The sequence below is a fragment of the Mytilus californianus genome, unplaced genomic scaffold, assembly GCF_021869535.1.
Source record: "Mytilus californianus isolate M0D057914Y unplaced genomic scaffold, xbMytCali1.0.p SCAF_1, whole genome shotgun sequence".
NCBI lineage: Eukaryota > Metazoa > Mollusca > Bivalvia > Mytilida > Mytilidae > Mytilus > Mytilus californianus.
Genome location: NW_026262581.1, coordinates 127,992,341 through 128,057,890, shown reverse-complemented (window position 1 = coordinate 128,057,890; position 65,550 = coordinate 127,992,341). Strand labels below are relative to the sequence as shown.

Here is a 65,550-nt window from a genome sequence, read left to right as displayed (position 1 = left end):
GTTTTGATGAAATGACGTTGACAATAACATGAAATTACTTTTGACATTGTTAGTTTCCGAAGGAAACCCTTCATTTTAAAGTTTCGACAGGTAACTTTGAGGAAATGACATTTGACACTCTCAGTTTTCACAAATAGGCAAACCTTTCATTTGGAAGTTCAAATCGAAATATTTGAGGAAGTTACGTTTGAAAATGAATCTATCAGTTTCCTAACGAAATTCTTCAAGAGATTTCCAAGGGAACTATTGATGCAATAACGTACCCGCGATTCAAATTTGAGCCCTCTTTTCCACAATTGCGACATCAACGAATGAGTCTTATCGCCCAATCTGTATGTCCAATAAGTGAACAACACGACGATTTCAACATGGGGAGCAGAAAATCTACTAACCCTTCCGGTGGGATTCAAGTTGCTCTGTCTTAAGTTGTCGTTTTATCGTTACTCGTTGGTTTTCTTGGTCATGGTATTGGCGGGTTTTTCGTCAACTTATGATTTTCTTTGTCCCTTTGGTAACTTCTGTCTATTGTTTGTATCTTCTTTGCCTAAAATAATTATAATGTATACAACATAAAAACAGCAGAGATCGTGAAGAATTAAAAATATCCTGACGAAGTTTGGTTTAAAAAATCAAACGGTAGTAAATATACAACACATTTTGAATTGATCAAACCTAATGTTCTCCTGCCCTCAAAATCATTCTCCCTTTGTGTGAATCGAGGGAGCATACGAAATTAGTACAATCCATTATGTTCCCTGAAGAGCGTTTTTGGTGAAGTCAAATTGAAGGAGCACATCATTATTTACCTAGGAAACAATACACGGTGGAGGTTCTCTGGAAAATTGAAAATAACAATTATTTCACCTAAAAGCTGTTTCTGAAATTAATAAACAAAAATAATTAAAATAAACCCAAAGATTTCATGTGATGGGATTGCTAATGAGACAACTATCCACCAGAGTTCAAATTACGAAGATAAAAGCGATTATGAGAGTCCGGGTTGGGAACATTCATTTTTATCTTAGGAAACAATAAACGATGGAGGTTCTTAGGAAAATTGAAATAACATTTCTTTTATGTAACAGCTGTTTCTAGTACTAAGTACATCTGTTATTGATACTAGCTTTTTTAATATATTATACCATATGCGACAAAACTGCTAGTTTCATGTAGAAATCCTTCAAAAAATATTTTCCTTGGATATAAATTGACGACAGCTTCAGTCAGTTGCAATTTTTAAAGGCTATGACCAATTTGTATTCATAGAATAGAGAATGGAAACGGGGAATGTGTCAAAAGAGAGGCCAAAGATATCAAAGGGACATTCAAACTCATAAATCGAAAATAAACTGACAACGCCAAGGCAAAAAAGGAAAAGACCAAAAGACAAACAGCAGTACACAAAACACAGAAAACTACAGACTGAGCAACACAAACCTCACCAAAACACCGGAGGGATCACAGGTGCTTCAGAAGGGTAAGCAGATTCTGCTCCACATGTGGCACCCGTCGTGTTGCTCGGGTAAGTACAAACCTGATGATAAGTCTAATTTGGTAGGTCACATTCGGGGAAAAGAGGATGGGATTGTGCATTGGCACAAATCCGTCGTCATCTGTGAAACAGATATTCCATAACAGTCTACCAACTCTATACACTTAAGTTTTCAACCGACCCTCATTGTCAATTTCTCATTGTTGTAGGAATTACGGCGACCTGTCATCGTCACATCTTGTCCCTTTGTTTTCACAGAAAGCTGTTTCATTGTCAACCATATCACATCTTCAATTTGTAATGAAGACAAAAATGCATGATAGCTGTTTACCATCTAAGTTAAACACAATTACACTTTCAATGCGTTACCTATTGTCTCCCACGAGATATTCTCTGATGAAACGCTAACACTGATAGCAGTAGACTTTATAATGCCTCCAATTTTACCAAAGGCCGATCTCTAAATATATGATGATGAACATATAATTGAACATAAATCTCACCCATCTATCTTGTACATGTATAGCCATCTATTAGAATGAATCGCATAAAAGTAACTGATCAAAGGTATCAAAATTTTATTATGATCCATCAAGAACATGTTGGTTCTGAAAAACACACCGTTATTTCACAAGCAAACAATACACGACAGAGTTTGAAGGGGGAACATTTACACAAATATGTTTATAATTCATAAGTATAACAATACAATTCTCATGATAGATACCAGGCTTGTAAGATAGTACGCCAGTTGAGCGAGTCGTCTCAATAAGACTCATCAATGGCGCTCGAATCAAAACAGTAAGAAAGCCAAAATCAAATACAAAATTGAAGAGCATTAAAAAACCGAAACTCTTGACAAGTTGTGCCAAATGTTACTAACAAGTAAAATAACTAAAATACCGAACTCCAAGAAAATTCATAACGGAAAGTCCATTATCAAATGGCAAAATCAAAAGAATGGAAAATAACTGGTATATTCCTGACTTGGAACAGGCATTTCCTTATGTAGAAATGGTGGATTAAACCTGGTTTTATAGCTAGCTAAACCTCTCATTTGTATGACAGTCGATTAGAATTCCCTTATATTGACAACAATGTGTGAGCAAAACAAAAAGACATAATACTAGTAGGTACTAGTAGGTAAAAATGTCAAAAAATGGGGTACAGCAGTCAGCATTGTGTTATAATCTTAAACACTATAAAAACAAACAACTATGTCAACAAAGAAAAACACAATTGCAAATACACATTTTATAGACAAAGCACATATGCAAAAATGAAAGACAAGAAAACAAAAATGATCATAGCACAATAACACAATGGCGGGATGAATAAATACCGAGCCATGCCAAAAGGATATTACCAAAACTACACTATACAGTAAAGGTAAAAAAACACAAAGACAAATAAAAAGAACACTATAACATGTAAATAAGACGATAAACAACGTCAGTACCTAGATTCTATACTAATGCATTCTATACCCGGAGGTGAAAACCCTTAATCTTCAAATAATCATTTTTTTTAAACAGTAAATCCACAGAAAATGAACATATCAATGATATTAAATTTCAACACAAAAGTGCTGACTACTAGGCTGAGTGAAAAATAAAACATTCACTTATGCCATGATACAGCTACTATTGTATCAAACTCATCGATCATGAATGCTTGCTTTATTAAACAAATAAGAAACAGTCAAATTAAAAAAAAAATGAATTCTGCCAGTTTCCCTTAATCCCTTAAGTTATAATTTTCCTTAGGAAAATTTGAGGAAATGACGTTCACAAGAGTGAACATTCAACACGCACTACTGTATATTGACAGTTTCTTCATGAAATTCTTCATTTAAAAAAACACGTTTGACGAAATAACATTTGAAACAGTAAAAATTCTAAAAAGCTCTAATGTATTCTGCAAGTTTCCCCAGGAAACAATTCATTTAGAAAAACGTTTTGGGAAATGACATTTGAAACAGTAAACGTTTTAACTGTTTCCTCAGCAAACATTTCATTTACAAGTTTCCACGGGAAATTTTGAGGAAATAACGTTTGATAATAACAAGAAATTACGTTTGATAATGTCAGTTAACGTAGGAAGGTTTCCAAGGGAGCTATTGAGGCATTTACGTAGCCGTAAAATAACACTCTTTTCCCCAATTGCGGCATCAACGAATGAGACTTATCGCCCAATGTGTGTGTGCGATCGATGAAGAACACGACGATTTTAACATGTGGAGCGGGAAATCTGTTAACCCTTCCGATGGGATTCATGTTGCCCAGTCTTACGGTGTCTCTGTATTGTTCTGTAGACTGTTATTTTCCTTTTTGTCAGTACTCGTTTCTATTTGTGATGGCATGATCGGATTTTCTTCAACTTATGCTTTTTAATTGTCCATTTGGTATATTCTGCCTATTCTTTGTATCTTCTTAGCCTAAAATAACTATAACTGAAGAATGTTTTGGATCCGTCAAATTAAAGGAGCACATCATTATATCCCTAGGAAACAATACACGATTGAGGTTCTCTGGAAAATTGAAAATAACTGTTATTTCATCTAACATTAATAAATAGTTGATGTGGTGTGAAATCCAATGAAAGCTATCCACCAGAGTTCAGATTACGAAGATATAAGCAAACATGAGGGTCTGAGTGGGGGAGGGGGGCAATCATTTCTGTATTCTTTATTATTTAGGCCATTTTTCTATATTCTTTACATTTTAGCACCCCATTATTTTCTATTATCAATTTTTTCGATTCTTCGTTGTTGGTCCTTTACTCTGTATTGTTAAGCCCATTATTCTCTGTTGTCTGAACCCCATGAAGACACTCAATTACAGGTCACCTTATGGCATTCGAGAATGAGAAAAAACCCATTTCGTATAGTCAGCTATAAAAGGCCATAACGACTGAAGTGTCACTTTGAGAAAAACTACATTTAAAATAGTAAACATTTTAACAAACACTTCCATGTCCTGTTTGAGGAAATAACTTTTGAAAAAGTAAACATTCATTCAAACGCTATTATTTTCTGTCAGTTTCCTCAGGAAACAATTCATTAAAAAGAACTTTTTAGGAAATGAAATTGGAAAAACTAAACATTTCAACAGTTTCCCTAGTAAACACTTCATTTAGAATTTCTATGGAGACCTTTGATTACATAACGTTTCGCAAATTTCATTTGACACTATCAGTTTCGCCAGGAAGCCATTCATTTAGAAGTTTTCAAGGGATACTTTTTAGGAAATAACATGAAATTACGTTTAACACTGTCAGTTTCCATAGGAAATCCTTCGGAAAGAGGTTTCGTAAGTAACCATTGAGAAAATCAAGTTTTACACAGTAAAACTTCCGTCAAAGACTATTTTTTCCTGTCAGTTTTCCCAGGAAACAATCATTTGGAAGAATTTCGAGGAAAATGACCTTAACACAGTAACCTGTCCAACAGTTTTACAAAGGAAACTCTTCATTCTGAAGTTTCCAAAAGGAACGTTTTGATGAAATGACGTTGACGATAACATGAAATTACTTTTGACATTGTAAGTTTCCGAAGGAAACCCTTCATTTAAAAGTGTCGACAGGTAACTTTGATGAAATGACATTTGACACTGTCAGTTTTCACAAAAAGGCAAACCTTTCATTTGGAAGTTCAAATCGAAATATTTGAGGAAGTTACGTTTGAAAATGAATCCATCAGTTTCCTAACGAAATTCTTCAAGAAATTTCCAAGGGAACTATTGATGCAATAAGTGAACAACACGACGATTTCAACATGTGGAGCAGAAAATCTACTTACCCTTCCGGTGGGATTCAAGTTGCTCTGTCTTAAGTTGTCTTTTTATCGTTACTTGCTGGTTTTCTTGGTCATGGTTTTGGCGGGTTTTTCGTCAACTTATGATTTTCTTTGTCCCTTTGGTAACTTCTGTCTATTGTTTGTATCTTCTTTGCCTAAAATAATTATAATGTATACAACATAAAAACAGCAGAGATCGTGAAGAATTAAAAATATCCTGACGAAGTTTGGTTTAAAAAATGAAACGGTAGTAAATGTACAACATATTTTGAATTGATAAAACCTAATGTTCTCCTGCCCTCAAAATCATTCTCCCTTTGTGTGAATCGAGGGAGCATACGAAATTAGTACAATCCATTATGTTCCCTGAAGAGCGTTTTTGGTGAAGTCAAATTGAAGGAGCACATCATTATTTACCTAGGAAACAATACACGGTGGAGGTTCTCTGGAAAATTGAAAATAACAATTATTTCACCTAAAAGCTGTTTCTGAAATTAATAAACAAAAATAATTAAAAAAAACCCAAAGATTTCATGTGATGGGATTGCTAATGAGACAACTATCCACCAGAGTTCAAATTACGAAGATAAAAGCGATTATGCGAGTCCGGGTTGGGAACATTCATTTTTATCTTAGGAAACAATAAACGGTGGAGGTTCTAAGGAAAATTGAAATAACATTTCTTTTATGTTACAGCTGTTTCTAGTACTAAGTACATCTGTTATTGATACTAGCTTTTTTAATGGCACTTCATTTAGGAATTGTAATACTAGCACTATATATTACCATATGCGACAAAACTGCTAGTTTCATGTAGAAATCCTTCAAATAATATTTTCCTTGGATATAAATTGACGACAGCTTTAGTCAGTTGCAATTTTTAAAGGCTATGACCAATTTGTATTCATAGAATAGAGAATGGAAACGGGGAATGTGTCAAAAGAGAGGCCAAAGATATCAAAGGGACATTCAAACTCATAAATCGAAAATAAACTGACAACGCCATGGCAAAAAAAGGAAAAGACCAAAAGACAATCAACAGTACACAAAACACAGAAAACTACAGACTGAGCAACACAAACCTCACCAAAACACCGGAGGGATCACAGGTGCTTCAGAAGGGTAAGCAGATTCTGCTCCACATGTGGCACCCGTCGTGTTGCTCGGGTAAGTACAAACCTGATGATATGTCTAATTTGGTAGGTCACATTCGGGGAAAAGAGGATGGGATTGTGCATTGGCACATATCCGTCGTCATCTGTGAAACAGATATTCCATAACAGTCTACCAACTCTATACACTTAAGTTTTCAACCGACCCTCATTGTCAATTTCTCATTGTTGTAGGAAGTACGGCGACCTGTCATCGTCACATCTTGTCCCTTTGTTTTCACAGAAAGCTGTTTCATTGACAACCATATCACATCTTCAATTTGTAATGAAGACAAAAATGCATGATAGCTGTTTACCATCTAAGTTAAACACAATTACACTTTCAATGCGTTACCTATTGTCTCCCACGAGATATTCTCTGATGAAACGCTAACACTGATAGCAGTAGACTTTATAATGCCTCCAATTTTACCAAAGGCCGATCTCTAAATATATGATGATGAACATATAATTGAACATAAATCTCATCCATCTATCTTGTACATGTATAGCCATCTATTAGAATGAATCGCATAAAAGTAACTGATCAAAGGTATCAAAATTTAATTATGATCCATCAAGAACATGTTGGTTCTGAAAAACACACCATTATTTCACAAGCAAACAATACACGACAGAGTTTGAAGGGGGAACATTTACACAAATATGTTGATAATTCATAAGTATAACAATACAATTCTCATGATAGATACCAGGCTTATAAAACAGTACGCCAGTTGAGCGAGTCGTCTCAATAAAACTCATCAATGGCGCTCGAATCAAAACAGTAAGAAAGCCAAAATCAAATACAAAATTGAAGAGCATTAAAAAACCGAAACTCTTGACAAGTTGTGCCAAATGTTACTAACAAGTAAAATAACTAAAATACCGAACTCCAAGAAAATTCATAACGGAAAGTCCATTATCAAATGGCAAAATCAAAAGAATGGAAAATAACTGGTATATTCCTGACTTGGAACAGACATTTCCTTATGTAGAAATGGTGGATTAAACCTGGTTTTGTAGCTAGCTAAACCTCTCATTTGTATGACAATCGATTAGAATTTCCTTATATTGACAACAATGTGTGAGCAAAACAAAAAGACATAATACTAGTAGCTACTAGTAGGTAAAAATGTCAAAAAATGGGGTACAGCAGTCAGCATTGTGTTATAATCTTAAACACTATAAAAACAAACAACTATGTCAACAAAGAAAAACACAATTGCATATACACATTTTATAGACAAAGCACATATGCAAAAATGAAAGACAAGAAAACAAAAAATGATCATAGCACAATAACACAATGGCGGGATGAATAAATACCGAGCCATGCCAAAAGGATATTACCAAAACTACACTATACAGTAAAGGTAAAAAATACACAAAGACAAATAAAAAGAACACTATAACATGTAAATAAGACGATAAACAACGTCAGTACCTAGATTCTATACTAATGCATTCTATACCCGGAGGTGAAAACCCTTAATCTTCAAATAATCATTATTTTTAAACAGTAAATCCACAGAAAATGAACATATCAATGATATTAAATTTCAACACAAAAGTGCTGACAACTAGGCTGAGTGAAAAATAAAACATTCACTTATGCCATGATACAGCTACTATTGTATCAAACTCATCGATCATGAATGCTTGCTTTATTAAACAAATAAGAAACAGTCAAATTAAAAAAAAAAATCAATTCTGCCAGTTTCCCTTAATCCCTTCAGTTATAATTTTCCATTGGAAAATTTGAGGAAATGACGTTCACAAGAGTGAACATTCAACACGCACTACTGTATATTGACAGTTTCTTCATGAAATTCTTCATTTAGAAAAAACACGTTTGACGAAATAACATTTGAAACAGTAAAAATTCTAAAAAGCTCTAATGTATTCTGCAAGTTTCCCCAGGAAACAATTCATTTGGAAAAACGTTTTAGGAAATGACATTTGAAACAGTAAACGTTTTAACTGTTTCCTCAGCAAACATTTCATTTACAAGTTTCCACGGGAAATTTTGAGGAAATGACGTTTGATAATAACAAGAAATTACGTTAGATAATGTCAGTTAACGTAGGAAGGTTTCCAAGGGAACTATTGAGGCATTTACGTAGCCGTAAAATAACACTCTTTTCCACAATTGCGGCATCAACGAATGAGACTTATCGCCCAATGTGTGTGTGCGATCGATGAAGAACACGACGATTTTAACATGTGGAGCGGGAAATCTGTTAACCCTTCCGATGGGATTCATGTTGCTCAGTCTTACGTTGTCTCTGTATACACCTTATCGCTATTCCCGGCTGACCCGAGAATCTGTCCCGCTTGAACTTTTGACGTCATACAACAATCACTTTTCCATTGTGGCGTCAGATATTTTGTATTGTGACGTCAAAATTTTACGGGAACCTGTGTGATGTCCAGTAATGGCGGACAAATAGTGATAAGGTGTATTGTTTTGTAGACTGTTGTTTACCTTTTTGTCAGTACTCGTTTCTATTTGTGATGGCATGATCGGATTTTCTTCAACTTATGCTTTTTAATTGTCCATTTGGTATTTTCTGCCTATTCTTTGTATCTTCTTAGCCTAAAATAACTATAACTGAAGAATGTTTTGGATCCGTCGAATTAAAGGAGCACATCATTATATCCCTAGGAAACAATACACGATGGAGGTTCTCTGGAAAATTGAAAATAACTTTTATTTGATCTAACATTAATACATAGTTGATGTGGTGTGAAATCCAATGAAAGCTATCCACCAGAGTTCAGATTACGAAGATATAAGCAAACATGAGGGTCTGAGTGGGGGGCAATCATTTCTGTATTCTTTATTATTTAGGCCATTTTTCTATATTCTTTACATTTTAGCACCCCATTATTTTCTATTATCAAATTTTTCGATTCTTCGTTGTTGGTCCTTTATTCTGTATTGTTAAGCCCATTATTCTCTGTTGTCTGAACCCCATGAAGACACTCAATTACAGGTCACCTTACGGCATTCGAGAATGAGAAAAAAACCCATTTCGTATAGTCAGTTATAAAAGGCCCTAACGACTGAAGTGTCACTTTGAGGAAAACTACATTTAAAATAGTAAACATTTTAACAAACACTTCCATATCCTGTTTGAGGAAATAACTTTTGAAAAAGTAAACATTCATTCAAACGCTATTATTTTCTGTCAGTTTCCTCAGGAAACAATTCATTAAAAAGAACTTTTTAGGAAATGAAATTGGAAAAACTAAACATTTCAACAGTTTCCCTAGTAAACACTTCATTCAGAAGATTTCTATGGAGACCTTTGATTATATAACGTTTCGCAAATTACATTTGACACTATCAGTTTCGCCAGGAAGCCATTCATTTAGAAGTTTTCAAGGGATACTTTTTAGGAAATAACATGAAATTACGTTTAACACTGTCAGTTTCCATAGGAAATCCTTCGGAAAGAGGTTTCGTAAGGAACCATTGAGAAAATCAAGTTTTACACAGTAAAACTTCCGTCAAAGACTATTCTTTCCTGTCAGTTTTCCCAGGAAACAATCATTTTGAAGAATTTCGAGGAAAATGACCTTAACACAGTAACCTGTCCAACAGTTTTACAAAGGAAACTCTTCATTCTGAAGTTTCCAAAAGGAACGTTTTGATGAAATGACGTTTGACAATAACATGAAATTACTTTTGACATTGTAAGTTTCCGAAGGAAATCCTTCATTTAAAAGTGTCGACAGGTAACTTTGAGGAAATGACATTTGACACTGTCAGTTTTCACAAAAAGGCAAACCTTTCATTTGGAAGTTCAAATCAAAATATTTGAGGAAGTTACGTTTGAAAATGAATCTTCAAGAGATTTCCAAGGGAACTATTGATGCAATAACGTACCCGCGATCCAAATTTGAGCCCTCTTTTCCACAATTGCGACATCAACGAATGAGTCTTATCGCCCAATCTGTATGTCCAATAAGTGAACAACACGACGATTTCAACATATGGAGCAGAAAATTTACTAACCCTTCCGGTGGGATTCAAGTTGCTCTGTCTTAAGTTGTCTTTTTATCGTTACTCGTTGGTTTTCTTGGTCATGGTATTGGCGCGTTTCCTTCAACTTATGATTTTCTTTGTCCCTTTGGTAACTTCTGTCTATTGTTTGTATCTTCTTTGCTTAAAATAATTATAATGTATACAACATAAAAACAGCAGAGATCGTGAAGAATTAAAAATATCCTGACGAAGTTTGGTTTAAAAAATTAAACGGTGGTAAATGTAAAACACATTTTGAATTGATCAAACCTAATATTCTCCTGCCCTCAAAATCATTCTCCCTTTGTGTGAATCGAAGGAGCATACGAAATTAGTACAATCCATTATGTTCCCTGAAGAGCGTTTTTGGTGAAGTCAAATTGAAGGAGCACATCATTATTTACCTAGGAAACAATACACGGTGGAGGTTCTCTGGAAAATTGAAAATAACAATTATTTCACCTAAAAGCTGTTTTTGAAATTAATAAACAAAAATAATTAAAAAAAAAGCAAAGATTTCATGTGGTGGGATTTTTAATGAGACAACTATCCACCAGAGATCAAATTACGATGATAAAAGCGATTATGAGGGTCCGGATTGGGAACATTCATTTTTTTCTTAGGAAACAATAAACGAGGTTCTAAGGAAAATTGAAATATCATTTCTTTCATGTTACAGCTGTTTCTAGTACTAAGTTCATCTGTTATTGATGCTAGCTTTTTCTGAAAAAAATGAAACAAAACATATTTCTGCAAACGCTATTGTATCCGGTCCGTTTCTTAATGGCACTTCATTTAGGAATTGTAATACTAGCACTATATATTACCATATGCGACAAAACTGCTAGTTTCATAGGGAAATCCTTCAAATACTATTTTCCTTGGAAATAAATTGACGACATCTTTACATGTGGCACCCGTCGTGTTGCTCGGGTAGGTACAACCCTGATGATAAGTCTAATTTGGTAGGTCACATTCGGGGAAAAGAGGACGGGATTGTGGTTACGATAATTGGCACATATCCGTCGTCATCTGTGAAACAGATATTCCATAACGGTCTACCAACTCTATACACTTAAGTTTTCAACCGACCCTCATTGTCAATTTCTAGATGTTAGTCAAGATATGAGGCAGACTTAACTGTATATGTTGTATCCTTTATTTCGATTGGATAGATGCATTTGACATAGTCACCAAACTTTGAATTATTTAGTGAGAGGACATCATCTATACAGCGGAAACTGAAGTTAAAAGATAATGCTAACTTCTTTTCTTTCTTCCTAAGAAGCTCCTGTATGAAGTCAGCCTCATACGAATAAAGGAACAAGTCGGTTAGAAGAGGTGCACAGTTGGTTTCCAAGGGAATGCCGATTGTTTGTTGAATAACACGTCCTTCAAACATAGCAAATCTGTTGTCAATCAAGAAATCAAGCATCTTGATAATGTCAGTTGTTTCAGAGAATTTTTTGTTTGAATCAGAGTGCTTTTTATCTCGCTAAGACAAGACAAGATACTTGTATCTATGTTGGCCATTCTTTTTTATGAAACAAAGCAGGACCAACTCTTTTAATTTGTCTTTTAGTTTGGAATGGGGAATACTTGTGTAAAGCGTAGAAAAGTCAAATGTTTTAATACTATTGCAAAATGAAAGAGTCTTAGATTGTATGTACTCTAAAAGATCTTTGGAATTTTTAAGTATCCGCATCTGATTCACGCCACCTCTAGAATAGGTAGTTTCACAATAACTTTGAAGCCCGGCTTAGTTACTGATAAGATTGATGCTAGTAATTTAGAAAGAGGTTTCATTGGGCACTTGGAAGACCCAGCAATATCACGTTGTGTGTAAGGACACTTAAGTAATTTACGTATCCAATACAGTGAAGGCCAGTTCCTCACCTTTGGTTGAAATTCCAAGGAACATAGAACAGACCTATGATTATTCAGGATTTCCTCTTTGATAAGTGTCGTGGGGTATATGTTGAGCTTCCAAGTGAATTGTAAATACCTAATTCATTTATCAAGCAGTTTGTGTAATGTGATTTACACAAAAACGATTTTTTTGGGGGGCTTTATCTGCGGAGACAACAAAATGTGTGTCATGGAGGTAGGACAGGTGTTTTGCAACATTTGAGACCTTTGTCAAAGAGACAACCTAATCAAAGAGCAGAAAACAGCACAAGGCCACCAATTGGTCTTCAACGCAGCGAGGAAATCTCGCATCCGCAGGCGGTCTTCAGCTGGCCCCTAAACAATAATGTATAATAGTTCAGCGAAATAAACGCCACACTAAACTCCAAAACTTATAAATGAATAAAAACAAAAACAAAAGCACACAAGACTAACAAAGGCTAGAGGTTCCTGACAGACGCAAAAATGCTGCGGGGTTAAATATGGTTTGTGAGATCTCAACCACCCACTATACCTCTAGCCAATGTGGAATAAACAAACACACAGTAAAACGCACAGTAAAACTCAGTTTAAAAGAAGTCCGAGTCCGATGTTAGAATAGGAAACAAAAGAAACTAAGCAAAAATGACAATGATCAACAGAAATTAACAAAGGACTACTTACTAGCAGTTATTGACATAACAGCTCTAGACTTCAAATACTAATCGAAAGATTATGTCTTCGTCATATGAAAATCAACAACAATCCCTCCCGTTAGGGGTTTAGTATGATGTCATCAAAAATTATACGAGAAGGACATAACCAGTATCATGCCAACAACTGGTTTTAGAATATATGTGTTTATTTCCGATACAAAGACCCTATGAGTGAATCAATATTCGTTCAAAAAATTGCCATCTTTAATGACTTGACAACAGTATCGTAACTATATCCAGTATGAATAAGTATGTTTCAAAGTTTGTTTAGCTTTTGAACTGAATGACGACATTTTCGTGCTTTGTATATATATATATATATATATAGAATATTGCTATAAAAGATGGGATGTGAAATACCTGAACGTATAAGATGACTACACGTTGATTTGTATTTACGAATGATGCCCTTGTACTGATGATAAAATTTAGTAAAAGTTTTGACAAGTTTGTGATATCGAAAAAAGATATTTCAGTAATATATAGATTTCTTTCGTCAAAAATCAAATACGTTATTACATACAAGAGCGAATCGAACAAGTATAGATATATAAACACCATACGATGGTGCCAAGGGAAAGTAAGCATCTAAAAACGGATAATTAACAATAGGAAATGAAAAAATCATATCTGTTATCGTAAACTTTAGTATTAAGCTTCCCGTTAGAGGTATAAATATCAAGATCAGGAAAGGACAGTGTTCCGCATTGATAGTATCAGCTTCATTTACAGTAAGTTCAACATACTGTGAAAATATCCAAAAATGACACCGTGACAAGGAAATACATTTCTACGCGGATTGATAGAATTATGTTTCTTCGCGTGTAATTCTGCATAAAAATCCATAAAAAGATTAAACGATGTTTGAACTTACTAAGCGTATGTCCATTTTCACATAATCCTTTTAAATCTTCAGTAAAATTCTAGTATAACGACGTCATGTGCGTAATATCAGAATAGATTCTGATAACAGTTTATCATACAGCAGATCATTTATAAAGTTAGGAGACGACAATTTGATTTTTTTTTGTGGGGGGAAGGGGGGAGCAGGAGGATTTTGAAAATGAATATCCTGGCTTGGTAAGAGCTGAAAATAAATAACCTTGCATAAGACAGGATGAAAATGAACATTCTGCAACACAAAATGCAGAAAAAAATAAGCATGCGTAGCTACAGAACAATGAATAGTCAATCCGCAAAAAAATCCTCCTGCCATGGTATCGAAAGAAAAATCATGGCTAGTTATTTTCTTTCAGAGGGAAAGATTATTTTATTTGGTTAATGATGTCTTTTAATGCAAGATTTAATCAAAACAGTAAAAAATGTCATAATCTAACCAATGATTGTTATATGAAATAAGGAGATATATATAGTACACAAATCTTTGTTTTAACAATACATAGAAATGTTTATAAAGTCTGATTTATGATATTTAGACTCTGTAATAATATTCAGTTTTTTACTGGTTTTTTTCGACTTCCAACAACAGGCAACATTTTATTTGATTACAAGAAGACTCAATTAAAGTAAAAGTTAAGTAAGTTCAAACATCTTTTTATGGATTATTATGTTGAATTACACGCAAAGAAACATAATTCTATGAATCCAATTCAATTTAATTCAATATTGTATTTAAGTCTTATCTCTCAATAGTATATAATACAACAGTACATTAAGTATAAAATATAGAAATGAAAATAAAGAGCCATTCTATACAGAATTATAAGAGACTATAACATTAAAATATTATAGAAAAATTCGTCTATTATAAAATATATTTTAAGTACATTACTAACAGTACAAAACATTTCTATGTGTATTTAAAATAAGAGAACAGGCTTTGGCACTGCTACGATTCATGTAAATATCTTTGAAAATAACACCAATTTCTGTTTAGCATCAAAAGACATAAAATCACTGTTAAATGTTTTGCTTCGTCAAATATTTGGTTTTTTCTAAAATCGTCATATAACGGACACGATAAAATAACATGGGCTTCATCATCTTAAATATTTTTACAATTATCACAGACTCGCACCTGTAAAAGTAATTTTTCAAATCTCCCTGTTTCGATTCATGATGTCACTCCACAACGAAATTCGGCAAACGAACTCCTTTATGTAAATGGCATTGGAAATGTACAATATGGTTCAGTTTCCAAACTGTTCTTAAATGATTAATTTGTTCTACGTTTGTTGCCACCTTTACCTGATAGATCATTCTCTTACGGTAAATTGCATTACCACTGATCAACAAATTTACTAAACATTTTAGACATAACAATATTATAACAACTTAGGTACTATCAAATATAGATCGTAATGTTACACAAATATTCTATATTTTACTCAGAAAATGTTTTCCTTACATAGCATTTGGAGTATATAAAAGAAAAATCTGCAAGCTCTATTATGTATTGCATTAAGAAAAAGAAAAACTTTTGTAACCCCAAATAGAAGCACCGTATTCAACAATTGGGAGCACCAATCCAAAATCAATGTAGAAATTAATTTTCTTGACACGGTGTAAATTTTTGATATTTTCACAGTATGAATGATTAAATGGTAGCCTGGGATCCTGGCTTACTGCTCGACAGTAGACGCGATGAGGAAGTTTGGCCAGGATGTCAGGCTAATAAAACGGACGCTTAGGACAGAAACACCCAACATGATAAAACAAGCGTCCAATCATGATGTGAGTTTTAGCACATGTGAATGAATTACTGTCACAGTTATAAACTGTCAGAAAAGGGATGTCCTTCTCTTGTCATTATTTTACTGATCCAAGTAAATACATTTTCAAGCGAAAATTTAATTTGTTATGCTTTGGGATACCATACCGTATATTTTGTTAATAGTGAACAAAAAGGTAAAACATGCTACACCGAGGAACAAGTGATCAGTATGTTGGAGTTTCTTATTGACAACACATTTGTTGAATTTGGAGGTAGACTTTTTCAACAAATTGTCGACATTCCTATGGGAACGAACTGTGCACCTCGCCTTGCCGACCTCTTCTTATTTTCATATGAGTCCGAGTTCCTTCAGACACTTGTCAAAAACAAGAAGACCAAAGAAGCCAGATCATTTAATTTCACATTCATATATATTGCTGATGTTCTTTCCATTAACAGTCCAAACCTTTCTGATTGGGTTCCATTAATATATCCTCCAGAACTAGAAATTAAAGAAACTGCAGACACGGCTTCCTCTGTCTCATTTTTAGACCTATACCTCGAATATGACATAGGCGGTCATCAGTACCAGAATCTATGACAAACGAGACGATTTTGATTTTGAAATTATAAATGTCCCACACCTTAGCAACAATATACCAACTTCACCTGTATATAGGTTATACATTACTCATCTCATTCGGTATGCAAGAGCTTGCAGTTGCTTCTCAGAGTTTATAAAACGTCACCAGTGTCTGAGCAGAAAGTTGATGAACCAGTGTTATGTCAAAGAACGATCTCGTCATTTTTCTAAAAAACTTCATCGGAAGATACCAAGACCTTGTTGATAAATATTCCGTATCAACTTCACAAATAGTACATGATGGTCTTGAAGTATAGATTCTAGATACTGACGTTGTTCGTCATCTTAATTACGTGTTATAGTGTTATTTTTCCTTTCTTATTTGTCTTTGTATATTTTTAAACCTTAACTGTTTAGTCCATTTTTTTAATATCCTTTTAGCGTGGCTCGGTATTTATACATCCCGCCATTGTTTAATTGTGCTATGGTCATTTTTTGTATTCTTGTCTTTCATTTTTGCTTATGTGCTTTGTCTATAGAGTGTCTATATGTCATTTTAATTGTTCTCTGTTGACAAAGTTGTTTGTTTTTGTAGTGATTAAGATAATAACACAATGTTGACTGATGTACCCCAATTTTTGACATTTTTACCTATTTTATCTGTTTGTTTTGCTCACACATTGTTGTCAGTATAATGGAATTCTAAGCGAATGTCATACAAGTGAGAGGTTTAGCTAGCTATAAAACAAGGTTTAATCCACCATTTTCTACATAAGGAAATGTCTGTACCAAGTCAGGAATATGACAGTTGTTTTCCATTCGTTTGATATGTTTGAGTTTTTGATTTTGCAATTTGATAAGGGACTTTCCGTTTTGAATTTTCCTTGGAGTTCGGTATTTTTGTTAATTTACTTTTCACTGAACTCCATTGCAAAACGTATGACAAGAAATGATTATCTTTGGATCTGATAAATAAAGGAAAACATACTTTAGATTCACCCCACACAAAAGATAAAATAATATGTTGCATTGCCAAAGATTGCTTTATAATAAACTTCTGTTTCAATGACTCTATAGCACGTTTTTATAGTTGAATGCCCACATTTTAGTCAACTTTGTTTCTTTTAGCTTCTTATATTTCATTAAAATTATACTATTCTGTTCGACTCTTGTAGATTAATACAGCTGATGAAAGAATGACAATTTACTCAAAGAAATTAGTTTCCGGAAATAACTTAAATATTTAATTTACCGGACGCTTCTAATAGTCACAGAAGATTTGAAATATATATATAACAGCTTCAAAACCTTATAACAAATAAATGCTACAAACGGCTTGAAATATTGAAATAATTTCCAATGAAGAAAATGTTTAATTGACCAGAACGTTCATTATTTCTGTCATTTAGCAACACAATCTGCTAAATCACCATGGTATAGAATTCATTAAAATTAACGAAATGGAGATTTTCTTGTAGGAAAAAATTGGCTTTTTTTAAAACTTGAAAATGAAAAAAATTTGATAATGTTGGGAAATTGTTGACATGATATTGAAAAAAACATCATTTCCTTGTGTCGTTTGTCTGGGCTTGCCCTTGTTGAAATTGTTACAGCATTACTCCTTAACTGTTTGTCAGGTATAAAAGGTGAATCTAAAGTATGATGGTATAAACAGTTTTTACACACAGCTTATATCAGTTCATGGACGTATCATATGTCAATATAATACTTCCATGATCAGTCCAATGACAGCTATAAATTCATGGACTACTGAGTGTATATAACATTAATTCCCTGTCTCCTTTAAGGTTGGTTGCCCTTATAAATCATTGCCAAAAGGAAACTCCACAACTTTTATTTTTAGGATAAACCCGAAGTTCTAGAATAGTTCTATAGCTGTATATGATACATATCATATGTAAGTAAAACTAAAATTATCTACATACTATTGAGTATGTTTCAATCTATTTTATAGATAACACATCAATATGAAATATGATTAGGTTTGAGAAATTTAATATGAATTTTCAATGAACATATGTTTACTCCATACATGTTATTATTATGAATTAAGGTAGGGCAATTATAAAATACATATGTCGCATGGTTATTCTCTTCAAATCACCTGATGTCATTGTTGGTTTTGGATGAAAATTCGAATTGCTCTTACATGTAGCAATTAAGACTAGCCTTTGTTCACTCGCACACCTGTCTCATTACTTTTGACATGTTGCGTTCGATTTTGTTCTCTGGAAGTCGACTTTCTTATTTCTGTTAAGATGAATCGATACATTTCACATTTAACTGCATTTTCGTGATTTTAAGATATGTTGTTAGGACGGGTGAAATCTGTAAAAAAAACACCACTAAAATAGAAAATAAGTGACCGCATTTGTTGAGATTTTATTCGTGGAACTGAATGTTGTCCTGGTCTGAACTTTTACCAGATGGTGTACGTATACGTAGTCGCCTAAACTTGTATTACAATCAGTATACATTTTAATGTGTTGTCTTTCACGATTGTGCTCATTTTTCACCGTAAGCAAAACTTAACATACGCGATCGGTTTTCATCCGATATTTCCATATTTTCTTGCATGGTTTATCCACAGGAAATGTCCCCATTTTTTAATTTTAACTCTTTATCTACACGTAAGGTATATCCTTCTAAATTGATATCAAGGACCTCTCTTTGTTTGTCTCAAAGATAGTTAACTCAATCTTGATGGTCAAATTTTACCTATCAGTTTCACTTTATTTCTTTCAATTTTAATCTATTTTGCTTTATTTCAGATATCACGATTGTTTCAATCATGTTTTAATTATTTTTATTATGGAAAATTTAGTCCGTTAAAACAAAGTAAGTTTTGAACAAGTAAAGTTTATGACCCTCTACATTTTTTTTTTAATAACACGGAAATTTCAGTTGCATTACATATCAGTTTTTAAAACAAATCGTAGGACAGGGTTCGAGAAAAGACAATCAAAATCATTTTAATGATGTACTGTTACACCACTGTCTAAGGTTAGAGGGAGGGTTTGGTGTCGGCAAACATGTTTAACCCCGCCGCATTTTGTAGGTGCCTGTCCCAAGTTAGGAGCCTGCAATTCATTGGTTGTCGTTTGTTGCTGTATATCATATTTGGTTTTCGTTTATTGTTTTGTACATAAATTAGGCCGTTAGTTTCCTCATTTGAATTGTTTTACATTTGCCATTTCAGAGCCTTTTATAGCTTACTACCGGTATGAGGTATGGGTTTTACTCATTGTTGAAGGCCGTACGGTGACCTATAGTTGTTAACTTCTACGTCATTTGGTCTCTGGTGGAGAGTTGTCTGATTGGCAATCATACCACATCTTCTGATTTGTATATTATAAGCAATTTACGAGCTTTCTACAACAACACGTACGAACAATTATTTGAACAATCTAAACTCCCAACACTAAATATTAGGCGGATGAGAACCATGACATTAGAAACCAACAAAATTGTGACAAAACCCAGTCCAAACAATTTATTTCACAGGTGTTCTTCAGATAACTGATTCTGTAGCTCATGTAGACAATTACCTTTGCTGCACCACAGCTGAAGTCTTCTGTAGCCTTTAGTGTTTCGTTCATTGTTTGCTCTTATTTCAGCTATTTAGTAGTGCTTATGTCTCTTCAACGTCGAGGTTTAGGAGTTAGAACACTTATACATCATATGGATAATAATTTTTGGTATTTTCAAGGCAATATATATAAACATATATTTTTTGCTCGATGACAGTTTTATTGCTTATTATCCATGTGATTGAGTACTATAAATTTAGTACCGAAATAAAGGATAATCCTAACCCCGGGGACAGATCAACATTTTCAATTTCATTTTTTTTTAAATCGGACCAATCGCCAAGATATATAGAATTTAAATTTAAAACGTACTATCATAGTAAATGATAACTCTCATTTTTTTTATCAGAGTAAATAAAAGGAAACTAATACAAAATAATTACAACCGTGTTTTCCTGGCCGGTAAATTCTGTAAAAAGAACGGACTCACTAGATGAACGAAGTTATCGGAATTGAGATTATTGAAAGTACGAGTATAACTTATTTGTCTTTTCATAATATGCATGACAAAATATGTATTTATAGATTCCTTATTTCTGCTCTGTCTTTGTGCAATTTTAAGATAAGTGTATTACATGCAGCTGGTACATTGATTATATGTATATGACTTGACTTAAAATATGATTCATTAAACAGAACAAGGAAAATCTTCTATGTTTTATAATTCCGTGCATATTAATAAAATATAACGGATAATAATCTCTGTAATTTCAATAATACCGTTATTTCCTTTTCGATATGCTGACCAGTAATAAGTTTCAAACTGGGTATAACTAAACATTTTTTTTTATAGAAAACAAAAGTAATCATTATTTAGTAATATTGTACAAAATGCGATCTTACAGAGAATAGGCTCTGGTCTGAGAGTCACGAATAAGGGACTGTGGAAGGAAAATGTAACATTAAGGTCAAGTTACAGTAAATTGTCTATGTCCCAGATTTACAGAGTTCTGAATATTGTTGGGCCAGCATATTTATTTTTATGTGTGATAAGGCAAGATTTTATTTTAGCAACTTAATGAAGGCCAGCATATTTATTTCCAAAATCTGGCAGGTCCCTTCCCTTAAAATCAAATGGTAGTCCCTTAAAACCTGAAGCAAAGTAAGCTAAAATCAAGCCACACTGTGGTGTAAAACATTGGAAAATGTATTTTATCATCAATTATGATGAGATATTTCGATAATATACATTAAACTGAAACACTCAACAGTCTGTTTCATTTTAAAAAGTGAAGAAATAAAAACAAAAAATGCAAAACTTCCTTCTTTGGCCATATGACAACAGCGGTGCATAATCGATTGCGGTGTGAATTATGCGATTTCTTGTCAGCACAAAAAGGCATACTTGATATCAACATGTTTTATCATGAGAAAAAAGATAATGTCAAAATAAGAAAGGTCTACGACTGTGAAGTTTTAAGGAAAAGGGACAACCAACGCATTCTGTTTACACCAGCAAGAGTTAAATGAGTATAGAAATATAGTCACGTAAACAATCCAGTGGCGTAGTCACTCGGGAAAATAAATTGTAAGAAGCACATGCTTACAAGATCTTACAAAGCTGCACGGGTGCTATGCCAATATGCAATCCGTGACGTCTGATCGAAATGCGAACATTGATTGAATGCATCATCCAGTCTTCAGACAGCTCAAAACACATTTAACTTTTTCAGTAGTCTCTTTTTTTTTATCTCTTTGTGCACACAGAACCTAACCAATTGATTAAATAATAATGTTAAATCGTCTTTAATGTGGTTGACTGTTTGACACTCGTCTTGAGAAAGCACACGTGGAGAAGGATCTGCTTACCCTTCCGGAGCACCTGAGATCACCCCCGTTTTTTGCGGGGTTCATGTTGCTCAGTCTTTGGTTTTCTATATTGTGTTTTGTGTTGTTTGTCTGTTTGTCTTTTCTTTTTTAGCCATGGCGTTGTCAGTTTTATTTTCGACTTAAGAGTTTGAAAGTCCCTTTGATGTACTGCAAAGTTTTTATAAAGCAAATGCGTGAGATTTGGCCAAATCTGTAAAGAGAAAAAAACAATATATCAAAAGAAAATGCCCCCAAATAAGCCTGAAAATGCGTGAGCCGGGCTTTGGTATTCTTCGTCTCTCCTCTACTGCACTGAAGATCCTGCAAGCCAAGTTTCTTCTTGTTGACTTAAGAAGGCAACTGCAAGTTTTTTGTAGGGAGATGGAAATCTGTATGATTTATTCGCCAGCCATCAGATCTTGGATTAATTCTGGGTCATAAGATTATAGGGTGTATAATAGTCCCACATTCATCCGAGTAAACAGTACGTCAGTGTTTTGATCAATATTACAAAGACATTTAGGCGCGAAAAGAAACTTGAGACATAAGTTATCTACCTTTTACATTCCCCGGTTAGCCAGCTGGCGGGGATTATATGTTGTTTGAGTTAGACGATCTTTGTACTACATTGTATCTAATCACACAAAGCCACGTGTATATATACACCTTTAGCATAATAATTGGCTGTTTAATTTAAAAGTAAAGAGAAGACGTGTGTTTTATTGTACATTCATACAGTGCTAAATTTGCAGACGACAGATTTGCAGAAGGTAAATCTTTTTCTGGTAAGACTGGGCATCTTTACACTACAGGGTATATTCATTAGTGAATTTTGGTAAATGAAATTTACAGTTAAATTGGGTAAAACTTTTTTTTATGATTTATGGAAGTAATGAAGAGTTAACTTAGAATGTCATCATTGATTAATTAATATTATACTGGTGAAGTTTCATTTGAATTTCACTAGTATTTAGTAATTATCCTGTGTTTTTCTGTTGCTGAAATTATAGATACATGTGGTATTAACAGGTTGGGAACAACCCCCCCCCCCCCCCAAATGAGTAATAACCCTTAAATAAAGGATTGTCCCTCAGTCAAAGGATTATTTTACTGTTGTAGAAAAGAAAAAAAGTAAAACTTAGCCTTTTAAATTCATTTATATTTGAACAACTTTTCTACAAGAGTGGTCCTCTTTTTTCAATGAGAAAAAAGATTAAAGTCGATGATCCAAAATTAATGAACATGTTTTACTTTTGTCAATATTATACCATACATGTGACAGAGTCACAACTGAAGATTTTAAAATTTTCAGCTGGAGTTTTGGCCTCATAACTGGAGATTTTTGTCTCCGTTTTTTGTGTTCATTTTGATAATAAAGCTACATATCCCTCCTTTTTTTTTTTAGATAAGAGTATTACTATTTAATGTATTCTCTTTAATAACAAGATTAATATAGAACTCAGTTGAAATCACGACTACAGGTGGGATTAGGAGTGAAGGGGTTATTAACACGTATTTGATCAAAATTGTCAAATTTGACTTCTGCTGGGTTTCAGGGGCGTTTTAAGGTGTGATTCGACCCTAAGAGATTTCTGGGAAATCAGGCATTTTCAAAAATTTGCAAACCATGCAAATTAGTTGACTCTTGATGCTGTAACTGATACTGATCTATCAAACTATGTAATGAGATGTGGGGGCATGGTATGGGTGGTGGTTTGGGCGAGAGTTTGTATATTTTCTGGTGGGTTTGAACCCACCCCAGCTGAAAAAATAGTCATTTTCAGTCTATTTTTTTAATTTTAATATGCCTTGCAGTCTTCATGATAAACCTTTGAATCCACAGGCCTGAATCTCAATTTTATGCAAAATTTTAGTTGAATTTTGTTGGCCTGTAGAGAAGATTTTTACAGGCCCGAAAGCAATTTTACAAGCCTGGGCTGTTGGGCCTGTGGTTGAGTGTGAAGACTGGCCTTGAGAGGTGAACATTGACCGAACTGTGTTTCTTTGTCAATCAATTATTACCTTTTAGTTACAGCAGTCCATCCATACTGAATGAATGAGCAGAAGTAAATGTGACTTGAGTGTCTTGTTGGGGAATTATTATTGGCAAGCCAGGTCTGCCTAAATGTCTGTTTTTACAGATTTCTGACATAAGAGTGTTTGACCCTAGATTTTACAGACCAGGTTTTTTTTAAATATTATACCTCCTTGTGTTCCTGTACCACCTATGCATGTAATTAGGATAATAGTTAATACCTACGGCACATACCATTAACTTAGTGGCCATCAAATGACTCCTATCCCCACCTGATTTTGTCTACTTTTCACATTTTTACGATTTTGAACTCTTAAGAAGGGCATTCAGGTTGTCATATTTTCTTACAAACGCATCTGGGAAGAGTTTATGGACCATAAATTGCATGGTTGAACTCCCTGCTGTCAACACAGTTCAGCTGGGGCAGTTCTAAAAAAGTATAAAGGGTCATACCATGGCCAGCCATCAAAGAATGGCGGTTGCAATCACGACTACAGGTGGTATTGGAGGCAAAGGTTAATAAGTAAACAACAATATATTGTATGTGTACTGGATAGATGTCACTGTCCTGTCACCTCCATAATAAGCTTTATTGAGGGCTGTCAGTTTACTCTATTGAATTGTTACATATTTTCATGTCAGGGCCTTTTATAGGCAACTAGACGGTACAGGTTTTTATACGCCCGTTTACAGGACGTACATGTATAATGGTATACCGTTGTCCGTCCGTTGTCAACATGTTGGACAGTAACTCAAAACTCTTCAACCAATTTGCATAAAACTGTGGTGAATTGTTCATATCTATTGATGTGAGCTCCCTTTCATTTTTTATAAAATTTAGATTTTACATTTCTGAGTTATGGGGTTTTATTCATTAAAAAAGATGTGATTTTCCAGTTTTCAGACAATAACTCAAAAATGCTTTCACCAATTTGCAAGAAACTTTCGTCAATTGTTTATATCTGTTGACATGAGCTCCATTTTGATTTTTATAAATTTTAGATTTTATTTTTTCCGAGTTATGGAGTTTTATTCATTAAAAAAAAGAGGGATTTTCCAGTTTTCGGACAATAACTCAAAGATGCTTGCAGCAGTTCTCATGAAACTTTGGAGAATTGTTTATATCTATTGATGTAAGCTCCCTTTCAATTTTTATAAATTTTAGATTTTACACTTCCGAGTTATGGGATTTTATTCATAAAAAAGGGGTGATTTTCTAGTTTTCGGACAATACCTTTTAAGTGCTTTGAACAGTTTTCATTAAACTTTGGTGACTGGTTTATATCAATTAAGATAACCTCCCTTTAGTTTCTCACAAATTTCTGATATGACATTGAGAAGTTTTGAAATTTATTCATAAAAAATGCGACGGGCATATCATGCGCTCATGGTGCAGCTGTTTATTCTCATTGTTGTAGGCTGTATGGTTGCCTATAATTGCTTACATCCACTTCATTTGAACTTTGTGAATAGTTGTCTCATTAGCAATAAAACCACATCTCCCTAGACCTAAACAAAAAATATATGTCTGTTTACGGTTACCCGACAGACCCTACTTTTGAGTGCCGACCTTAAGTCATTTTTGTTGAGCCTTCGACTTTAGTCGAAAAAGCGAGACATAGCGATCCTACATTCCGTCGGCGTCGGCGGCGGCGTCCACAAATATTCACTCTGTGGTTAAAGTTTTTGAAATTTTAATAACTTTCTTAAACTATCCTGGATTTGTACCAAACTTGGAAAGAAGCTTGTTTATGATCATACGATAGTATCCAGAAGTAAATTTGTTAAAAACAAAATTTCATTTTTTCTGTATTTTACTTATAAATGGACTTAGTTTTTCTGCCAGGAAACAATACATTCAGTCTGTTGTTAAAGTTTTTAAAATTTTAATAACTATCTTAAACTATCCTGGATTTGTACCAAACTTGGACAGAAGCTTGTTTATGATCATAAGATAGTATCCAGAAGTAAATTTGTTAAAAACAAAATTTCATTTTTTCCGTATTTTACTTATAAATGGACTTAGTTTTTCTGCCAGGAAACAATACATTCACTCTGTGGTTAAAGTTTTTAAAATTTTAATAACTTTCTTAAACTATCCTGGATTTGTACCAAATTTGGACAGAAGCTTGTTTACGATCAAAAGCTAGTATCTAGAAGGAAATTTTGTTAACATTTGTACCTGTTTATCCGTATATTACTTATAAATGGACTTAGTTTTTCTTCCAGTTAACATTCTGCAGTTAAAGTTTTTAAAACATTTATTAGATTCATAAACTATCCTGGATTTATACCAAACTTTGACAGTAGCTTCTTACAATCAAAAGATAGTATCTAAAGGAATATTTTTATTGATTTTTTTCCTCATTTTTGTTGAGCCTGCCATTAACAGCAAAATTAGGCGAGACACTGGGTTCCGCGGAACCCTTACAAATTTTATTCCTGTCGTAAAGTGAAAAATTAACTGAACTCTTGTCAAAAGCGAAGTTAGAGTTGCCAATAAAATGAATCAATTGCCTGATACATTTAAATGTTCACAATCTTGAATATGACAGTTATTTTAAGAAACTTGCGACTTGTTTGATGAAGTAAACTTTTTGACGCCATTTTTTTCCAACCAATAATCAAGGGAAATAATCCAATCATTGAAAATACAGGTAAACTTGGCCTGTGGACAACTCCGACCACTGCAAGACGGACCTCACGACTCAAAATCATGTCGCAAAAAATAAAAATAAATGAAAATACCGACTTACCTACCATATTTTTTTCAATGATGTAACCTTAAACAGACATATTTTTTTGGCCTTATCTTGACTAAATACATTTATGTATTTGATTTTTGTCCCCTTCTGTTTTTTTTTGTTTTTTCACCCCTTTCCCAATTTTTATATAGTGTTCCCATTCTTTATAATGTTGTAAGTTTTCAAATGTTTTGGATTTTTTTTCTAGCCATATTTTACATGGTCACTCTTAGCCAGATTTAGGAAATAATCATCATATGAAATTCAATTTAAGCATTGAAAAAAGTATAGGTCTCTCAAATAACTTTAAAAATTTGTATTTTTTTCATTTGTCCTAAGAAAGTTTAAATCTTTTAATTACCATTATTATACCATTCTATGTTTAATTTGTATTTCATTTATATTTTGTATCCATTTATATTATTTTAAGAGGATAATTTGAAAAACATGGTAAAACAAGGGAAGTAACAGAAATTTATACAAAAGTGTTTTACAATTAGCTTATCATTTTTGTTGAGCCTGCGACTTTCGTTGCAGAAAGCTCGACATAGGGAAAGTGATCCGGCGGCGGCATTGATTAACTTCTTAAAAGCTTAATATTTCAGAAGGTAGAAGACCTGGATGCTTCATACTTTGTATATAAATGCCTTATGATATGAAGTTTCCGTCTGTCATATTTCCATTGTCCTTGACCTCATTTTCATGGTTCAGTGACTATTTGAAAAAAAAGTTAAGATTTTTTTGTAATGTTAATTTCTCTCTTATAATGAGTATACCTTGCAAGGTCCTCATGCCTGTCAGACAGTTTTCACTTGACCTCAACCTCATTTCATGGATCAGTGAACAAGGTTAAGTTTTCATGGTCAAGTCCATATCTCAGATACTATAAGCAATAGGTCTACTATATTTGGTGTATGTAATGATTGTAAGGTGTACATGTCCAACTGGCAGGTGTCATCTGACCTTGACCTCATTTTCATGGTTCAGTGGTTAAAGTTAAGTTTTTGTGTTTTTGTCAGTTTTTTTAATACTGTATGGAATAGGTCAACTATATTTGGTGTATGGAAATATTTTACGATGTGCATGTCAGTCTGGCAGGTTTTATTTGACCTTGACATCATTTTCACGGTTCATTGCTCAATGTTAAGTTTTTATACGACCGCGGTCGTATATCATGTATATTGGTATCATGTCGTTGTCGTCGGCATCTGCATCGTCCGAAGACATTTGGTTTCCGAGCAATAACTTTAATTTAAGTGTATGGATCTCTATGAAATTTAACCAAAAGGTTCAATACCATAAAAGGAAGGTTGGGATTGTTTTGGGGGGTGATGGTTCCAACTGTTAAAGAAAATTCTCTTAAAAAAAAAATTGGGGGTCACAATTTATTTTGCTAATTCGTTTGTATATAGTCTGAAAACAGATTTACTAAGTATTGCGCAACAGCACAGTGTATTGCTCAACAGCAAGAAATCTTCAACTGAATATAAATTCAAATCATACAACCAATTTCAAGTTCTTTGACTACATTTATTCTGTGTCAGAAACCTATAATATGTCAAATATTTAATTACAATCCAAATTCAGACCTGTATCAAGCTTGAATATTGTGTCCATTTTTGCCCCAACTGTTCAGGGTTGGACCTCTGCGGTCGTATCCAGCTGCGCTAGGCGAAGCAGTTTATTGTGTTTTGGTCTGTTTTTCTAATACTGTAATAAATAAAATAGCCAAGCCTTAAAATGAAAATTCAAATAGTAGCTGTATATATAGACTTTTCTATTCACAACTATCCAACATTGCTTTCAACTGACTTGTGCAAGAATCTTCACACAATTACATATAATAAAGGGGTTTTAATATCATCTTTATCTTATTCTATTCACAGTCAATTATTTCAATTCAAAAGCAAACAAAAATTCAGCAACAATTTTCTGGTGACCAGTCAGCGGCTGCGGGTTCACATATTGCTTTTCTTTCATGTCTTTTTTTTAAAGAAAGCAACTTGTATATATGTATTTGTTAAATGGAATCATCATTTTAGCAACAAGATTTGTTCCAGTGCAATGCATACATGTGGGTCTTGTCGGTCCTTACCAGTTAGTTGTGGAACTGTACCCCTTATGGTCCTTGGGTGGTTTTTTATGCCCCCGCCATCACGGAGGGGGCATTAAGTTTTACCCTTGTCCGTCTGTACGTACGTCCCTCCGTCCGTCTGTACGTCCCAAAATTGGTTTCCGTTCTCTCACTTTAGTTTGCCTCAACTAAATGTTATGAAACTTATACACAATGCTTATTAACACAAAACACAGGTCAAGTTTGAATTTGGGTGGCGTCACTTTTACTGTTCTAGAGTTATGCCCCTTTACAAATGGAAAAATTGCTTAATTTTTCGTTTCCATTCTCTACCAAATGTTTTGAAAGTTATACACAATGCTTATTACCACAAAACACAAATCAAGTTTGAATTTTGGTGGTGTCACCGTTCTAGAGTTATGCCCCTGAAAAATTGCTGAATTTTTCGTTTCCGTTCTCTAACTTTAGCTTACCTCAACCAAAAGTTATGAAACTTATACACAATACTTCTTACCACAAAACTCAGATCAAGTACAGATTGGGTAGCGTCACTTATACAGTTCTTGAGTTATGTTCCTTTATATGTTATATGCAAGCGGGGGCATCATCTGTGACCCATAGACACATTCCCCATTTATTTTTTTTTATATTTGCCAAGGTCCGTCCTAGCTACAGTTCTGTAGCTTCTTAGAGTATGCTATTTAAATTATAGAAAATATATTTAGATGTTAATTAAAGATATATTATTGGATTAACTGAAGAGACATTATTAAATATGTATCTCATTTTCTATATTGTAAAGACATGATATTGAATTTTGATAAGCTTGTAACAGCTTTTACAAGCACAACATATTGATATATCATTTATTTAACAATTCAATCATGTTCAGTTAAATGTAAATTATGTAGCATTTTACCTTAATAATAAAGGCCATAGGAGTACATTATTGTGTTTTACTTTTGTTAAAACATATATATATCGACACAGAATATATTGTTGGTATTTCAGAAGAACATCGATGTCAATAATAATACTTGGGAAAATGAAATTTGCCCAATTTTCGCTAATTTAAGGTTCTGCACAAAAAAAAAGGGCCAGTTGGGTACAGTTAAAACAGTTGTTTTGTTTTTGGGTCCCATTTAAAAAAAGTGCAAGTAAAAATTTCTGAATTTACAAGAATGACAGTCTACATTTCATGACGAGAGATAGGGTTGAGTATTGATTATATAATTTTTACTCAAAAGAAATATTTGCAAATGAATAATTAGATAAACAATGGATGTAAATGATAAAACTAAATTTGCATGGCCTGATTTTGTTGCATTTAGTTATTTAAGTAAAAATAAAAGTATTGTACATAGCACTTTTAATTTACTAGACTATTATAATGTTATGAACTGATAATGGTATGATGCATAATTTATTATACATGTATTTCTCACAGATAAATTCCTAAAGGCCTGAAAAACTAAAACAAAAATCTTCTCAAACTACATATACCAGGCCAATTGAAACTAAACAGGAACACCATCATCTTTAAAGTATCTAGTATCAAAAATTGTGTGAGACAAACTCAATGGCCAACCAACATTGCCATCATGGCCAATAATAGAACATAGGGGTAAAATGCAAGTATTGTCTATTATCTTGAAAACTGTTATGAATAGAGAAAAAATGTTCACAATGTCCAGATCTACTTATTGTCCATTTTGACCAATATAATCTCTTACAGAGTCATGAATAATATCTTAAGCAAAAATTGGTTTGATAATGCATCATGTAGTGTGGAAGAACCTATTGATTTTTTACAGGTTATAAAGTGAGTTCATAAGGTCAAGGTCACAGCAGCTGTAAATAAACTGAAATTTGGGCAAAGTTTTGTTTTATTATAAAGATTGCATGAAATGCAATCAAAACCCTATGGTACTGACTTGATATCTATATCTTCCAAGGTTGATCACTACCTTTAATAGTTCAAACAAAATAGTGCAGTGAAGTGATCATTCTGTAGATCCTTTCCAGTCAATGTCATGCAATTTATTGATGATATGTTATACTTTGATATTTAAGTTACAATGTGCTGTGTATTTGAATTTCCGTACTTGTCAAGTAAACATTTTTTTATTAAAAATTGCACAAGTAATAAAATTGAGAATGGAAATGGGGAATGTGTCAAAGAGACAACAACCCGACCAAAGAGCAGAAAACAGCCGATGGCCACCAACGGGTCTTCAACACAGTGAGAAAATCGCACCCTGAGGTGGGCTTCAGCTGGCCCGCAAACAAAAATGTTTACTAGTTCTGTGAAAATGGACGCCATACTAAACTCCAAAACATTTAAATGAACTAATATTAAAAATGCATGGTAAATATGAGTCTTTTATAAAAATAGGTTAGACAACAAATGTACAATCATGAACAAAGGAAGATAACTCCAACTCAATATTTAGCTTGTCTAGCAAAATGCAATTCAAGTTTTGTTTAAAAATTCACAACATTGCAAAATGAAAACAATCTTTACCCTTCAGTGCTCACAAGCACTTTGATTGGATGTTGTCCTATGAACCCTCTCCAACTTTTACTAAAATTTGTGTGATAATGCCCCTTGTGATGAAGTAGAACTCAATGATTTTTGAAGTCATTAGGTCAAAGGTCACAGCAGCAATTGATAGACTGAAAGCTGAGCATAGTTTTGGCTTCCAGTTGTATCTTTTGAATAGTATGTTCTGAATTCACCAAACTCAGCTTGAGATATCCCCTTATTGATTGGTGTGAACAAGACTCTTTTAGGTTTTTTGGTCAGGTCAAAGGCAAGGTCACAAATCCTGTTTTGCATCATTTAGAGGACTAAAATAAGTCTTCATCACAAAAAAAATACTGTATATATTCAGAAATTTTGTGTACATAAATGAATTTATGATGATTTATTATAGCAATTGTTAAACAGACAAAAAATAGGAAATTAATTATTGTAATTTCAAGAAATGCTGCATATAAATAATGCTATCAGAATTTAAATTTGACTTTATATCTTTAAAAAATCTTATTCTTTCACAATTTTAGCCATTATTAAAAGATCGCAAATTTTTTTAATTTACAGAAAATACCCGACTCAAAAATCTGTTTTGTCTACTACAAATCAATAAAGATAGCAATTTGTTTTATGCACTCACTGTGCTTCTGGAATCTTTTTCTCCAAGTGGTCCTGTAAAAACTTAAAATTAAAATTTATATTTCGCAAGTTAGTAATCATTCAAGTTTGTGGCTATTTTGTTTGAATTGATATTTATGGATAAAATGATAAGTGATCAATCAAAAAATATCATAAATATGTATTTATTTGTTCATCAATACATCAGGCCACAGAAGTTCAATTTTTATACGCCCGTTTACGGGATGTATTATGGTATACCGTTGACCGTCCGTCCGTCGTCAACATGTCAGACATTTATTCAAAAAAGCTTAAACCAATATGCATGAAACTTTGGTGAATTGTTTATATCTATTGACGTGAGCTCCCTTTCATTTTTTATAAATTTCAGATTTATCATTTCCCGGTTTTGGGGTTTTAGTCATTAAAAAAGGGGGGATTTTCCAGTTTTTGGACAATAACTCAAAAACAATTTCACCAATTTGCATGAAACTTTTGTGAATTGTTCATATCTATTGACATGAGCTCCCTTTCGTTTTTTATAAATTTGGGATTTACCGTTTCCGAGTTTTGGGGTTTTATTCATTAAAAAAGGAGGGATTTTCCAGTTTTCGGAAAATAACTCTAAAAATATTTCACCAATTTTGCAAGAAACTTTTGTGAATTGTTCATATCTATTGATGTGAGCTCCCTTTCGTTTTTTATAAATGTCGGATTTACGTTTTCTGAGTTTTGGGGTTTTATTCATTAAAAAAGGGGGGATTTTCCAGTTTTCAGACAATAACTCAAAAACAATTTTACCAATTTGAAAGAAACTTTGGTGAATTGTTTATTTCTATCAACATGAGCTCCCTTTTGATTTTTATAAATTTCAGACTATACGTTTCTGATTTTTATGGGGTTTTATTCGTTACAAAAAGGGGGATTTTCCAGTTTTCGGACGACAATGTGAAAATGCTTTCAGCATTTTTTATGAAACTTTGGTAAATTGTTTATATCTATTTTTGTAAGCTTGATTATTATAAATTTTGATTTTATATTTCTGAATTATAAGATTTATTTGTTTATAGTCTGATATAGGAAGATGTGACAACAGATTTACTAAGTATTACGCTACAGCACATTGTATTGCACAACAGCAAGAAATCTTTCATATAACCAATTTCTAGTTCTTTGACTACATTTATTCAGAAACCTATAACATATCAAATATTTCATTACAATCCAAATTCAGACCTGTATCAAGCTTGAATATTGTGTCCATTTTTGCCCCAACTATTCACATGATTCAGGGTTGGACCTCTGAGGGCGTATCCAGCTGCGCTCAGTGAAGCAGTTTATTAGGTCTTTGTAGGAAATAAAAGCTGAACAGTTAGCAACTTTTTAATGTTAATTATTCCCTTTGACAGAACTTTAGGAAGTTTGTGTACTAAAATATTTGCATCATTTGTATCAGAGAGATCAATTTCTTCAAAAGTAAGATCTTGTAAAGTTAGGAGAGATAAGAATACTAATATCCTTTCATTAATCAGTATTGATGGCTTATATTCCATTGATCAGTGTTGATGGCTTATATTCCATTGATCAGTGTTGATGGCTTATATTCCATTGATCAGTGTTGATGGCTTATATTTCATTGATCAGTATTGATGGCTTATATTCCATTGATCTTGAAATAAAGATTACCACAGATACACCAGGATCTGCCTACCTGACTTGCACTGAAAAATTGACAGCAAGAATCAATTGAGAACTAAATTTAAGACAAAGAGATGGCTTTTAATTTAACAGCACCTGTATATGAAGTATAAAATACATAGATCTATTAGTTGATTAGATATTCAAACATGTGTGTTTCCTATTAGAATATTTTGATAGAGGATTATTGTATATAGAACTAAAGGGATATCATTTTTAACCGGATTTTCGAAGTAAACATTGGTTATTGATTTGGGGATATACGGCGGGCGGGTGGGTGGGCTGGCGGGTGGGTGTCTGTCAAACAGTGTCCATTCATTTACATAAAAATGCTTTGAAGAAAATTTTTCAAATTTAGATATGTTGTTTCCTGTGACTAATTGAAGGTCAAGTTCAATTTTCATGATTTTAGCTTTTCTCCATTTGTTCAGTTATAGCCCTTTCCCAAGAATTCAGTTTTTGATGAATTAATCCATTTCTGTACAAAGGGAAATAACTTATTTTTTAAAAGATTTTTAAAAGACATTGTATAAATGATAAATGATATTTTGGATTTTTTTTTTCTTTTCTTTGGTAAATTGTTTGAATAATTTTGTGGTAGGTTTGTTTGTTATTCTGTATAAACTAATTTTCTGAATGCTATATATATAATTTTTTTTTATGAAGTGAACTTCTTTAATTAGATAATAATCTATTTTAATTAAAGGATATATTTCATTACATTACATTGTGTAGATAAAGTTGATAGATAAGTTGCAGATCTATATTAGTTTGTGACAAATGAAAGAAAAAATATTTGGACATATTAATATATTTGATTATAATTTTAAAATAGATATACATTGTGTTACATCATATCTAATTTTAGAGAACTATTTTTATTGAAATCATATCTATGTTAAACCATATTTCTGTTCAAAGGGAAATAACTCAAACTTATTCCATGAACCAGTAATGATAACATCAAAATTTCTTTATAACTATTTTTTTAAGTCATGTGTGTTATGAAGGTAGATGTCACAGTTGTTGTGTGGTATTTTATTTTTGTTGTGTGTGTTAATGTTTAATTTTTACATGATCCTGTTTGGGGTTCAGATTTGCAAATATCATTTTCATTATTAATTAGATAATAATCTATTATAAATATTCAATCACAATCCAAATTCAGAGCTGTTTTCAGCTTAAATGTTGTGTCCATACTTGCTCAACTGTTCAGGGTTGGACCTCTGTAGGAAAATACCGTTTTGCTGTCACTCGACAGCCTCTTGTGTGATATTTGCTTACATCATATCTAATTATAGCCTTATTTACCAAAATTCAGAAAGTATGTATAATAATCTTTATCATGTTCCCTTTGAAAATTGGGATAGAGACTCTGAATGTGCTGCTCAAGACGTTTTTCTTCGATAGTGATACACATTCTTGTGAAAAAGACATTGATTTCTAACTGACTTGTACTGTCTAACCCAAATAATTCAGTCCCTCCCCGTAATCTATCTCTCCTACTTGTGAGGGCCTGACTTCCTAACACAATAAAAACTCTTCATGAATCCTGGATTGCGATTGGTGCCCTGTAGAAGAGGTGACCAAATTCAGCAATCATCTCAATTTTATTGAGATAGGTAAATCCCAAGCTATTCCGAATAATTGATTGAAGATTTTTCATTGTCTATGCATTCAGGCGTTAATGAAGTAATAGGAATTCAGTGGAATATAATGAATGAATTATTCAGGTTTCCCAATGTGACATCAATTTTACCATTTTTTGGGAAATGGTTAATGTTAATGCTGTATACTATTGAATGGGTATTAATCATTTAGTTCATATCATATCAACAAAGACATATATGCATGCTAATTATATAACAAGGACATGTTGAATTCTATCAGGAATCAAGAAATTTTGTAAATTGTAATTGCTAGCAGCTATACAATGGCAGACATCTCTCATGACACTGTTTCCTCATTTATAGAAGGAAGTTAAATCTAAATATACCCGTACATGTTATGAATATAAAATAATTATTATTTATGAGGGTGACATATCTAAAGACTTAATTTTCTGAAGTATTTCTTGAATCCTGGACCTCAGATGATACTGTTAATAGCTAAAATGGTGTCATTTATCTAAATGTCATGTGTATATATGTAACACTCCCAAACGTGTCCATCCCCCCAAACGTGTCCGATACCCCCAAACGTGTCCGATACCCCCAAACGTGTCTATTCCGCCCAAACGTGTCCTTCAAATCATAAATCGCCCAAACGTGTCCGATAATTGTTATTCGCCAAAACGTGTCCAGATGAAAACGCCACAACGTCTCAAAACTTTTAGCGCCAATATAACTCTTTGAAGTCAAAAACGTTTACGGCAATTATATGGCGTGGGATACGATAAAAGACGTCGGGTTCGGTTGAATTCTTAAAAATCAAAGTAGCTACCCAAAGAAATCTGGAGGAAAGTTTAGTAAGCCGTATAGACAAATGTTCAAGACATGCTTCACTGCACAGTGACTTCTGCTTTCAAAAAAATAGACACCAGGTTAAAAAAGAATCCCACAATAAATAGTTATTTTTACTTGCAGCGGTTTTAATAATGTTTTATATAAAGTTCAGATAGAGGTATTTCAAAAATAAAAATTTAATATATTTTATCTTGTAAATTTTCACGGTGCTTCACTGTTAATAAAGTGGAAACTTATTAGCATTAATTTGTTCAACGCCGGTTATTTTTTATTAAGTATGAAAGCTAAATTTGCAACACCTAATGAACTATTGAATGTTGATTGCTTAATGTCCAGTGGCAAATATGTCATGCGTATTTAAAAAAAACATAAACATTGCAATTTATTAGTTTTGTACAGTTTTAATAATTGTTTACTTAGTGGATTCTATTGTACTAATATTCTTCGATGATACCTAAATGGCTATATAATGTATGAGGGTATTGTACGACCTGCTTCATGCAAAAGAGGTTTGTGTGCTTTTAAAAGTGAGACTTTACGGTTTCATATAAACCGGACACGTTTGGCCTTTTTTTTAATTAAATGGACACAACTGGGCGCTTATAAACAGAACACGTTTTGGCGCCCTTTAGCAACTAGACATGTTTTGCAGTTCAGCGACGTCATATGGACACGTTTGGGGGAATCGGACACGTTTGGGGGGATGGACACATTTCTGAGTGTTACATATATAATATTGTTCCCTAAATCCACTTTAATTTACAGCTGAGGAAACAGTTAAGATTTAAAACACATGTATATACATATATATCAAATGTTTTTAACAATGTCTTTCTTTTTGTTTTCAGAAATGGATTTCACATTTTTATTGCTAGTGTTAGCTGTTGGCCTTGCTTGTGGTGAGAAAGAAACAGACAAGCATGGAGCAGGACACAAACCACCCAGCCACATGCACCATGATCATGTCGATAAAGATGGCGAACACAATTCCCATTATGACCATGAGGCAGTATTAGGTATATTCTTAATTTCATATAGATAACACTGGTCTGAACACAATCCTAAATAAAACTTCAGTAATTAGCTATTGGTGCTCAGCATGCCTGAACTCAAAACATTAGTTGATAAAGGGGAGGATTTTGATAAAGAAACCTTTTAAATAATTCCATAGGTATATCTCATGTTTCTGGAATAACCCCCACTAGGTATGCACATGGAACTCCTCTGAAAAAATAACAGATAAACAAGCAAAAACAACAAGTGTTTCTTTAGTTCATCTGATAGGACTTAACAGATGCATGTAACATTAGCACATTTTTTGTCAAATTTCCCAGTTACATGCACATCAGTGTTTGTTTCTGGCTGAAAGAAAATTGCTACCTTCTTATTTTTTTTTTTGATTTTCAGTTGAAGTTTCAACGAGGAAAGTTGTATGCAAAATTTTACCAAAATCTGTGACATAGCCCATTTACTGTAACTTGAACTTAAGCGATACACATGTTATGTCCTATATTATACTACACCATCAGTGTAAATTGTTTGCAAAACAACAAATCTTATAGTTAACAATATTTTTGCCTTGTAATAGGGTCTAAAAAATTAGAAGAAGAGTTTGATGATTTGAGTCCAGAGGAATCAAAAAGACGATTGGCATTATTGGTAAAGAAGATGGATGTAAATGGTGATGGATTTGTAACAGCAGAGGAACTAACACAGTGGATTCTTTCATCTTTTCAGTTAGTCTTACTTTCAAAATGTTAAATTTGCTTCTTTTATTTGTTAAAACTCAGTATTTCTACATATTTGAATGGTTTTAAATACTGGCAAAAAATGTCCATGAGAGATCAGTGTTTATCACAGTCTATTTTTCTGTAATACTACAATGGAGAAGATATGTTATGGGTGTTATCCCTATAGGTTTCTTTATCCTTACTAAAAATTAAAAAAAAGAATGCTTGATGCCATTAATGATTAACCTTTTAAAAAAAAACATGTTACTTATATTTTTATTACACAGATTAACTGTAATATGAAATTTGTTTTTAAAAAAGTATGAAAGATTTAACATTTTGTTTTATCATTGTTTATTTTGAGACATTTTGATTTTACTTGTTACTGGTTCAAATTTGATCATTAAATTATTGTAACAAAGAACATAAATCATAAGGTGCAATATGTTCGACAAAAACATGATTATAAAATTGATTTCCACAATTTCGTGAATTTTTAATTAAAAGTTTTTTAATAGAAAAACTTTTCTTACTCAGTATAGTTACTGTTGCAAAACCTTAATCTAAATTGCTTTGTATTTTTGTCTGATTACCTTTTAGAAAACTGGACGAAGAAGATTCTTTAGAACAGTTAAAAGAACATGATACTGACAAAGATGGGAAGGTGACATGGAAAGAGTACATTAGTAAACAGTATGGTTATAATCCAGAAGATATGGAAGATTTTAAGCACAGAGACCAAGAAGATCTGGAAGACTTCAACAAGGTAAAAAAGGTCAGTATACAGGACAACTCTTTGTTTATATGGATTTTATATCCTTTGGTGGCAGTTTACAGTTTTTACTTTGCTCTTTAGTTCGTTGGTTGTTTTTGTTTACTTTTATTATTTTTATATCTGAATGAAAAGAATATTATGCAGATATTATGCATGTTTTTTCCCTTTCTAAATATATTTATTATTGATGCATGTTGGAAATTATGACAAGTTTCAGTTTTAACTGTTAAATTGCTCAGTCATAAGAAATGAAAGTAGAATACATTACTTTTTCTCAAAGGATTACATCTATATATTTGTTCACACATAGAATACGGACAAAATATACATGACTTTTTATGTTAAGGGTTGCTGCCTACCCTTTTTTATGTCTTAAAACGCTTACCCTAATGTTTTTATTTGAACTTTTGATGGAAATTGGGACAAAATGGCTGGTCTCCTCATAAGTTGAAGTTAAAAGAATTGATAAAAAAAACCCCAAAAAAACACACCCTTTCTATATGAATACATGTATAAGGAGATGTGGTGTGATTGCCAATGAGACGACTACCCACCAGAGTTCAAATAACGTGGATGTAACGAATATGACAAACATAAATCAACAACATCTACTGAATACCAGGCATGTAAAGAATGTGGCGGTTGAATTATGTCTGTGAGCGCTCAATCCTCCCCTTAACTGGGACAAGGGTGGGACAGCAGAACATAAGAACAAACCCTTAAAGTCAGTTGCAATTGTCTTAATCGAATAGATTGGTAGAGAGAAAAAAAACTAACATAAGAAAGACACAAAGCACTTTATTTTTCTCATGAAAATAAAAGCAAACACTTTTCTTTTTTTTGACCTAAGTGTTAAGTTGAAGATCAAGAAAAGAACTTTTTAGCAGAATAGGAAAATGCTGAATTATTAAGGTTTAAGGTTTCTAATAAATAATATGTAACAGCATCTTTTGACCTATATACATTCGTTTTTATGTCTTGTGTTGTAAAGTTTCTGTTTCATCGACATTAAAAAATACAAAGAAGCAGACTTGAATTCATTGAATATCAGTTCTGACAAAGTTCTAGTCACTATTGTAAATGGTGAGAGAAAGAATTAGCTGTTTAATCATGTGACTTCTTTCAATAAATGTAGTCAAGTAGATGAAAGTTAATTAGGAACATAAAGTAAAGACAAATGTTGTTAAAAGGAAATTGAATGATAATGTAAACTGCCATCTAAGAAGAGTTTCCTGTATACATCAATTACAAATGTAGTTTTAAGATTATTTCTCCTTGTTTATTCTTGTAATATAATATGGTACTGAAACCATGATTGACAATGTGATTATCTACAAAGGGTGCACTATCTTTGCAAACTGACTTCAAAACTTTTATAAACATTTGAAAACTTCAGAAATTCTTTTCATCTAGTGAATTTCTGTGGAAGAGTTTAATTAGGTTTTTACAGCAAAAGTGATCAGCAATACAAGATGTACAAAAACGCCAATATAACTGAAACCATTGGAGGACTGCTTAAGGAGTAAAAGAATGACAGTTGACTTCTTATAAGAGTCTTTGTGGTTGAATGACAAATTTTGTCTAGCCTTGACGGAGTCAAAGAACAAGACCTAGGTATGCTGTTTCCAGCCGCGGCAGCAGCAGTGGCAGCATCAACAATGTATTAGTTTGTGATTATGTCAGTTTATGGGGAACCATTAGTGTTAGGTCAAAGATCTTTGGTATGCAGTTGTATTGACATTGGCACATGTTGTTTCCATAGAGATAATTTGCCCCCGCCCCCTAAGTGACGGTCTATTGACTTTGAAACATTTGTTTAGTTTACATGTATTAGTTTGTGATTTGGTCAGTTTATGGGGAAGCACTAATGGTAGGTTAATGATATTTGGTATGCAGTTGTATCAACATTGGCACATCTCATTTCCATGATCAAGATTATTTGACCCTTAGTCATGGTCCACTGGCTTTATAACTTTTGCTTAGTTTACATGTATAAGTTTGTGATTAGGTCAGTTTATGGGGAACCACTAGTGGAAGGACAATGGTTGTAATAACATTGGCACATCTCATTTCCATGGAGATAATTTGGCCTGCACCCTCAGTCATGGTCTATTGACTTTAAAACTTTTGCTAAATTTACATGTATTAGTTTGTGATTAGGTCAGTTTATGGGGAACCACTAGTGGTAGGTCAATGATATTTGGTATGCAGTTATATTGGCCTAGGCACATCTCTTTTCACCGGAGATTGTTTGGCCCTGTACCTTCAGTCATGGTTCATTGACTTTGAATATTTTGTATAACTTAAATGTTTAAGTATTGCTATTTTATTTTCAACATTTGCATTTTACTATCAAAATAACAAAAAGGCGATCCTGTGTTAACAGTTTATTACTTATTTTGTGTTTTTTTTTGCAGTAACTATAGTAGATAGAGAAAAAAATTATCAGCAGGATGAAGATCTACAAATAAGTCAACATGACCGAAATGGTCAATTGACTCCTCATATGAGTGATTGCACTAAAAGAAACTTTTACCAATTTTGTGATTTTTTGAAGAAACTGTATTAGTTTGAGATAAACTATAAACAGCAAAAATGATTAGCAGGACAAGATCTAAAAATAAGTAAATCGGCTGAAATCCTGTGTCTTCTCATTATAGAATTATTGCCCTTTAATGGCTATTTTTGCCAATTTTTGTGTTATTGTGTGAATACTAATTAACTATAGTATGAAGAGAAAAACTTTATACCTAAAATTATGATATTTTGGCTGTAGTCATATACAATAAAATTGAGAATGGAAATGGGGAATGTGTCAAAGAGACAACAACCCGACCAAAGGGCAGAAAACAGCCGAAGGCCACCAATGTATTGGTTAAGTTTTTGCCTGAGCAGAAAGTGTCAGAATTTAACTTTTTTCGTCTAAACGATCAATGCAAGTTTTATCTCTGATGTGTTAGTAAGTTTTTCCATTTCAGGTGTCAAAACAATAATTATTTAATATACTTTAATTATCAAAATGTAACTTCAATAGATCTATAGCTATCCTGAGTTCTAATGTCAAACTGTTGCAACTAATAATTTTTTTAGATCAATTCTTTCAAATTATTATCTTTATGGTTTTTGTCTCTGATGGGTTAGTGAGTTGTTCCATTTCAGGTGTCAAAACAATAATTATTTTATATACTGTAATTAATAAAATGTAAGTTTGAAAGATCTGCTCTCAGTTCAATGTCAAACTATTGCAATTAATTGATTTTTTAAAGATAATTTCTTTCAGATAATTATCAAAATGGTGCTTGTATCTGATTCTTAATTATTTTGTTCCATTCCAGGTGTCAAAACAAATTATTATCTTATATAATTTAAAAAAATATTTTTTTGGTGAAATTGATTTGGCAAAATTAAAATATGCAATTGATCCAAGTGCCAAATTTGATCCACTATTTCCTTGACCTCATATTCATGGTTCAGCAATTGCTAGAAATTTTTTGTGAAATACTCTATAATTATATTTGTATATGGGATCCTTGCAAGGTCTCCATGTCCTTCAGACATGCCAGGGTTCACCTGCCCTTGACCTCATTTAATGGATCAGTGGTCAAAGTTAAGTTTTTAGTGCAATGATTGTTAGGTGCACATGTAAGACTTGCAGGTTTCATCTGACCTTGACCTAATTTTCATGGTTCATTGGTCAGTGTTAAGTTTTTTGTTGTTTGGTCTGTTTCTCAGATACTTTAAGCATAGAGCCACTGTGTTTGATGTATAGAATGATTGGAAGGTGTACATGTCTGTCTGGCAGGTTTCATCTGACCTTGACTTCATTCAATTACTATAAGCAAGAGGTTAACTAAAGCTTGTGTATGGAATGATTGTGAGGTGTACATGTGTGTCTGGCAGGGTTCATCTGACCATGACCTCACTTTTATTGTTCCTTAATCAGTAATTTCTTTTCTCTAAGTATAAGCAATAGTATACAGTATAATTTACTGGCTATGAGGACAATGAAATATTTCTGTGAAATTATATTCTGTATTGACGTCATAATAATTTGACTGCGCAAATAGCACAGTTACAGTATAAACAATCATGTGGAAGTTTCTGGAGATGAGTCAATTCAAACGATACAGAAAGTAAGGGAAAATTTCCCGCAAAAAGACTATTAACTGGTAAATAGTTTTTGAAACTATTAAGAGGTTAATAGTCTTTTTCAGACACTTTGGGAAAAATAGTGAATTTATTCGTCTAGAATTTTATAAAGAATATACATACTGAGGTATAATAATTTACTATATTCAGTGTATGGAATGATTGCCTGCTGTTCATGTTGTCTGGCAGGGTTCATCTGACTTTAACCTCATTTTTATGGTTCATTGGTCAATGTTCAAATTATGTAATTGGATCTGTTTCTCCGATACTTTAAGCAATAGTCTAACTATATTCGGTATATGGTATGAAATTCAATCATGATAAGTAAAGCAGGCAGGACATTACTACCTGTGAACTCTTGTTTTTAGAAACTATAGTAGATAGAGAGAATCTGTAAATACCAAAATTGATCAGCAGGTCAAGATTGAAAAATAAGTTACATTAATGAAATCGTCAGTCGACTCCTTTCAGGAGTTATTGTCCAATACTTTTGCAATTTAGCTGGAAACTACTGGAAATATTCCTATTGCATTGTATTGATTATTAACAACAGGTTAACTACCATATTTTTTTTCAGGTTCTCTTCAAATTTGTGATTGGTTTCATTCATCAAAACCTCAGATGCATGCCATAATCAGAAAAATCTTAAATTGGGGACTATTTTATCAGGAAGGGGACTTGTGAAAATATTCCATATGAATTCTTGTTGCTGGGATTACAGCTTCATTTATTTCCTGGTTTATGTTCAACTGTAAATTCAGAAATTTCTGCACTCATTTTTATTATTGCAAAATTAATTATTGTGATTTAAGGAAATGTTGAGTACAAATAATGCTACCAGAATTTAAAATGCAAGTTTTTATTTTTGAGAAACTTATCTTGTTGCAATTTTCGCAATAATAAAAACATTGCAAAAATTTCTGAATTTACCGTTAATGACATGCAAACTTGTTGTAACTTTACTCTGTGTATACACTTTAAATAAATAAGGTGTTAACCCATCATTTAACTTACAATTATAGATGGTAGAAGAAGACCATTCAAAGTTCAATGCCGCAGATGAAGACAAAGATGGAGCACTGAATGAGAAGGAATATGTAGCCTTCGAATTCCCGTATGACTTCAAACATATGCATGAAGTTGAAATGGACAGATCTATGAAAGATTATGATAAAGATACTGATGGATTTATCTCATTACAAGAATTTCTTGGACAAGGTAATTTTTTTATTCAGACAGAATATGTTGTATGTCATATTTTTTGATAAAAAACTGGTTTGTTGTGTATGAAAACTGATGAAAATAATGATTTTCCTAAATAATGGAAAAAATGACTTCACAAAGCAAATATCTTCACGTCACAATATCCTATGACATGATTTTCCCATATGACCACAGGTCAATCAGGGCAGTTCATTTATAAAACTGAAATTGGAAAGTCGCCTTTTAAGAATTTTGAATAAGGTGATATTTCATAATACATACTTTATAATTCAGAGGGTGCTGATGATCCAGAATGGGAAGCAACAGAAAAAGAAAGATTTACAGATTATGATAAAAATAATGATGGGAAATTAGACAAAGAGGAGATGAAACCATGGATTTTACCAGATAATATGGAAACAGCAACAGAGGAATCAGACCATTTAATTGGCCGAGCTGATGATGATAAAGATGGAAAGCTATCAGAAAAAGAAATTGTTGATCATAACGAAGACTTTGTAGGCAGTCAAGCAACAAACTATGGTGCATTCCTTCCACACGAAGAATTGTAACCTTCGCCTCTCTAGAACTACTTCATAATTTGTGAACATGATGCAATGAGTAAATATTATATTAAAAATCTATTTTAATTTTTTTTCTTTGATAGTTGGGGGATAGGAGAAAATTGTTCAAATACTGTCTCATGTATATTTTTGACAAGATAGTAGTGCTTTTCATTTTTGTAAAAACCTATAAAGCCTTAATATCTTTTGGAAATTTTTAAAGGAAATTATTTTTTTAAAGCCATGCCAGGATAATGTTGTTATAATCCCCATTTTACCTTATTGTATCATGTTGTGTATTTTTTCATTGCATTTTTTTGTTTCATTTGTTTTGTTAGTGTTGAAAAAAAATTCCATTTTTCAATTTTTCAGGTTTGTTGTTCATGAAATTTGAATCTGATTATTGTTATAAAAGTTGTATTTGTTTTAGAGCTTTAATACACTGCTTTAATATGTATCATAGTTTTTATAAGAATACTAGTATGGATTATTCTGCTGAAAGATTTAGATTTCAAACGATTTAAGGTGGAGGTTGTTAGAATTTATAATGAACAAATTAGTGTAATGAATGTGAACCTTTTATCATGTGCAATAAGTTATAATACTCCAGTTCTACATGTATATAACAGTTAACATAATCAGGTGCTGATGATTTTTTACATGTTGTATTCATATCACATTTATTTAAATGAGGATCCTATAAAATAAGCTGAGATTGATAGTATATTAAGGGTATAAACCGGACAAGGGGAGGCCATTTTTGACATGCTAATAACTGTCAGATGTGGAAAACTAAGTTGTAAATTTGCTGTGATATGAATAATTTAAACCATCTATCTATAATTTCATATTAAGGTTGAGTTAAAGCAATTCATTTGTATTATTGTAAGGCTTGGATTCATTTGAACAGGTCACTAGTTATGATGTTACATTAGTAAAAGTTTTAAAATGTTTGAGAAAAATTAAGCGATGATACTCAAGATATTTGAATATTATCTGTATTCTTAAAACACTGTAACAATATATCTGTCTTTTTGTCAGAAACATGTCAATACATATATGGTCATCTAAATTTGTACCTTCTAGAGTCTGATTTCTCTATATATCCATTTTAATTTTGTGGCTAGGAAGATAATGTGTTTCTTGAATGAAAATAAGCACTTGTATCCTAAATTATTATTGTGGAATCCAATGTATCTGTTGGATCAATGGACATGCCATAATAGTTTGTAGGACACCTTTAGTTCCTTAACTTTGAGCTTAAAATCTTGAATTGTTAATTTTCATATTTTTTAACAACCTATATATATTATATTTCAAAAACCACATAAAAATTTAGACTATTGATATTGTAATGAATTATGATGGATTCGTGTGAGATATTTTTCTTTTAAAAGGACCAAAGTTATGTTTTATTGATGATGCAAGATTTAGAATATGATGTAGTTGTTATTAAACTCTAAGCTTATTAAAAGTTTTATTTATATATCTTTTTGTTTTTATCATTTACTGGCTGTTTTTTCATCAGTTTATGTGTCTGTCATCTTTTTTGAACTTTCATACATTTTTTTAGAGGCATTTATAATTAAGCATAATGGGAGAAGTCATTATCAAAATTGTTTGTTTTCCATTTTTAACAATCACCTTGGTTGCTTTTACGTGTGGTAAAAAATGATTGGGGGGGGGGGGGGGGGGGGGGGGGGGAGTGAATGAATCATCATTATTAAATATTACCAATCTTTTATAGAAAATAATAGGGGTACTTCAGACCCTTGACATCCTATTTAATAAAATTGTTTCAGAGACTAATAGAATTTAGTTCTGATTTTTGATCTGGAAATCCCAATCTTTTTCAAGAAACAATTAAAGAATGTATCCAAATGTCTGTTTCAATGAACAACAAAAGTGGCAACAACTATTCAATATATAGTTCTTGTTTATCCTCCCTTTGTCCCACTCATAACCTTTTGCTGGAACTGTTTTGTCATTTAATGAAATCAAATTTTAAAAAAATTGGTCCTTGCTGTCAGCCTTTAAGAAATATATAAATAAATTATACCCCTTAACATAATAATAAATGATAGCCCTTTACATAAAGATAAGTTTGCAAATATCTAACAAGAGTGCACATACTGAAATGTCTCACCTGTTTACTTCGCATTGATTTCATGTTGAAAGTCTGTAACATTAAGGTTTTACTACGCGTATCGCATAAACTTAACATAATCAATGTTCTACGAAAATGAGGTCACGGTGTGATGAACCATGCCAGACAGACATGTACACCTTACAAGCGTTCCATACGCCAAATACAGTTAACTCTTGTTGTCTCTAACTCGGTTGACTCTAAATTTGGACGAGTTGAAGTTTTCCCATGATCCTGAACTTTGTTCCATATAAATATATGTATTTCAACTCCCGATGAGTAGATATTGTGGTTGACTCAAACGAAGATTAACAAAAGCATTCAAATTCCATTATTTATCTCAAACTAATACATGTCCATTTTCATTGAACAAGTACACATTTTTATTTAGGGGCCAGCTGAAGCCCGCATCTGGGTGCGTGTTTTTCTCGCTGTGTTGAAGACCCATTGGTGGCCTTCGGCTGTTTTCTGCTCTTTGGTCGGGTTGTTGTCTCTTTGACACATTCCCCATTTCCATTCTGAATTTTACATATGTCAAAATATGACCTCAGGGATTTAAATAGATTGAAGAGTTCACCTGACAATACATGTGTAATTAAATTTCCGGTCACGGACCACGGAATTGATTTATGACATTCTTTTTCCACGAGTGTTTACCTAAGATTATCTTTGATAAAAGTTATTATTATCATTTGATTCCCATGATAAATAATTAGTGTTGCGTTGTTAAATTTTATGACAAATTATTTATAATGTTTGAAAAACAAACAACCGTAATCATACATTTATGAGTTTGGGTGTACATAAAGTAGGGATTATGACTTAGTGATCAACTCAAACTACTCAATCGGCTTATTTTATCTTTTTGTACTTTTATCTTGCAGAAACATTGAAATAAAAGAAAATGAAAAGAAATCTAAATTTTCTAAAATCACTTGTATACGAGAATGAAAAATTTCTCAACTTTAAATCACGCTAAGATCGATTGGAAATTACTCTTTTGGCTAAAAACTACAGGAAAAAATTGTAAGTGTACAAAGAAATAAATAAAAAAGACAAAAAATAATATAATATTATTATAATAATAAAAGAACATTACATACAGATACATAGATCTCGGACCAGAATATTGATCCCCTATCCATGTTCATCAGGATTTATTTTAGCCTTACTAAGCTAAGCAAGAGTGGTATCCCTTAGTCTGTCAAACTTCCAGTAGTTGTTTGAGTGGAACTACAGGTATCTCGAAATAGTTCTCTGGTATGACTGACTTTGAGATAAAGAGAGTCGACTGTATAGTTTTACTGTCGCTAATCGTACCTGAGAAACATTTCAAACCACAAAATATTAACATTAAACAATGATCCAAGAAAATGAGTCAAGGTCAGATAAACCAAGCCAGGAATACATGTACACCTTAAAATCATTCCAAACACCAAATATAGCTGACCTATTGCTTATAATATACAAGAAACAGACCAAACCATGAAAACTTAACATTGATCAATGAACCATGAAAATGAGGTCAAGGTCAGATGAACCCTGCCAGACAGACATGTACACCTTGCAATCATTACATGCTTTAGATATAGTTGACCTATTGCATATAGTATCTAAGAAGCAAACTTAACCAGGAAAACTAAACATTGACCACTGAACCAAGAAAATGAGGTCAAGGTCAGATAATAAAATTGAGAGTGGAAATGGGGAATGTATCAAAGAGAACAACCCGACCATAGAACAGACAACAGCAGAAGGTCACCAACAGGTCTTCAATGCAGCGAGAAATTCCCGCACCCGGAGGCGTCCTTCAGCTGGCCCCTAAACAAATATATATACTAGTTCAGTGATAATGAACGCCATACTAAACTCCAAATTGTACACAAGAAACAAAAATTAATAATAATACAAGACTAACAAAGGCTAGAGGCTCCTGACTTGGGACAGGCGCAAAAATGCGGCGGGGTTAAACATGTTTATGAGATCTCAACCCTCCCCCTATACCTCTAGCCAATGTAGAAAAGTAAACGCATAACAATACGCACATTAAAATTCAGTTCAAGAGAAGTCCGAGTCTGATGTCAGAAGATGTAACCAAAGAAAATAAACAAAATGACAATAATACATAAATAACAACAGACTACTAGCAGTTAACTGACATGCCAGCTCCAGACTTCAATTAAACTGATTGAAAGATTATGTCTTCATCATATGAATATCAGGCACAATCCTTCCCGTTAGGGGTTTAGTATCATACCATCATAACATATATGAGAAGAACATAACCCGTGTCATGCCAACAACATGCTAATAACTGCCAGACAGACATATACGCCTTACATGAGGACCTTGCAAGGTACGCACATACCTAATATAGTAATCTAATTACTCATAATAAAAGAGAAATTAAGAATATTAAAAATCTTAACTTTTTTTCAAGTAGTGCCTGAACCATGAAAATGAGGTCAAGGAAGATGGACATATGACAGAAGGAAACTTCATATCATAAGGTATCTATATACAAAGTATGAAGCATCCAGGTCTTCTAGCATCTGAAATATTAAGCTTGTAAGAAGATTGTTATTGCTGCCATCCTCTGACTATCCCTATGTCTTGCTTTCTGCGACAGAAGTTGCAGGCTCGACAAAAACTTATCAATGACCAATGAACCATGAAAATGAGGTCAAGGTCATATGAACCCTGCCAGACAGACATGTACGTCCTACAATCGTTTTTGATTTTGCCATTTGATTAGGGACTTTCCTTTTTGAATTTTCCTTGGAGTTCAGTATTTTTGTGATTTTAATTTTTTCGTACACCAAATATAATTGACCTTTTGCTTATATCTGTGAAATAGACCAAACCACAAAAACTAAACATTGTACAATGAACCATGAAAGGAATATCAAGGTCAGATGACACCCGCCAGTTGGACATGTTCACCTTACAATCATTACATACACCAAATATAGGAGACCTATTGCTTATAGTATCTGAGATCTGGACTTTACCACAAACAAAATTAACCTTGTTCACTGATCCATGATATGAGGTTGAGGTCAAGTAAAAACTCTTGACAGACATGAAGACTTTGCAAGATATGCACATACCAAATATAGTTATCCTATTACTCATAATAAGAGAGAAATTAACATTTCAAAGAATCTTAACTTTTTTTTAGTAGACACTGAACCATAAAAATGAGTTCAAAGACAATGGACATATGACAGACAATAACTTCATAACATAAGGCATCTATATACAAAGTATGAAGCATCCAGGTCTTCTAGCTTCTGAAATATGAAGCTTTTAAGTTATTAGTAAACGCTGCCAGTGTCGGATCACTATCCATATGTCTCGCTTTTTGATTTCATACTGTTTAATTTTATATGCAAAATAAGTTTAAACATCGCGACTTGTTATATTATGAAGGTTTCCCTTACCTTATCTTGAATGGAAAATAATCTGACCAATTTTTGTTGAATAGTACTATTGATAGTTCCCTTTAAAAATAAGGAAATAGGTACTATTTAAGAAAAGGTTGCAACCTTAGTTAAGTATATGGTCAAGTATGAGAGGAAGATCCTTATAGATTTGGAGTTTACTGTGTCTAAAGTCAAGGTCATAGTAATGAAAATAGACCAACATTTGTCCCATTGTGCAAAAAAGTGCTTTCCATGTGCCAAACCAAATACATGTATTTCATATCCGATTGCAACCTTACTTGGAGTTATGGTCAAACATAACAACAGGAAGATCGGTCTAAAATCAAATATATTATATCAGATTGTGACCTTACTTGGAAACATGGTCACATATGATAAGACAAAGATCCCTATTGATTAGAAGGTCATTGTCCTAGGTCTAGTTTAAGTGACTATATGACCCTCAATTATTGCAGTTTGTGCTGAAAACTAGATTCTGCATTGTAATTCAAATTTTTTAAAATCTAATTGCAACCTTACTGAGATATATGGTCACTTAAAATGAGAGGAAGACCTTTAGATTTTGAGGTATTTTATCTAAGGTCAGTCAAAGTTACAAAAACATTTTTTTGCTAGGAAAAAGGTTTGTAGATGCTAAATCAAATACTATAAAATTGAGAATGGAAACGGGAATGCGTCAAAGAAACAACAACCCGACCAAAGAGCAGAAAACAGCCTAAGGCCACCAATTGGTCTTCAACACAGCAAAAATTCCAGCAGCCGACTTCAACTGGCCCCTAAACAATAATGTATAATAGTTCAGCGAAAATGGACGTCACACTAAACTCCGAAACATATAAATGAACCAAAATAAAAAAAAAAAAAATACACAAGACTAAAACAGGCCAGTGGTTCCTGACTTGGGACAGGCGCAAAAATACGGCGGTGTTAAATATGTTTTGTGAGATCTCAACCCTCCCCTTATACCTCTAGCCAATGTGGAATAAACAAACACACAGCAATACGCACAGTAAAATTCACTATACATGTATATGGAATTCAACTTGCATTAATTTAATGGTCACTCATGGGAAAAAGATCACTATTGATTTTGAGATCGTTGTCTCAGGTCAAGTTCAAAATTGCTAAAAATAAACGAAGTGCAGGAAAGTTATTTCTGGATGCTTAATCAAATGTTACTGTCAAACCTATATACAAATGTCATCCTCAAGACCAGAGAAAACTGACCTTCAAAGAGACGTGACCTTTGAATTGAGGTCCAAAATGCATAGGTATAACTACAATGGGACCAGAAGAGGTTGAACTGCCAAGACAATTTTTTGCTTAAAAGAGACGACTCCATGGCAGGTTTGACTGTATATGTAAATGTATGTGAGATTGCAACCTTACTTGGATATATCACTTTTAATGAAAGGAAGGTCTTGGTTTTGAGGTCACTACATCTAAGGTTTATAAAAAAAGACAAACATTTTGGCAGAAAAGTTATTTCTGGAATAAGGGTGTTAAATCAAATACTTCTTATAAGATTGCAACCTTACTTGGGTATATGATCTAATATAAAAAGAAGATACCTATTGATGTTAAGGTCAATTTCTCTATGGTGTAGATCATTGTGCAGGAAATTGGTTTCTGAATGCTTTACCAAATATTTTTTATTGAATTGCAACCTTACTTGGTTAAGTGTTCACTTAAAATAAGTATGAGGGATGAGTTCCTGGTATAGGTCACAATTTCAAGCTTCATAAAATATGATAAGGTAGAGAAATTAAGATGAAATATATGACATGGTTGCTGATTATATCAAACGTATATGAAACTAATCAGATGTTGATATTTTTTCACAGATACAATTAAAACTACACATATATGTCTTGGATTAAAGTTTAAGACGGACAGTAAAAATTACCTCTTGCTTTTTTTGTTTACAGTTTATCCTTTAAATAAATATACTAAACTTTATTTCAACACAATGTGCAGCTCTGAGTAAAGAACAGTTTCCATTGTATTACTGTTATTTCTGCAAATCTTTCATTTCAAAAAGTATAAACAAAAACTTTTTTTTTTTTTTTAATTTTCTATTAAGTGTGGACACATATCAGTGTGGATAGTAATTGTTTTATTATTGTTATGTTTGACAGTAGTGTTTTCGCATTGGTTGTGCCCCATGTGGTATTTTCTGATCTATTTCTTTGTTTCCCTAATAGAGCCCTATATCAAGCTGTGTTCCTCAGTGATAAGTAGCTACGCTCAAAATTAGCAAAGTGCAGGGTTCAATATTAACCTTTTAACATATAATATATTACTTGTCCTAAAGAGACAACCACTTGTCCAAATTTTGTACTTGCTTTTTGAAGTTTCTTTGCTGTCATATATGATGACAATATTCTACATTTATAGAGTCATTTATTCAATATTAGTTTGTTTTTTATAATATTAAGGATGAAAACATTGACAGCTTTTTATCACTTCTAATTAGCAACCCTGAAAAATTGTTTACTAGTTAAATGCTTAATCTCCAAATTGATTGGATCAATTAAAGGTGACCTGACATTTATACACAAAAATAGCATGTGTCACGTTAAAAATTTAAACCTTTAAATTTCTTTACATCTTCAAACCAACCTTGAACACAATTTCTTCAATAATAAAATGGATCTTAATTAATGTTTAACGTTGGTTCAGTGTGTATCAATTCATCAAGCTTGATTGGAGCAGAGACATATATATGACAGCTGTTAAAGGTCACTATTTTCAGCTTCATGATTCATCATAAGGTAAAGATATTCAGATGAAATATAAGGTTACGGACTTAATCACAGATGCAAATAATACCAGTCGTAAATGCATTAGATATTTGATTTGTTAAACCCATTTATCTCTCCATGAAATAGTGTAATCATGAAAGCTATAGATATATTTGTGTCAAAAAATGTGATAGGGTATGAAGTTTTGCTATTCAAAACTTATGAAAAGGGTAGGGTACTGGATGTCTCAGCTTGCTCCTACCACAAACGGATCGGATTTGCCCCCTCCCCCCAGAGTTGTTGCTCAATCGTTGAGTTTTGTGGTCTGTTGTTTGATTGTTCTTTATCCTTTAGTCATGGTGTTGTTTTGTCTTTCTTTGACGGATGATTTTTGATTGTCTGCTTGGTATCTTCTTCTCTTTTATTTTCAATCTGTTCAATGTGAACAGTGATTCAAACATTAAAAGTTGATTTCTGACAAAATGTTCAACATTGTTCCTATTGAATTTTTTTTTATGTTTGACAAATAAAAACTGGAAAATGACGATGTTTGAATTAAGGCCTTCTTAAATGTATTCTTTAACTAAAAAAAATGAAAAAAAAAAATGCAAATTTCAATAGGAACAATGCTAAAATTTTTGTCAGAAATCAACTTTTTATGATTAAATCAGTGTTTATATTGAACAGATTGAAAATATATTATTTATATTGAATAAATACAACATCACATGCAGTTTTGTGAGTAAAAACATGTATTCTCATCTTTTAGAAGATACTTTTTTTACTCAGGTAAATTAATCAATGAGTGATTGGTTTCTCTTAGAAGAAATGTAAAGGTCCCAGTGAATAAACTACATAGAGAACAATAGCTGTTGTATTCATTCAATGGGACAATATCACTGACAAAAGTTTAAATAGGACGACCAAAAGGAGATGTCTCTGTGGAAAAGTTTTATTTGGTTCGCAATAAGGTTTTGTTGTGTCTTGCCCACAAAGGGTAAAGGATACTGCATTAGGAAGACAGTTACTGTCAACAGTAACTTCATACGGGTCTCCAAGATGAAAAAGATTACATTGACGTAGATGACTTTGATTTGAGACTACAATGTATTCTAGTAGTCTCAGCTTTGATATATGAAGTCTAGTTTTAGTTTTTACTTGTGACAATTGTTTTTAACAAAATGTTGGTCGGATCAATCTCTAAAGTAAAAACGTGTTCTTAGGACTTTAATGTATGAATCAATTTGGAGTGGCCTCAGTTGAAATTAAAGGTTTTCAATGTTAACCTTTTTCATTATCAAAAAACAAAATGCAAACAAGGCGGTGCTATGCTATTGTTGATATGTTACTTACAAATCTTTGATACTGTTGTTTTTATTTTTTTGGTTTAAATATCAAGATTTTCAAGTGACATAGCATGCTGATTAAAAAAATGTATAAACAAGAAAGTTATCTAAAGTTAAAATTAATGAATTTTATAAAGAAATATTGTGCTCTATCTAATTTTAGAGTGCTGAATGAGGGACATCACATCTTTCTAGTTTTTAAGCTGTCATTTATTGGCATTCACACAATTCCAAATAGAATTTTTCATTGTAATCAAATTATGAGCTAAAAAATAAATATCAATGTATACATTTAATAACTTTGTTTTATATTAGATGTATGACAGTGCACATCAAAAGAAAAAATATTCAACTACTTCAACATAGATTCTTTAGTTTTCTATCTATATATTACTTCAGAATTCTTCACTAAGGAGTCAATAAATTAGAAATAATATCGGACAATTGTTCTTTTTTTTTAAATTGTTATAATGTTTTATTTTAACTTCATAAACATAAAATTAAGTTTATTTTAGCAGAGACATATAATACATGTATAATTAATAAAGAAGTAAAATAAAAATTACATATTGCATTTTTTTGCAATATTTCCTTGAATATATAAACTTTATTTTAACAAAATATGCAGCTGTGTGTAAAAACCAATTTCTGCAAATCTTTCATTATAAAAAGAATAAACAAAAACTTTTTTTTCAAAAATTCATTTTCTATAATACAAGTGTGGACACAGATCAGTGTGGAAAGTAATTGATTTATTATTGTTAGTATGTTAAACAGTGTTTTCACCACTGAGTTTATGCATTGGTTGTGCCCCATCAGATGTTTTCTGATCTATTTCTATGTTTCCCTCATAGAGCTCTATATCAAACTCAGTGACAGTCATCTTAAATTTCCTGACAAGTGGCAAAAGCTCATAAATAGCGAAGTGCAGGGTTCAACATTTACTCTTTTATGAAATATTACTTGTTCTAAAAGAGACAACCACTTGTCCAAATTTTGTTCTAGCTTTAGAAATGTCTTTGCTGCCATATATAAGGAAATAAAATCAAGTAAAATTCAACTTTTGTTTTCAGTATTCTTTCCCAAATATTCCCCAGAGTCATCAGCCTTGCCATCATAAATCATAGTGGCTCTGGAATGTTATTTGAAAACACAATATCATCTCTATCCAATGCAAATACTGGAAATAAAACAATTTTTACAAGGCCCTGTGCTTAATCTGGGATCAATACTAATGCAGCTCTGGTATAAATTTACCTACAGAAACCCTTTCCTAAAATAAATTTATGCTGAAAGTTGAGAACATTCATTCACAATTATAGGTTTAAATTTATTAATATATATTTCTTAATCTTCCTTTAATTCAATTTTGTTAAGTTTTTTTTTTTAATCTATGATACATGTATAAATGTGATCTTGAATTTATATTAATGTGTCATATACGTTTCCTAAAATATCTAAGTTAAATCTGATTGGTTCATCAAATAGTGGGTCAACAATAGAATCATACTCTGATTGGATAATATTTTAAAAATGTCTATAGTTAGAAAGTGAAAATTCTAAAAATCATAAATTTGTGGATATTCTAAGGGCTAATTGATATCCTGATTTATCTGTTAAAAGATGAATTTACCACATACTCATAGACTAGATTCTGTTTTTTTTTCTCACAATTTTTACGTTTAATTTCTACTTGCTCATAAGTATACTGCAGCTTTTATTTGCCAAATGATGACTTTCAATTTCCCCAAGAAATCAGATCAGCTTTTAATGTTGAACCCTTATAGTATCATTTATTCAATATTAATTTTTTTTTTTTTTTATAATATTAAGGATGAAAAACATCGACAGCCTTTTAATCATCACTAATTAGCGACAAAGAAAAATTGTTTACTAGTTAAACGTTAATCCTTCAAAATTAGTTGGATCAATTAAAGTTGATCAGACTTTTATACACAAAAAGAGCGTGTTATGTCAACTTTTTAATTTCTTTACATCTTCAAACCAACCTTGAACACAATTTCTTCAATAATAAAATTGATCTTAATTAAGGTTTTACCTTGGTGCAGTGTTTTTTATATTGTCAAGCTTGATAAGGTTACTGACTAAAACACAAGTATCGGAGAAACTAATCAGAAGTTGATTTTTTCACAGATGCAAATAAAACCACTGTCGTATATATATGCATTATATATTTGTCAAACCTATTTGTGTCTCTATGAAATAGCGTAATCATGAAAGAGAGGCAAAAGAAACCAAAGGGACATTCAAACACATAAGTTGAAAAAATAAACTGACAACGCCATGGCTAAAAAAGAAAATGACCAACAGACAAACAACAGTACACAAATGTGAAAGCTATAGATATATTTGTGTCAAAAAAATATGATAGGGTATGTAGTTTTGCTTTTCAAAATATATTACAAGGGTAAGGTACTTCATGTCTCAGCTGGCTCCTGCCACAAATGGATAAAAGTGCCCCATCCTTCCGGAGTTGTTGCTCAATCTTTATTTTTTTTTTAATGTTTTGTGGTCTGTTGTTTGATTGTCCTTTATCCTTCAGTCATGGTTTTGTTTCGTCTTTCTTTGACTGATGATTGTCTGATACAGAATATTATTGCTTTATTATACCTCTTTGTAAATTTCTTATTATTATTAATATCCAAAAAAACTTATTTCAAGTTTAAAAACAATAGCCACTGAGCTATGGTATATTATACATACTTATGCATATATATAAATACAGTAATACCTAATGAAAAATTAACACTTTAATTCAGATTTACTGAGTGGATGGCAAATCACATTTCGTTTGAAATGCTAATGGTCTTTGGGGGAAAAGTGGTCTAGTCTCATACGGATGACTACTCAGATGTATAGCAAATATCAATGTTCAGTCAGAAGTGTGTATACTGTAGTTGAACTAACATAAATGTAGTATTGACAAGGCAGATGTTAAAGATGTTCGCTCATTAGTTTCAAAATAACAAGCTTTTTAAAAGAGTGTTATAAATTGCTAGTACATAAATAACGGAACTTAAAAAGCAGAAAAAAATTATAGTTTCGTGATCTTGTTTTTGAGATATAATCAATTGAATATTTGGCGGGAAATGATTCTCTGTAGATTTTTCATACTGTTAACACTGACACCTTTTTTCTTTCAAAAGCAATGAAAAAATAACAAGATTTTTATAAGATTTTCATAAATGACTTTTAAAAAAAAAAGTTACAAAATTATGAAAAGAAGTAAGGGTTAGCGGGACAAAATTTGTATTGGCACTACATGGAAAAAACTAGAGGATTCCGAATATCTGACAAAAAGTCAAAAACAAGAATAGCGAACATCCTTAAACCTATCTTGCTTCACAACATTTGTTGAGGACAAGATAAACTCCTTTTGTACAATTTTTTGTAGGTTTTTTCCCATGATTTTGTTGGTCTCTCCTCGACTGATGTATTTTGATTCTCCCTTTTGAATATTCTGTCACATTTCTTTAAACGAGGATCCTATTAAATCAGCCAAAATTGATAGTATACTGATGGTATAAACCACAAAAGGCGACGCCATTTTTGACATGCTCAAGAATTGTCTGATGTGGAATATATAGTTGTAAATTTGCTGTGATATGGATAAATTTAACCACCTATGTATGATTTTCATCGATAGATAGAAACTTTATATAGCAAAAATGTACTGCAAGACAAGATCTACATATAAGCAATCATGGCTGAAATCTTTAGTCGACTCGTTATTTTGTTATTTCCCTTTAAATATGTTTTTACCATTTGTTGGAGTTTTTACCTATTATAAAGAAAGTGTAATGGATACAAATGTAGATAGAAACTTTTAAAAGCAAACATGATCAGCAGGACAAGATCTACAGATGTGTCAATATGACTGAAATTGAAAGTTTACTCTTTATAGAGTTTTGCCCTTTCCTGATGAATTTAATAAAAAAAAAATGGCTATTGTTGAAGATGTAGGTGACCGACACAGGCTCTTTAGAACCCTCTATTTTTTAACACTCGTACATTTTTAGCGGCATTTTTTATTCAGCATAATGAGAGAATTCATTATCAAAATTGGTCTTTTTCCCATGGTTAGCAATCACCTTGGTTGCTGTAACTTTTGGTAAAAAATGGGTAAATAAAATGAATCATTCATCAATGATAATATATAATACCAATCTTGAGATAGATAACAAAAGGGTTACTTCAGACTCGTGACATCCCATGGAATAAAATTGTGCCTGAGACCAAGAGATATAAGGTCTGATTTTTGATCTGCAAATCCCCATCTTTTTCAAGAACCAATTAAAGAATCTCACTATACAAATCCTTGGTCAGCCTAAAAAAATATATAAATAATTGATAGCCCGTAACATAAAGCTAAGTCTGCAAATATCTAAAAATACAACTCAACTCAAAAATCATATGAATTCATAGCGTTTTATTTTATAAGCCAAATAAGTTTAAATGCAGCATGTTATACTATGAAGTTTTCCCTTACCTTAACTTTAACGGAAATTAATTTGACCGATTATTGACAATTTCGTTTAATAGTATTATAGATAGTTCCCCTTAAATAACAAGGGAATGGATACTATTTTAAAAAATAAATTGACGAGAGCAAGTAATTTTTTCCATAGGTAGGTTACATTTTCATAATTTTTTCTACACTGGATGGATTCGGAAAATGTATGTTAAAAAGAACTATATATGTGTTTCTATTTAGAATAAAGACTGCAGCATTGAAAATTAGTCTTTCAGTTGTTTTGGATTTTGGAGGCTAATTAAAGTACTAAATATTGTATTGCAACCTTATTTCAATATATGGTCAGGTAAAATTAAAGGAAGATTCCTATTGATTTTGAGTTTACTGTGTCTAAGGTCCAGGTCATAGTTACTAAAAATAGATCAAAATTTGTCACATTGGGCAAAAAAGGTGGTTTTCATATGCCAAACCAAATATTTCGTATCGGATTGCAACTTTACTTAGGGTAAAAAATATAAAAAGAAGAAGATCCTTACTGATTTTGAGGTCGCTTTGTCCAAGGTAAAGATATTAAATTAAATATTACATATTAGATTTTGTCCTTACTTGAAAGTATGGTCACATAAAATAAGACAAAGACCCCTATTGATTTGGCGGTCACTGTCCAATGTCTAAGTTAAAGTGACTAAAAATGGACCAACATTAGTGCAGGAAAGTGTTTTATCGGTGCTAAATCAAATGCTTATATATGGGTTTCAACCTTACTTGGATATTTTACAAATTTTTTGCAGTTTGTGCCGAAAACTATTTTCTGTATGGTAAATCATAAATATCATTTTTTTTAATCTAATTGCAAACTTACTCATGTTACTGAGATATATGGTCACTTAAAATGAGAGGAAGACCTCTACATTTTGTGGCAATTTTATCTAAGCTCAGTCAAAGTGACAAAAAATATTTATGCTAGGAAAGTGGTTTCTAGATACTAAATCAAACACTATACATGTGTTTGGAATTTCATCTTGCATAAATATAATGGCCACTCATTAGAAAAAGATCACTATTGATTTTGAGATCATTGTCCTAGGTCAAGGTCAAATTTACTAAAAATAAATTTTGTGCAGGAAAGTTGTTTCTGGATGCTTAATCAAATACTACCGTTTAAACCTGTATACAAAGGTCATCCTCAAGACCAGAGAAAACTTACGTTAAAGGAGAAGTGACCTTGTGAATTGAGTTTTTCAAAATGCAAAGTTATTACTACAATTGGAGGGTGACCTGCCAAGACAGTTTGTTTGCTTAAAAGATGTGACTTCATAGCAGGTTTGACTGTATATTTATAAGTGATTGCAACCTTACTTGGATATATGATCACATGTAATGAGTGGAACATCTTGGTTTAGAGGTCTCTTCATTCTAAGGTTTTTAGCTCACCTGGCTTAAAAGGTCAAGTGAGTTTTTCTTATCACGTGGCGTCCGTCGTCATCTGTTAACTTTTACAAAAATCTTCTCCTCTAATACAACTGCGCCAAAAATAACCAAACTTGGCCACAATCACCATTGGGGTATCTAGTTTAAAAATGTGTCCAATGACCCCACCTGCCAACCAAGATGGTTGACATTTTGTTTGTATGTGCCTGTCCCAAGTCAGGAACCTGTCATTCAGTGGTTGTCGTTTGTTGATGTGTTACATATTTGTTTTTCGTTCATTTTTTTTGTACATACATTAGGCCGTTAGTTTTCTCGTTTGAATTGTTTCACATTTGTCATCTCGGGGCCTTTTATAGCTGACTATGCGGTATGGGCTTTGCTCATTGTTGAAGGCCGTACGGTGACCTATAGTTGTTAATTTCTGTTTCATTTGGTCTCTTGTGAAGAGTTTTCTCATTGGCAATCAAACCACATCTTTTTTTATATGGTTAAAAATAGAGCAAGTTTTGTCTATTATTTTTAAAAACCGCTATTAATAGAGAAAATCTGACAGGGCAAAAATGTTCAGAATGTTAAGCTCTACCTATTGTTTAATTATATACGTCAAACTGTCAGACGACTTATCATAGGAGTTATTGCCCTTAAATGATAAATTTTACCATTTTTTGCCTATTATCTTGAAAAATATAGTTGACTTATTGCTTAAGGCAATTGTAAACATACAAAAACACAAAAACATAACATTGACCAATGAACCATGAAAATGAGGTCATGGTAAGATGATACCTGCCAGACAGACATGTACACCTGACAATTATTCCATAACCCAAATATAGCTGACCTATTGCGAAGTATTTGAAAAACAAACCAAAATATAAAAACTTAACATTGACCAATGACCCATGAAAATGAGGTCAAGGTCAGATGATACCGGCTAGACCGACATGTACATCTTACAATCATTCCATACACCAAATAAAGTTGACCTATTGCTTTAAGTACTAGCAAAACAGACCAAAACACCAAAACTTAACATTGACCAATGAACCATGAAAATGAGGTCACGGTCAGATTAAACCTGCCAGACTGACATGTACCCCTTTCAATGATTTCATACACCACATATAGTTGACCTACTGCTTATAGTATCTAAGAAACGGACCTAATCACGTAACTTTAACCTTGATCACTGATCCATGAAATGAGGTCGAGATCAGGTGAACCCTGTCTGACATGTAGACGTTGCAAGGAACCCCTATACCAAATATAGTTATCTTATTACTCATAATAAGTGAGAAATTCACATCATAAAAAACTAAAAAAAATAATTCAAGCAGTCACTGAACCATGAAAATGAGGTCAAGGACAGTGGACATATGACAGACGGAAACTTCGTAACATAAGGTATCTGCATACAAGGTATGAAGCATCCAGGTCTTCAACCTTCTGAAATATTAAGCTTTATACAAATAGTTTACGCGGCCACCGAAAAGTAATACCTATGTGTCGCATACTGCGACTTTCGTCGCAGGCGAGACAAAAACTATATTAGATAGATAGAAACTTAAAATACTAAATATGATCAGCAAGACAAAATCTACAAATAAGTCAACATGACTGAAATTGTTAGTTGATTCCTTATTGAAATTATGGCCCTTTAATGATGACTTTTCCCATTTTTGCATATTATCTTGAAAACTGTAAGAGATATATAGAAACTTTAAATAGCACAAATGATAAGCAAGATCCACAAATAAATCATAATGGCCGAAATCATGAGTTGGCTCGTTATTGGAGTTATTGCCCTTTAATGATATTTTTTAACATTTTTTTTTGCATTTATTGCCTTTATCTTGAAAACTACAATAGATAAATAGAAACTTAAAAAAGGAAAAATTATCAGCAGGATACCGTCTACAAATACGTCAACATGACTGAAATTGTCAGTTAACTCTTAATAGAGTTATTCCCCTTTAAACTGAAACTACACCAGATATATATATATATATATAAACAAGTCTAAATTGAAAACAACGTTCAAACCTATGATTGCGTTGGATAAAAACCTGAATTTTTATACGTGTGCATGCAAAACAAATTTCTTGTTAGAGGGGTCTAAATACAGCACAAACAACACTTTCCAAAAGACCAAAAAAGTGAAAAAGTATATTTTAACAAAACGCATTTGACTAACAGGTCGAACAACAAATGTGCTTAAACCCTGCTGACTGCCATTGGCGATTGCCATCACCGATGTAATAAATGGATCTTAATTATAAATTTCATACTAAACAGAAAACAATAAACTGGCGGAAAAGATGATATACCGCAAACAAAAGGTGCAAAGGTTTTTGTACACCATATCCGGATTTCGACAATTAATGTCTCTTCAGTGATGTTAGGAATCGAAACGGTATTTGAAAGGCCATATAATTTACCTCAATTTAGGATAGACTCTTGAATTTTGAAAGAGTCGAAATAGGATGAACGGATCATATAAACCCGAAGGCAAATATAATATATATATATATATATATGTGTGTGTCTCTGACTGCACTAAGCACATAATGGAACAGTGTTTTGACTAAAAATAACATGCAATCAGATGGAGTTTTTCATAAAGATAATTTATCTAAATTTTGTTTTCAGTATCCATAGTAGTTTTTTCTGTGTTAAAAGTTTTGGCTCGACAGCACCTGCCAATAATGAATAGGCAATACAATCACTGATCCATGATGTTAATTTCATAATTACACCTTTTTGTTTGTCTTGCTCGATTTTGCTTTAGTGAGTGATTTGTTTTTGGAGAACTTATAAAGTTGTTTTTTTTGTCTTGCCTACAAAGGGCAAAAGTCAGTGTATTAGGAAGACAGTTACCGTTGACAAGATGGGAAAATAACATTGATGTAGATGACTCTGATATATGACGTCTATTGTTTTTAGCTTGTTGCTTACTTTGTAGAAATAATTAGGCGGTGTATAGAATTTTGATACCTATACTGTGATGACTGAAAAGGAAATTTATTTATTTACTTATTTTCGAACTCTGAGACTACTATAACTCAGTCAGACTCAATATGGTATTCAGAAACTATTCAAAGCAACCTTATAACTATGAAAATGTAACTGATCTTGTTCAAAGTTTCTTAGATAAATCCAGATCAACGACCCATACTATTCAGACCAACAGACTTTTCTCTTAGTAACTCTATGCAAAATTAACGTTGATCAAAGGACTAATGATTTTTTTTTTAAATTCTGTATAACTACTTTTGACAATTGTTTAAAAAAAATATTGGATGGATCCATCTCTAAAGTAACATGAGTGCACACACTGAAATGTCTCGCCTGCCTTACTGACCATTGATTTTATGTTGATACATGTAGTCCTAAATAAAAAGTTTTACTACAAGTATCACATAAACTTAACACGATCCAAGAAAATAAGGTCAAGGTTAGATAAACCAAGCTAGAAATACACGTACAACTTACAATCATTCAATACACCGAGTATAGTTGACCTAGTGCTTATAGTATACAAGAAACAGACAAAACGATGAAAACTGTATATTGACCAATGAACCAAGAAAATGAGGTCAATGTCAGATGAACCCTGCCAGACAGACATGTACACCTTACAATCGTTCCATGCATCAAATATAGTTGACCAATTGCATATAGTATCTGAGATATGGACATAACGAACACTTAAAATCGTTCACTGATCCATGAAATGAGGTTGAGGTCAAGTGAAATCAGACTGACAGGCATGAGGACCTTGCAAGTTACGCACATACCAAATATAGTTATCCTATTACTAATATTAAGAGAGAAATTAAAATTACAAAAAATCTCAATTTTTTTTCAAGTAGTCACTGAACCATGAAAATGAGGTCAAGGACAATTGACAAATGACAGACGGAAACTTTATAACATAAGGCATCTACATACAAAGTATGAAGCATCCAGGTCTTCTTTCTTCTGAAATAATAAGCCTTGCTTTTAAGTACTTAGTTAATGTTGCCAGATCACTATCCCTATGTCTCGCTTTCTGCGACAGAAGTCGCAGGCTCGACAAAAACGTGTTCTTCTGACTTTTAATGTATGAATCAATTTTTAGTGGCCTTAGTTTAAATCAAAGATTTTCAAAGTTAATCCATTTCATTATCAAAAAACTAAATGCAAACAAGGTGGTGCTATGATATATATATTACTTACAAATCTTTGATACTGTTGTTTATATTTTGGTTTAAATATCAAGATTTTCAAGTGACCTAACATGCTGATTAAAAAATGTATATATAAACAAGAACGGTACCTAAAGTTAAAAAAAAGTCTTAAGTTTATTATTAACCAATTTGATAAAGAATTATTGTGCACTATCCAATTTTAAAGTGCTGAATTTGGGAAATCGTGTGACATCACCACTACCCAGTTTTAAGCTGTCTTTTGTTGGCGTTCACACAATTCCAAATAAAATAGAATTTGTCATCATTATTAAATGAGTAAGTTCGGTAAGGGTCAAATATGGCCCCGATTATTAAGTTCAATGTTTCAGGATAACATGTGTTTTATGTTGATGAAAAGACATGTGAGAAAGTTATATAGAAATATTTTTGCCAAAGTTTTATTTTTAAGCATTGATTTTGACATCCCAAATAGGTTAAAAATAGAGATTTTTGCAAAATTGAACAAAATCGTCCGGATTTCAACCAAATTAAGACCTAGGAAACATAGAGCGCAGGCGTCGACAAACAAAATATTCAAGTCAGATTTGTAAAATGATAACAAACATTAGGCTTAAATATCTTTGTTGTCGACGCATGCATTCTATGTTTCCTCTCCAAAAAATCAACGTAAATTTGCCCGTTTTCATCGAATTTTCGCGGAAAATCAAAGTAAGTGCTATTTGTGACGTCATGAATAGAACGCAAAAACATAAATTTTCAACAAAATGACATTTTTTCAATCTAGTCATGATATTACCTATGAATCCTTGTGACATTGGCACAGTTGAAAGATCGACTTCACCATCTCATTAAACAGAGCTTTTTCTATAAAAATGGGAATCGTAGATAAAAATTTCTTGTTTTGGGTCACAATAATTCATATTTTGTGAAAAACCACACTGAATCTACCAGAAAATATACTGAAGATGATATTATCAAAATGCTGGACTTTTTGATCGACAATATATTTGTTGAGTTTGGAGGATTTATATTTCAACAGACAGTCGGTATTCCAATGGGAACTAATTGTGCACCCCTACTGGCCGATTTGTTTTTGTACTCGTATGAAGCAGAATTCATTCAGAATCTTCTAAAAGACAAAAAGAAAAAGCACCTTGCGAAATTTTTTAATTTTACTTTCCGATATATTGATGATGTTCTATCATTGAATAACCCATATTTCAGCCAATACTTACATCTCATATATCCCAGTGAACTTGAAATTAAGGATACTTCTGATACTAGAAGGACTGCTTCATACCTTAATCTTTTCCTCAATATTGACACAGATGGACGACTTCACACGAAAATCTATGATAAACGGGACGATTTCAACTTCCCAATTATCAATTTCCCATTTCTCAGCAGTAA

At 32.5% G+C, this 65,550-nt stretch overlaps 1 protein-coding gene across 3 annotated transcripts; it reads left to right on the top strand.

Moving 5' to 3' along the window:
• The first annotated feature begins 22,316 nt into the window (after positions 1-22,316).
• On the top strand, positions 22,317-45,828 carry LOC127733880 (calumenin-like). Of its 3 annotated transcripts, none has more exons than XM_052243342.1 (6): positions 22,317-22,522; positions 36,771-36,938; positions 37,511-37,658; positions 38,253-38,418; positions 43,599-43,794; positions 44,074-45,828. In XM_052243342.1, the coding sequence occupies exons 2-6, from the start codon at positions 36,773-36,775 to the stop codon at positions 44,349-44,351; spliced, it is 954 nt and encodes a 317-aa protein (XP_052099302.1). In that variant the 5' UTR covers positions 22,317-22,522; positions 36,771-36,772; the 3' UTR covers positions 44,352-45,828. The 3 variants fall into 3 exon arrangements, with proteins under 3 accessions (XP_052099302.1, XP_052099290.1, XP_052099297.1); XM_052243330.1 differs by having other exon boundaries at positions 38,253-38,427; XM_052243337.1 differs by having other exon boundaries at positions 22,317-22,537; positions 38,253-38,427.
• The last annotated feature ends 19,722 nt before the right edge of the window (positions 45,829-65,550 follow it).

What these genes read in the sequence shown, in the direction of transcription:
- LOC127733880 (XM_052243330.1), top strand. Translation starts at nt 36,773, where the DNA reads ATGGATTTCACATTTTTATTGCTAGTGTTAGCTGTTGGCCTTGCTTGT. An exon ending in TGACCATGAGGCAGTATTAG is followed by an intron (nt 36,939 to 37,510) that starts GTATATTCTTAA and finishes GCCTTGTAATAG; the next exon opens with GGTCTAAAAAATTAGAAGAA. An exon ending in TGGATTCTTTCATCTTTTCA is followed by an intron (nt 37,659 to 38,252) that starts GTTAGTCTTACT and finishes ATTACCTTTTAG; the next exon opens with AAAACTGGACGAAGAAGATT.